This window comes from Zootoca vivipara, chromosome W, assembly GCF_963506605.1.
Source record: "Zootoca vivipara chromosome W, rZooViv1.1, whole genome shotgun sequence".
In the NCBI taxonomy this organism is placed as follows: domain Eukaryota; kingdom Metazoa; phylum Chordata; class Lepidosauria; order Squamata; family Lacertidae; genus Zootoca; species Zootoca vivipara.
This window is the reverse complement of record NC_083293.1, coordinates 5,461,618-5,532,984: the sequence shown is the minus strand read 5'-3', so window position 1 is coordinate 5,532,984 and position 71,367 is coordinate 5,461,618. Positions and strand designations below refer to the sequence as shown.

The window sequence follows — 71,367 nt, the reverse complement described above, 5'->3', positions numbered from 1 at the left end:
GACTAAATTTAAATTTATACGCAAATCACTTTTTCCACATTAAACCTGTTCCCTCCCATGTTCAGGAGAAGACCAACTCTGTATTGTTTCAGTGTTAACAGAAGAGGACAAATGACTATGACTCACACTTAATCTAAGCACAACGGCCACAAGAGCTCCTGACTAGGCATTCAGCTATGCGATGTTGAATGTTCTTTGCTCTCTGCTGTTTCCTCGGGTTTTTTTGTTTTAGTTTAAAGCAATTCATGAATTTAGAACTCATAACTGACCAGTAATGATGAATCATGTTATAGATATTCCTGCAAATTTATTCTGTTAGTTTTGAGATATACAAATGACACAAGAAGACTCGGTCTACATATTTATATCATTTAGTGGTCCTATGTTGCTTGTTTTTAAAAGCAAATAAAAGGCTATTCCAAAAAGGAAAGAGAAAGGCAACACACAGTGGCCCCATCTACGTTCAATCTGCAAAGCAGGATCAGGTCACTTTAAAGAGTCATGGCTTCTAGTGCTGCGCGATAGATCAGTAAGTTGTCTGACCTTGGTAGGGCATCCAGATCACAGTACTGGTTTTAGACATTTTGAGCTGCGGTGGCCGGGGAGCTGTGATGTATTCCTAGCTCAAATGGCCTGCAGATGACACAAGGTGCTCCCCTTCTCCATCTCCATCCGCCTGCCTGCCTCCCCCCACCCCCAAGATGAGCAAGCCCCAATACCTCTCTGGCTCCATCCCTCCATGCCCCTGGGACTCACCCGATCTCTCGGAGGTCCCTGGGAGGGAACACTCAGAGGTTGTGGGGAGGGAAGCAGGAGACAACCTCACCAGGTCAACCGTCCACCTCCCCCCTTCCATCCTCGCCAGGTTTGCAGGATCCGTCTCTTTTGTCCTTCCTGAGGAGTCAAGGAGCCAAAACAAGCTGCAGGGTCCTGGGAGAGAGGAAGAAGCAAAGGGAGCCTCAGAGGCAGGGCCGTATTAAGCATATCCGGTGCCGTGGTGCAAAGATCCTTCTGGCGCCCCCCCCCCCCTTTCCCATAGTTGTCAACCTTTTTAAGGGGGGGGAACCCCAAGGTTCCCTAGAGTTGTTGACTTTTTAAGGGAGCTGACAACACGCTTACACATTATCTCTGCTTGGGAAAAGAAAACAGGAAACTTTTTTTAAAATTTAATTGAATTTTTTAATATGATTCTTATAAAGGTTGACATAACAACAGTTCATTCCCCGTATCTTTACAGTTTCCCCCAGTCTTTCCCCCTCCCTTCCCACCCTCCCCATAACCGGGCCTTCCTTCTTCATATCTTTTAACCATGTACACAGTCTCTTCCTTTTTGCCTGTATATTCGGGTTGGCTTCTCCCCTTTCTACCCAATTCCTGTAGAATGCCCACTTATTTGTGATTTTTTGACATTTACTTTCCCATCTATCCTCAACTCCTATCTGTGCAAATATTTCTGATTGTACATATTCAAAAACAGAGTTGTTCCATTTTTCCATATTCCATTTAGCTTTTCCTTTCCATCCTAGAGCAATAATTGCCATTCCGGCTAAAATCATGATCTTATACAGCTCTTGCTTGTTACTTTTTACATTGTAATTACCCAGTATTCCCGAAAACAGCAAGTCCCTATTAATTTCTATGTTTATTTGGGATAATCCAGAAATTACCTTTATTATCTTTTGCCAATATTCCTTAACCAAATTGCATTATTAATGAATTTTTAAAAGAAATTAAAAAAAGAAGATGGGCTGCAATCCTATGCAGCCCTTGCACCCAACCTGCACCTAAAAATGTGCACAAACTTGCAGCAGAGAATTGCAGAGTAGGAATATGGGGGAGGGCAGGCATGGGCATAGCCAGGATTTATGTTAGGGGGCAGAATCTCAGTTAATTAAGGATTTAATTGGACTCCCTTGGACCCAAGGAAGCCCCGCCCTGCAAAACTGATCACAAGATGCAGCTGCGCACACCATGGCCATTAACTGGGGGAGGGGCCTCAAATATTTTATGGGGGGCACCAAAGGGACCTCGGCCCTCGGAGTTGCCTCTTATGCAGTCAGTCATGGCTGGCTGGCAGACCTGTTGACTGTGTTCCTTAGGTTATAGGCACGCCTGCCAAGACCCCAAAGTGTCTCCTGTTAAGGTGCCCTGGGGTTATGCCAATCTGTGAGGAAGAGAAGCAGAATCTATTGCTCCCCCTCCCCCTTTTTGGCTGGGTTTCTACGTCCTTCATCCTTCTGGCAGGCAGAAATCCAGCAGGCGGGGAGGAATTCCTTTCAATATTGTTGCTGGAATGTTTGCAGTGACTGAGAGCTTCCATTGGGCCATGGCAATGGATTGCTTGGAAGTGATTTCTGCACCAGGTCAAGGAATTTGTAGCCCCCCCCCCCATTACACCTGCATTTTGTGGCCTAAAGCACAGGAACGAAGCAGCAAAAGGTACTTTATGACCTCCAGGCAAGGACGGAGCGAGCCAAGGAGCGCCCCCCTTCCTTCCCCGGCTTGTTTGGGCCTCCTTGATCCCTCCGTGTTACACCGAATGACACTTCCCTCATCCCTGCCTTTTTCTCCCCTTTTCCGCCCCTTTCGCCCAAACTCCTCGGGTGACGCCTGCAATTTCTCCCCTTTGCTGCTGCGTCTCCTTTGCCCTCCGCCATGACTCTCCGCTCCCAGACTTGGGGGTCTCTCCCCCCCCATGCATGATCTGAACAGGGACCCCCATGCACCCCCCTTCTCCCCATTGAACCTTCAGGGGGAAGAGAGAGGAGGAGACCCAAACTCTCCCCTACCACAGTTTCCAGTAACTAGCATTCAGAAGCATTACTGACACTGATCATGGAGGCAGTAAACAGCCATAATGGCTAGTAGCCATTGAAAGCCTTCTCCTCCACCAAGGGGTCTAATCCTCTCTGAAAACCACCCAAGTTGGCAGCCATCCCTGCCCCCTTCCATAGTTTAACGATGTGCTGTGTGAAGAAAGACTTTATATTATCCGCCCTGAATCTTCCGACGTTCAGTTTCATTGGACGTCCACGAATTCTAGTGTTATGAGAGAGGGAGAGGAAACTTCTCTCTCTTTACTTTCTCCCACAGCACGCATAATTTTATGAACTTCTATCATGTGTCACTTGCTACTTGCCTTTTCTTTAGACCAGGCACCCCCAAACTGCGGCCCTCCATATATTTGGGCCTACAACTCCCATGATTCCTAGCTAACAGGACCAGTGGTCAGGGATGATGGGAATTGTAGTCCAAAACATCTGGAGGGCCAAAGTTTGGGGATGCCTGCTCTAGACCAAGAACTCCCAAATGCAGCAGCCTTTCCTTAGAAAGGAGTCGCCGTTGATCATTTTAGTTGCTCTTTTCTGAACCTTTAGAACTTTACAACACACTTTTTGAGGTGAGGCGATGGAACTGTACAGATGCAGCTCCAAATGCAGGCTGGTGGCTTGCCTTAAGAGTAGATCAAGCTTGGTGCGACAACGACCCATTTGCCCCAATAGACCAGTCTCCCCTGTATTTTATGTTGTATAGAATATGGGATCTGTGTAATAATAATAATAATAATTTATTATTTATACCCCGCCTATCTGGCTGGGTTTCCCCAGCCACTCTGGGCGGCTTCCAACCGAATATTAAAAACAGTACAGCATCAAACATTAAAAACTTCCCTAAACAGGGCCGCCTTCAGTTGTCTTTTAAAAGTAAAATAATTGCTTATTGCCTTGACATCTGCTGGGAGGGCGTTCCACAGGGCGGGTGCCACTACTGAGAAGGCCCTCTGTCTGGTTCCCTGTAACCTCACTTCTCGCAATGAGGGAACCGCCAGAAGGCCCTCGGTGCTGGATCTCAATGTCCGGGCTGAATGATGGGGGTGGAGACGCTCCTTCAGGTATACAGGACCTGCAATCTGGTGTTTTTAAGATCTGCTTTTTTAGATTGTTATACCTGGAAGATCAAGTGTGTCAGACCAGGACCTGGGAGACCAGGGTTCAAATCTCTACTCAGCCATGAAGGTCTAAATGACCTTGGGCGACCTTGGGCTGGTCACTTTCTCTCAGCCTAACCTACCTCAGAGGGTTGTGGTGAGGATAAAATGAGGAGTAGAGATAGCCACATACAACAGCTTCAGCTCTATGCAGGAAAGAAGGGATATAAATGTAATTTTAAAAATATATCTATGTATGCTGCTGGGGTTTTTGTTGCTTTTTTTTGCTTCTGTTGTGCAGCACCTCAGAAATACTTGTTGGAAAGTGGTTTATAAATCCCTAAGCAAAGGAAGAAACAAAATACTGCACATGGCATAGATCAAAGAATCCAAGGCTCTAATTTCAACTGTGGGAAGGTGTGAGTTGTTTCCAGATGGCTGATGTGGCAATGGGGCCGGAAGGAGCCGCTTGCTGGAGCAAGGACCGAATTTCCACAGAGAGGAATTTTTGAGCAAGACACCTGCTGAAAGGTCAGAAAGCAGAAGGGAAGGCAAAGGTGCTTGCGGCTGCAATGGATGCCTGGAAAAGTGCAGGCCAAGTGCCTGGGCAGCAGGTCAGGACAGAGAAGGGCAAATGAAACCAGAACTCTTGAGGCTGCAATCAGTGGCAGACGTAACCTGCAAATCTCTTCAATTCAGCAGGACTGAGTAAACCTGTGAAGGATTACAATGTGTGTGGGGGGGAGGGGGGGACAACTGTGGGAAGGTGTGCACCCACTTCATTTTTTATTCGCATACACCTTTTATTCTCACCACAGTCCTCCAAGGTAGGCTAGGCTGAAGGATAGTGATTGGCTCAGCAACGTACAGCCTGCAAACTTTGCATCTGAGTGCGGCTGCGAATCAAGGTCTCCACGAACATAGCCTAGCACTCCAACCACTGAACAGCACTGCCTCTTCTTACATCTCCAGTGAGGCGTAGATTATTTGACAGTGACATTCCCCCCGCAGTGCAGAGATGCAATAATGGAAACAAACACAGCCTCTCAACCCAACAGGGATGGAATACTTTTATAGACTGGGGGCTGCAATCCCGTGATGGGAGGAGCCAGAAGTAAAAGTGGGTGGGGCAAGGCTGGTAAGGGACGTGGCCTTGAGGGCTGCATTCAGCTTCTAGGCCAGAGGTTCCCTACCGCTGTTCTACAACACTCAGGCGTGCCTGTTTAAAAGACACGTCCCTTTCTGCTGAGATGACATTTTCACATCCTTTGATTTTATGATTCCAGGAATCTTTTTTTTTTTATATCAGCAGTGATCAGGAATGGTGACAAAGCAGGTTTGCCTTACAAAACACAAAGCAGGGGGAAGTCCAGGAATGCAGGACCGGATCAATCTGTAGCCTCCAAGGCTATTTGTCAAGTGCACGGTTACATGCCTCTCCTCTTAGTCACCTCTGCACGTCAGGTGATTAAAGTAGTTGATAACACACAAAGCAAAAACTTGCCGATGTGCACATCAGGTCTATGGCTGGCCCCTGAAGATTGCTCTCGATGACAACACATCCAAGAGGAGCATCACAAACTGTTGGAATGTAAACGGACACCACAATTAAGGCGGCTGGGAACAAAGTGTGAAAATAAACGCACATGTCCAAAAGAAACAGCTGTGTCAGAGCTTTCTGATGAGCAGTGAAAAGGTAGCACAGTAATTTTTTCATTAAAGATTTTCTTGAGTTACAAAAATATGTGCAATGTCTCCAGGGCTAGGGCTAGGGTTTTTTGCGCCCTAGGCGAGATCACCCTCTGCCCCCCCCACCCAAATAATGTGATTCTCTGTGTTGGCAATAGGTACCAGTATGCTCTCAAGAGACCCAACCTTCAGCAAAGTAGCCTGTCAGTTTTGTTCAGTGTACATGCTGTCAATTGCTGGGGTCCGGGGTGGCGGCGACACAATGTCCTCTGCCATGCTACCTGATAAACTGCAAATATGGTACTCACAGGTACATGATCCACTGAGTCAACCATTCATCCTATTATTTAATGTGAACTGCTTAGCTGCTTGTTTAGAGGAACAAGGGAATTGCCTTATACTAAGTCCATTGGTCAATCTTGTTTAGTATTGTCTACACTGACTGGCAGCAGCTTTCCAGATGGAAGTGAACTAAAGAGTGTCACAAGAGGAAGAAGAGGTTGGGATTTAATGGTCCTGGGGATAAAAGACAGAGGGAGAGAGAGAGAGAGACAGACAGAGACAGACAGACAGACAGAGAGAGAGACATAAAGTGAAAGAGAGGGGGGGGCTTTTTTATTGAAAGAAAAAACAATACAAAACCATATTCACATAATATTCCATTTCAACAAAAAATACCCCCCCTCCCAATCCCAACCCAATCCCTGCTTATTTAACTTATATGCAGAATTCATCATGCGAAAGGCTGGACTAGATGAATCCCAAGCCGGAATTAAGATTGCCGGAAGAAATATCAACAACCTCAGATATGCAGATGACACAAACTTGATGGCAGAAAGTGAGGAGGAATTAAAGAACCTTTTAATGAGGGTGAAAGAGGAGAGCGCAAAATATGGTCTGAAGCTCAACATCAAAAAAACCAAGATCATGGCCACTGGTCCCATCACCTCCTGGCAAATAGAAGGGGAAGAAATGGAGGCAGTGAGAGATTTTACTTTCTTGGGCTCCTTGATCACTGCAGATGGTGACAGCACTCACGATATTAAAAGACGCCTGCTTCTTGGGAGAAAAGCAATGACAAACCTAGACAGCATCTTAAAAAGCAGAGACATCACCCTGCCGACAAAGGTCCGTATAGTTAAAGCTATGGTTTTCCCAGTAGCGATGTATGGAAGTGAGAGCTGGAACATCAAGAAGGCTGATCGCCAAAGAATTGATGCTTTTGAATTATGGTGCTGGAGGAGACTCTTGAGAGTCCCATGGACTGCAAGAAGATCAAACCTATCCATTCTTAAGGAAATCAGCCCTGAGTGCTCACTGGAAGGACAGATCATGAAGCTGAGGCTCCAATACTTTGGCCACCTCATGAGAAGAGAAGAATCCTTGGAAAAGACCCTGATGTTGGGAAAGATTGAGGGCACTAGGAGAAGGGGACGACAGAGGACAAGATGGTTGGACAGTGTTCTCGAAGCTACGAACATGAGTTTGACCAAACTGCGGGAGGCAGTGCAAGACAGGAGTGCCTGGCGTGCTCTGGTCCATGGGGTCACGAAGAGTCGGACACGACTAAATGACTAAACAACAACAACAACAACAACAACAAACCAAGAAGAAGTGGTCATAGCAAATTATTAGATATTAAAATTGTAAAATTGATGAATTTGGGATAGTGATTCTAAATAAGGGGAATATTGGTTCTGAGGTATTGTAATAGATAAAATGGGCGTTTTTCTTTTCCCTTCTCTGTTAAATATTGGGAATATCAGCAGGAAAGTTTGATTATACACTGGGACAGCAATTTATTAATTTTCTATATTGCAAAAATAGAACAAGAAAAATGACAACCAGAAAGAAAACATCATCTCAGACAACAATCACAGCGTCATTGACAGGAAGAAGACAGTCAACGGCTGAATTGGACCCCAATGCAGACCTTCGGGAGCTAATAGTAAATATGAACAAAACAATCAATGAAAAATTAGACAATATGGGCCTGAAGATAGAGCAGAATTCAAAGATGATCGCAGAGCTGTCGGGTCAAATGAAAGACTTAACAATAAAGAACATGGCAATAGAAAAGACAGTGACAGAACTGGACACTAGAGTGATCAAACATGAAGATTCATTGAAAGAAATGACCAAAAAATTGCAGCAAGAGAACAGAGACTTTAAGAAAACCCAGGAAAGTTCAAGTGCACAGATGAGTGAAATAAAAAAGGCACACGAGGAGATGCTAGACCAAATTGCTGTATCAAAAAGAAATGGTTTTGAGATTCCGGGGCGTTCCCGAGACGCCGGGAGAGAATATGACGGAAAAAATAGTTAAGGAATTAGCTGATGGTCTACATGTGCAGGAGGAAGATCTGTTGCTAGATGTAGATAAGGTGTTCAGAGTAAGACCCGATCCAAAAAAGCAGTTTAAGGGTCCGGGAGATTGCCTGGTTTATTTTAATTCGAGACTTCTGAGAGATAGCGCAGAAAAGGAGAATGACAATGGAGGGACATAACGTGTTTGTGTACAAAGAAATACCCAAAAGAATTCTGAAAAAGAGGGGAAAGTATAAAGAACTAACTGATGCCCTAAAAATGAAAAACATTAGGTTTAAGTGGCTTTTTCCTGAAGGTCTGACTTTTACAATCAAAGATAGGAAAAAGTTTATCAGGACGGTAGACGAAATGGATAAATGCAGAAGGACTTATAGAAAGGAACTGGGAGGTGAGGGGAACCTGGAAAGGGAAGAAGAACAGGGGGGGGGGAGGAGGGTAGTATTGCTAGCTGAAGGGAAAGTAAAATTGCTATTTTAATTCTATTAATTTTTGTAGATGATCTTGTAAGGATATCAATAAAATCTGTTGAATATTTCTGTTTTCAATTAGTAAAATGAATTTAAATATAATTTCATGGAATATTAACGGCCTCAACGATAAGAAAAAAAGAAATAAAATAGAGCATATCTTAAAGAAAAAACGATGGGACGTGATTTGTCTGCAAGAGACGCACATTGCCCCAAAACACGAGCGTGTGCTAATAAACAAGAGATTAGGGGAAGAATTCATTGCGTCTGACAAAGTAAAGAAAGGAATAGTAATGTACATCAATCCCAAGTATGAGACGGAAGTTAAATTCAGGGATGCAGAGGGAAGAATATTGGGGGTGCAAATAGTTAAGAATAACAAAAAACTATTGCTGGTTGGCATTTATGCCCCAAACAATAATCAAGGATCCTTTTTTAAAAAATTACAAATGATATTATTAGACCATATAAACGATGATTTGGTGTTAATGGGAGATTGGAACGGAGTGGTATCGGTGGAAAAAGACAGATCAAAAGGAAAGAAAAAATCAAGATCGGGCAGACTACCAAAATTTTTTTTTTGAGCTTATAGAGGAATTTGACTTAGTGGACGCGTGGAGGGATAAAAATGATAGGGAGGAACAATTCACGTTTTATTCGGATTCTAATAATCCGAATCCTTCAGTAGAATAGATGCTATATGGGTCTCGAGACAATTAATAACAAAAAGAGCGGAAATAGAAATCATGACAAAATCAATAACCGACCACAACCCTGATGTTGGGAAAGATGGAGGGCACTAGGAGAAGGGGACGACAGAGGACAAGATGGTTGGACAGTGTTCTCGAAGCTACGAACATGAGTTTGACCAAACTGCGGGAGGCAGTGCAAGACAGGAGTGCCTGGCATGCTCAGGTCCATGGGGTCACGAAGAGTCGGACACGACTAAACGACTAAACAGGAAGCTGTGGATCCTTGATTTTTGTGGTGCAGGCTGTACCCCTGGGCATGGTATGTGATTTGAGGGTGAATTTGGGGGGCCTCTATGCAAATAGGTGAAGATTTGCGAGGATCCGTGCTTCAAAACCACGTTTTTGGGCCATGGTGTCGCCAGGAAGCTGTGGATCCTTGATTTTTGTGGTGCAGGCTGTACCCCTGGGAATGATATGTGATTTGAGGGTGAATTTGGGGGGGGCGTGCAAAAAGGTGAGGATCCGTGAGGATCCGTGCTTCAAAACCACGCTTTTGGGCCATGGTGTCGCCAGGAAGCTGTGGATCCTTGATTTTTGTGGTGCAGGCTGTACCCCTGGGCATGATATGTGATTTGAGGGTGAATTTGGGTGGGCCCATGCAAATAGGTGAAGATTCGTGAGGATCCGTGCTTCAAAACCACATTTTTGGGCCACGGTGTCGCCAGGAAGCTGTGGATCCTTGATTTTTGTGGTGCAAGCTGTACCCCTGGGCATGATATGTGATTTGAGGGTGAATTTGGGGGGCCCCCATGCAAATAGGTGAAGATTCGTGAGGATCCGTGAGGATCCGTGCTTCAAAAGCACATTTTTGGGCCACGGTGTCGCCAGGAAAATGTGGATCCTTGATTTTTGTGGTGCAGGCTGTACCCCTGGGTATGATATGTGATTTGATGGTGAATTTGGGGGGGGCATTCAAAAATGTGAGGATCCGTGAGGATCCGTGCTTCAAAACGATTTTTTTTTGGCCACGGTGTCGCCAGGAAGCTGTGGATCCTTGATTTTGGTGGTGCAGGCTGTACCCCTGGCCATGATATGTGATTTGAGGGTGAATTTGGGGGGGGGCATGCAAAAAGGTGAAGATCCGTGTGGATCCGTGCTTCAAAACCACGTTTTTGAGCCACGGTGTCGCCAGGAAGCTGTGGAACCTTGATTTTTGTGGTGCAAGCTGTACCCCTGGGCATGATATGTGATTTGAGGGTGAATTTGGGGGGCCCCCATGCAAATAGGTGAAGATTCGTGAGGATCCGTGAGGATCCGTGCTTCAAAAGCACATTTTTGGGCCACGGTGTCGCCAGGAAAATGTGGATCCTTGATTTTTGTGGTGCAGGCTGTACCCCTGGGTATGATATGTGATTTGATGGTGAATTTGGGGGGGGGCATTCAAAAATGTGAGGATCCGTGAGGATCCGTGCTTCAAAACGATTTTTTTTTGGCCACGGTGTCGCCAGGAAGCTGTGGATCCTTGATTTTGGTGGTGCAGGCTGTACCCCTGGCCATGATATGTGATTTGAGGGTGAATTTGGGGGGGGGGCATGCAAAAAGGTGAAGATCCGTGTGGATCCGTGCTTCAAAACCACGTTTTTGAGCCACGGTGTCGCCAGGAAGCTGTGGAACCTTGATTTTTGTGGTGCAGGCTGTACCCCTGGCCATGATATGTGATTTGAGGGTGAATTTGGGGGGGCCCCGTGCAAAAAGGTGAAGATCTGTGAGGATCCGTGCTTCAAAACCACGTTTTTGGGCCACGGTGTCGCCAGGAAGCTGTGGATCCTTGATTTTTGTGGTGCAGGCTGTGCCCCTGGGCATGATATTGACAGTGAGTTTGCGGTGGCCCAATGCAGAAATCATGAGGATCCGTGAGGATCCGTGGTTTTTAACCATGTTTTTGTGTCATTGTGGCCGCACGAAACAGTGGATGCGTGATTTTTTTGGTGCTGCCTACAGACTAAGACATACTCTACAGTATCATGGTGTTGTTTTTTTATTTGAATGAAAAAATCATATGAATTCATGAGGATCCGTTTAAAATCATCTGGATCCGCGTTTTACCCTGACCCCACAAAAATCAAGGATCAAAAAAAGCGTGGTTTCGAAGCACGGATCCTCACGGATCCTCACCTTTTTGCACAGCCCCCCCCAAAACTCACCCTCAAATCACATATCATGCCCAGGGGTACAGCCTGCCCCACAAAAATCAAGGACCCACAGCTTCCTGGCGACACCATGGCCCAAAAACGTGGTTTTGAAGCACGGATCCTCACGGATCTTCACCATTTTGCATGGGCCCCCCCATAATTTACCCTCAAATCACATATCATGGCCAGGGGTACAGCCTGCCCCACAAAAACCAAGGATAAACAGCTTCCTGGCGACACCATGGCCCAAAAACGTGGTTGTGAAGCACGGATCCTCACGGATCTTCACCATTTTGCATGGCCCCCCCCCAAATTCACCCTCAAATCACATATCATGGCCAGGGGTACAGCCTGCACCACAAAAATCAAGGTTCCACAGCTTCCTGGCGACACCATGGCCCAAAAACGTGGTTGTGAAGCACGGATCCTCACGGATCTTCACCTTTTTGCATGGGGCCTCCCTGAACTCACCCTCAAATCACACACCATAGCCAGGCGCACAGCCTGCACCACAAAAATCAAGGATCCACAGCTTTCTGGCGACAGCAGGGTTAAAAAACACGAACGGCAGAAGATGAAAATATTGACAGATTAAGTACTGTGTTTCTCACATTTTAAGACACTGTCTTAAATTCATTTTACTTAAGAAAATAAGCCTATGGCTTATTTTTTGGGGTTTCTTATTTTTAAAAAATTACCTCCTCTTCCTGCTGCGGCTTGGCGCCCGGAACTGGCTGCTGCTGCTGCTGCAACTGCACTGCTGGTCGCTTTGTTGGCGCTTCAGCAGGGCACGCTGCTGGGTCCCGCTGGGTCGGGGCTCCAAGTGGTGCATGCTGCGGCTTTTGCCAGGTCCCGCCGCCGGGTTGGAGCTCGGCAAAGCACACACTGCTGCCTTTGCAGGCTCCCGCTCCGTCGGGGCTCGGCAAAGCGCTCGCTGCTGCCTTTGCTAGCTTCCGCTCCGTCGGCTCCCGACCCAGCGGGACCTGGCAAGGGCAGCAGCGCGCGCAGCGCCGCGCCTCAACCCAGCAGGAGCCGGCAAAGACAGCAGCACGCGCTTTGCCGGCTCCCGCTCAGTCGGGGCTCGGCAAAGCGTGTGCTGCTGCTCTTGCCGGGTCCCGCTGGGTCGGGATTTGGCGCGGTGCACACTGCGGGTCACGTAGGGCCCTGCTGGGTCGGGGCTCGGCGCGGGGCGTGCTGCAGCTTCTGCCGGCTCCCGCTGCATCTGAGCTCCACACGGCGCACGTTGCGCATCCGCTTCCGGCAAGGACTGGTATCTTCCTTTTCCTGTTCCTTACGGAAGTGCCATCTGGACCTGCTCCCAGCACAGTATAGCAGCGTTTCTCAACTAGTGTGCCGCGAGACGCTGGCTGGTGTGCCGCGACATGCGGCGACGAGAAGGGCGATTTTGCAGCTGCAAACTCCACCTCCCTGGGCGTCCTATTTCTTCGCCCCTTCTAGTTTCCACAGACCAATCAGCTTTCATTATTTCCATTTTCCCCATGCCTCACGTGACAGGATCATCCCAGAATCCTTTAGCCAAGATGGCAGCCCCCAGCTAATAGTGCCGCACGTGTGTCTCTTTTTTGGAAAATCGAGCGGACTTCAAGTAGCTACTTTTAAAATATTCAATCTCCATCATTCAAAAGGTAGTTTGTTGCTAATTCACGGAGGCATGAAGACCAAATCGTCCTCATGGGCGGCACAGAGTTAATTTTTTAAACTTTTTTAATGGTGGTGTGCCTCGTGATTTTTTTCACGGAACAAGTGTGCCGTGGCCCAAAAAAGGTTGAGAAACACTGCAGTATAGTACCGGTACCCCAGCATGTCTTATTTTGGGGGGATGCCTTATATTTTATTGCCTTGAGAAAATCGTGCCATGGCTTATTTTATAGGCACGTCTTAAAATGTGAGAAACACGGTATGGATGTTGGTGATCTGACACTAAGTAAAAGCGAAACTAAAGAAGTGCCATGGTCAGATCACTACCTGGTGCAACTGGACTTCTCCACAACTCTTCCCCTCTCTATGGAGGTGGACCAATTTGGATGGTCCGCCCCCGCCACTTAATGGATCCAAATGGTTTCCAGAGAGTGGTACGGTAGGGGATGTTTTATCCCATGTTGATGGCCTTTCAGCCGATTCCCTGGTGGCCCGATGGAATGTAGAGTTAACCAGGGCTATTGAGTGTTTGGCTCCGAAGCACCCTCTCCAATTGCATGGAGCCCGGACAGCCCCGTGGTTCTCCATGCATCTGAGGGCAGTGAAACAATCGTTGAGACGGTTAGAGCGCCGGTGGCGGATAACTCATTCTGAAGCTGACCGGACACAGGTTAGAGCTCAATATCGAGCCTACCAAGTGGCGGTTTTTTTGCAGATAAAGTCGCTCAGATTCGGGAAGAGGTAAACTCCACCGTGGGAGCAGGGCCGGGGCGGGAGAGTGCTAGAGTCCTGTCTAGTCCAGTTGCGTGGGATCAATTCCATTCTGTTACCTCCGAGGATGTGGACAGGCTGCTTGGACGAGTGAAATCGACCACCTGTTTCCTTGATCCTTGCCCATCCTGGCTTATAAAAGCTAGCCGGGAAGGGCTGGGCGATGGGCTTTGCGGGTTGGTGAATGCTTCTCTGTGAGGGAGCCTTCCCAGACCCGCTGAAAGAGGCGGTTATTAAACCGCTTCTTAAAAAACCATCTTTAGATGCGGCCAATATGGCCAACTATCGCCCAGTCTCAAATCTTCCATTCTTGGGCAAGGTGATTGAGCGAGTGGTTGCTGAACAATTCCAGGCACACCTGGAAGAAGCGGACCATTTGGATCCCTTCCAGTCGGGATTCAGGCCTCATCATGGGACTGAAACTGCCTTGGTCGCACTGGTTGATGATCTCCGGCGGGCTAGGGACAAAGGTGAGAGCTGTTTCCTAGTTCTGCTGGATCTCTCAGCGGCTTTTGACACCATCAACCATAACATCCTTCTGGACTGTCTAGAGGGGTTGGGAGCTGGGGGCACTGTCATACAGTGGTTCCGCTCCTTCCTCCTGGGCCATGTTCAGAGAGTGGTGGTGGGGGATGAGTGTTCGGACCCCTGGGCTCTCACTTGTGGGGTCCCTCAGGGCTCTGTCCTCTCCCCCAAGCTTTTTAACATCTACATGCAGCCGCTGGGAGAGATCATCAGGGCGTTTGGGCTGGGTGTTCATCAGTATGCGGATGATACCCTGCTCTACCTCTCTTTCAAATCAGAACCAGTGAAGGCAGTGAAGGTCCTGTGTGAGTGCTTGGAGGCGGTTGGAGGATGGATGGTGGCTAACAGATTGAGGTTGAATCCTGACAAGACAGAAGTACTGTGTTGGGGGGACAGGAGGCGGGCAGGTGTGGAGGACTCCCTGGTCCTGAATGGGGCAACTGTGAAGGACCAGGTGTGCAGCCTGGGAGTCATTTTGGACTCACAGCTGTCCATGGAGGCGCAGGTCAATTCTGTGTCCAGGGCAGCTGTCTATCAGCTGAATCCCTACCTGCCTGCAGACTGTCTTGCCAGAGTGGTACATGCTCTAGTTATCTCTCGCTTGGACTACTGCAATGTGCTCTACGTGGGGCTACCTTTGAAGGTGACCCGGAAACTACAACTAATCCAGAATGTGGCAACTAGACTGGTGAATGGAAGCGGCCGCTGAGACCACATAACACCGGTCTTGAAAGATCTACATTGGCTCCCAGTACGTTTCCGAGCACAATTCAAAATGTTGGTGCTGACCTTTAAAGCCCTAAATGGCCTCAGTCCAGTATACCTGAAGGAGTGTCTCCACCCCCATCGTTCTGCCCGGACACTGAGGTCCAGTACCGAGGGCCTTCTGGCGGTTCCCTCGTTGCAAGAAGCCAAGTTGCAGGGAACCAGGCAGAGGGCCTTCTCGGTGGTGGCGCCCACCCTGTGGAACGCCCTCCCATCAGATGTCAAAGAGAAAAACAGCAACCAGAAGACATCTGAAGGAGGCCCTGTTTAGGGAGGCTTTTAATGTTTAATTGATTGTTTTATTTCATTTTTCTGTTGGAAGCCGCCTAGAGTGGCTGGGGACTCGCAAGACGACGAGGTTTTCTATGAAAGCCGCTTCATCTTGCGAAGCGCAGCCATAGAAAGCCGAAGCAGCAGCGAGTGGCAAAAAAGGGGAACCAGCTGTAGCGTGGTAAGAAGGCAAAGGAAGATCACCTGTCAGCGCGGGAAGCTGATCTTCCTTTGCCTTCCTGCCACGTTACAGCTGGTTCTCCTTTGTGTTCTGCTGGTCTCTGCCAGTTGCCACAAGCGGTGAGCGGCAACCGGCGGAGACCAGCGTAACGCAAAGGGGAACCAGCTGTAGCTCGGCAAGAAGGCTGACAGCTGATCTTCTTTGCCTTTTTTGCCGCGCTACAGCTGTCAAATCACTTATAATGCCCAGGGGCACAGCCAATGTAGGTCTTTCAAGACCGGTGGTACGTGGTCTCAGTGGCCACTCCCAGTCACCAGTTTAGCCAGGGCCGTCTTAAGCATATCCAGCGCTGTAGTGCAAAGATCCCTCCAGCCCCCCAACCCCTCTGTTTCCCAGAGTTGTTGACCCAGCAAGGTCAGGTGGTACCCGGTGCGGATTTTTTTTGTCACACCCCCCATTGAAATTATTAAAATAAGGAAAAATAAGATACTTACAGTTGCAAGTGTTATTTCCTTTTCCTTTTCTTTTTTTACATTGTGAGCCTGAGCACTTAAAAACCCCTTTTCCTAAAATCAAGATGCATATATTTTTAAGTTCTACTTATTATGAACATGTAAGAAATGGTGCTGAATTTCTAAAGCGACCTCTTTCGGTTTAAGCGCACCTATACATGCCTCTCCCAAAAGCCATTCCCTTTAAGCTCAGATGTGCAGAGGCTGGTTGTAGCCGTTCAGCACTCTGCCCATGCACAAAGAAACTCTCATTCCTCATTCCTTCACATGTCCCAGGGTCAAACCCTGACACTGAAAAAATGGTTCTGGCTGAGTCCTGAAGTCACATTAAATCCCAGTTCAAAGCCATGCCATTTGTCCATAGGCGAGCACGTCCGTTTTGCCTTCCTCTTGATTATCAGCCAATATTTAGTGTATGAATCGAGTTACCAAAGGACTAACCTGCATGTGGATTTTCAATGATTTGTCAGGAGTTGGTGTCAGTTGAAGGAAAGCTGAACAGAGATGGGGGGTAGGTATAAGTCCCATCCATAGGGCCAGAGCTTGAGAGAGCTGCTGTTCCTTGACGATGGACATGGAAGAAGCCAGGCCATTAGGTGTACAGTGGAACCTCGGTTTACGAATTTTCAGTTTACGAATGCCGCAGACCCATCTGGAACGGATTGTTTAACTTTCCATTACTTTCGATGGGAAAGTTCGCTTCAGTTTATGAACGCTTCAGTTTATGAACAGACTTCCAGAACCAATTACACACATGCTTCGGGTTAAGTACGCTTCAGGTTGAGTACTCCGCGGACCCGTATGGAACAGATTAATCCACTTTCCATTACTTTCAATGGGAAAGTTCACTTCAGTTTATGAATGGTTACTCCGCGGACCGTCTGGAACGGATTAATCCACTTTCCATTACTTTCAATTGTGTTCATAAACCGAGGTACCACTGTAACTTCTTCCATGAGTATAGCACTCTTCTGGGAAAAGTCTCACGTATCCCAGAAAAAGAAAACTTCCTTCCATAGAACTCTTAAAAGGGCAAGAACACTCTCAAGGACTGACAAGGTAGTCAAGGGATCAAAGAACAGCAAGCAAGAGAAAACCCCACAAGGACACCCCTTAATAAAATGATGAAATCCACCAAGAACATCCCTGAACTCAGGTATGGGGAACCTCCTCATGTTACTGCACTACAACTCCCATCATCCCGTCATCCCTGGTCACTGGGTCTGCTTGCTTGCTGGGGCTGATGGTAGTTGTGGTTCATCAATGTCTGGCGGGCTAAAGGTTCACCACATTGGTGCTAACAAAATGGTTCCTTGACAGCCGAGCGCCAATGTCACAATAAATAAATGTTGTTATTTTGGTTTGGTGGGTGCCTTGCTGCTGAGGGCGTTGTCTTCATTATAATGACCAGATTCACACAAACAGTGCTGGCCTCCCTTCAAGTACAGCTTTCCTCAACCTCGTTGCCTTCCAGATGTTTGGGATTGCAACTCCCACCATCCCTGAACTTTGGGAAGAAGATGGGAGCTGGAGTCTGGAGGGCACCAAGTTGGGGAAAACTGACATAGGTAATCAAGACTGAAGGACTGCCAGCTCCAAAATTACAGCCTCTGTTGCTGGATAGCTCAGTTGGTAGAGCATGAGACCCTTAATCTCAGGGTCATGGGTTCGAGCCTCATGTCGGGCAAGATTCCGGGTTGGATTAGATGACTCTAATGGTCCCCTCCAATTCTACAATTCTATGTTTCGAAACAGAGACCACCGTGCCTTCCGACTCATCTCTGCTCAACGGCCCAGTTGGGCAACCCTTGAAAATGGCGGCCCCCATAGGCAAAGTTCGGGAAGTGAAGGATGCGGGCAGGTTGTGCTTTGCACAGTGGATATTTCTCCCCCATATTTTTCTATATCACATGATTCATTTTCTTGCATACAAGGGCTGCGGATGGATGGGTATGTCCTCGACACCCAGGCAAACCAATGGCATATGACACTGGCTCTGACAGGCGGGCCCTGACCAGAACATGCTGTGGTCCATAGTCTTGGTTTTCCCAGGCTGGTGGGTGGGTGGGTGGGTGGTTGTCCCTGCCTCGCAGGGGCATTTGGAAAAGTGGAGCCTCACTTTGAGAGAACGGTTTAAAATGAAAATGCTGCAATTGACGTGTCCTTGCGAATCAAGTGGCATTCCGACAGAGCATTACCAAATAAACCTTTTGCTATTTCACCTTCCAAAGCCTGCCTCGTGTGGAGTTGCTTCTCTGTTTATGGTACTTTCTCTTTAAACAACAGCCTTACTGCGTCTGCCAAAGTTGATCGATCAGGCCTGAGACACGCAGTGCAGGATCTTTTCTTTGCATGAGCGATGTACCAGGATTTTAAAAAAACAGACCAAAAACTATGGTTCCAGGTGCCCCTCCCCGCCTTCGAGGTGGCTTTGTCGGAGGCACGGCAATCTGCACCCCAAGGAGCGCGCAGCGTCGGGCGGCTGGGCTGGGCTGAGCAGGTGGGGGCACAGCCCCTTAACGGAGGCGGCTCCGCCACCGCCACCGGGAAAGGAGCGAAGCGGGGGAAGCGGACAAACGGGGGGTTCCGTGTGCCTCCTCAATGCGCCCCTGCTGGGCAGGCAACATGGCCCAGGGTGCCACTCAGCCCAAGGGGAAAGACGCCCCTGAGTCTAGCTGCCACATTCTGGATTAGTTGTAGTTTCCGGGTCACCTTCAAGGGTAGCCCCACATAGAGCGCATTGCAGTATTCCAAGCGAGAGATAACTAGAGCATGCACCACTCTGGTGAGGCAGTCTACAGGCAGGTAGGGTCTCAGCCTGCGTACCAGATGGAGCTGGTAGACAGCTGCCCTGGACACAGAATTAACCTGAGCCTCCATGGACAGCTGTGGGTCCAAAATGATTCCCAGACTGCGCCCCTGGCCCTTCAGGGGCACAGTTGCCCCATTCAGGACCAGGGAGTCCTCCACACCTGCCCGCCTCCTGTCCCCCCAGCACAGCACTTCTGTCTTGTCAGGATTCAACCTCAATCTGTTAGCCACCATCCATCCTCCAACCCCCTCCAAGCACTCACACAGGACCTTCACCGCCTTCACTGGTTCTGATTTGAAAGAGAGGTAGAGCTGGGTATCATCCGCATACTCATGCTCTGGTCAGACCTCACCTGGGGTACTGTGTCCAGTTCTGGGCACCACAGTTCAAGAAGGAGACTGACAAGCTGGAACGTGTCCAGAGGAGGGCAACCAAAATGGTCAAAGGCCTGGAAACGATGCCTTATGAGGAACGGCTTAGGGAGCTGGGTATGTTTAGCCTGGAGAAGAGAAGGTGAAGGGGTGATTTGATAGCCATGTCCAAATATATAAAAGGATGTCATATAGAGGAGGGAGAACGGTTGTTTTCTGCTGCTCTAGAGAAGCGGACACGGAGCAATGGATTCAAACTACAAGAAAGAAGATTCCACCTAAACATTAGGAAGAACTTCCTGACAGTAAGAGCTTTTCGGCAGTGGGATTTGCTGCCAAGGAGTGTGTTGGAGTCTCCTTCTTTGGAGGTCTTTAAGCGGAGGCTTGACAGGCATGTGTCAAGAATGCTTTGATGGTGTTTCCTGCTTGGCAGGAGGCTGGACTGGATGGCCCTTGTGGTCTCTTCCAACTCTATGATTTTATGATGAACACCCAGCCCAAACCCCCTGATGATCTCTCCCAGCAGCTTCATGTAGATGTTGAAAAGCATGGGGGAGAGGCTTTTCGCTGAATCACCACTGATTCCTGTAATGTTCATGATACATGACAGCAGGCGAGAGGACAATCACAGGAGATTTTTGGAAACCTTTCAAAATAGTGTCCATTGCTCAATTCAGATAAAGTTGTCATAGTGTCTGACAGAGAAAAAGGAATTTAAAATGCTTTGGAGCATCTTTTGCTCAAGAGCCACAGAGCGGTATGCTGGAATCACATCCGCAGAGACATCATGTTTTGGTTGAAAAAAAGATGGGGCCAGTTCAGAAGATACCAAGCTATACCTTGCTGACTTTTTTGATCTTCTCAGGTCAAATTCTGAGCAAGACTACAGATTCAAATTTGATAAACTCAGTACAAATTGGAGCAAAGCGTTCTTAGACTACTTTATGGCAGACCTGCACCAAACAATAATAAAGCATGCTGGGGCCTGGATTCTAAAGAGACTGGACATATATAATGAAAAAAGTGGAATCACCACAAATGTCTCTGAGAGTTTTCATGCAGTTCTAAAAAGACTTTGACAATGGAAAGAATTGACGGTGGAAGCAATGGTGTTATCCTTACATGCAATGCAAAAATTTTACTGGAGAGAAACTTTGCGTGGACTGTGTAACACTGGAAACTTTCATTTGCGGTCTCAGTTTTTCAGACACTCAAGATCACCCAGGGCAGTCTCGAGCAGGTCGGGCGCCCTGGCACTGAGTAGCGGAGATCGCTCCGGCGCTCCCGCCCTCGCAGGGCGCAGCATGGTTTCCGCGCAGCTTCGTCGCGCAGCGCCCCACCTACCAGCCCGGCGCCCTGGCACACCGCACCACCGGGAGTCTACCTAGAGCCGGCCCTGAAATAACCAGAAGATACAGTCTTTCCTCATATAGCTTGTGATCCATCACAAATCATGGATAACTTCTGTGGCCTAAGAAAGATGAAAGCTATGAGAAGGCACCATCAGTTTGTCAAATGGTACCATGATCCTTCATGGTAATGAACAATTTAATAGATGTTTGTCCACAGCTTGGTGTATTTGTGGTAAGGGTTAGTAAAGAAAAGCATTATGTTGTCTGCCTTTTCCCCAAAGAGAACTGCTCTTGCCCATCATCCAGAACTTGCTACCATATTATAGCTGCCAAAAAAATCTATTGGCATGCCACCAGAACCAGGGAAGCCTCACCGGTTGCAGCTCACACAGTTGAAGCGAAATAAAAGGCAGAAGAGTAGATTGGGAAGAAAGTTCCTCAGACTGAAGGAAAATATAACAGTAGCTCCAGCATCTGATTCAGTGCAGGCTGCTGAGAAGTTGGACTCCTAAAAAACAGATCACCAACGGACTATGAGACAGGGAAGGTAAATGGTGTTTCCATGTGCTGCTCTGGTTTGCCAGAAGCGGCTTGGTCATCAGGGGCGTAGCCAGGATGAATATTAGGGGGGCAAGGGGCAGTGCCAAGGGGCAGAGCCAAGGGGAGGGGGGGGGCCACAGTGGGGCAAGGAAAGCTCCCTTCTCCCTTGCTGGCTGTGGGGCGGGCGGAGGGAAAGCCAGGCAACCGCTTTGCGCGGTTTGCTAGAAGGGACATCTCCCTTCTCCCTGGCTGGCTGTGGGGTAGGCGGAGGGAAAGCCAGGCAACTGCTTTACGCAGCTGTGGGGATTTTCCTCCACCCGCCCCACAGCCAGCCACGGAGAAGGGAGACGGCACCGGGCGGGCAGCGGGGCAGGTTGGCCAGAGGCCCTGCTTCTAGGGGGGGGGGCAACTCCCCCCTCCTGCCCCCTGCCTACGCCCATGTTAGTCATGCTAGCCACATGACCAGGAAGCTGTCCAGACAAACACAGGCTCTCTCAGCCTATAGAGCGAGATGAGAGTGCAACCCCAGAGTTGTCCACGACTGGACCTAACTGTCAGGGGTACCTTTGTTGTTGTTTAGTCGTTTAGTCGTGTCCAACTCTTCGTGACCCCATGGACCATAGCACGCCAGGCACTCCTATCTTGCACTGCCTCCCGCAGTTTGGTCAAACTCATGTTCGTAGCTTCGAGAACACTGTCCAGCCATCTCGTCCTCTGTCGTCCCCTTCTCCCTGTGCCCTCAATCTTTCCCAACAGCAAGGTCTTTTCCAAGGATTCTTCTCTTCTCATGAGGTGGCCAAAGTATTGGAGCCTCAGCTTCACGATCTGTCCTTCCAGTGAGCACTCAGGGCTGATTTCCTTAAGAATGGATAGGTTTGATCTTCTTGCAGTCCATGGGACTCTCAAGAGTCTCCTCCAGCACCATAATTCAAAAGCATCAATTCTTCAGCGATCAGCCTTCTTAATGGTCCAGCTCTCACTTCCATACATCACTACTGGGAAAATCATAGCTTTAACTATACGGACCTGTCACAGGCGATGGGTTGCGACTACTCTAGAGTAACGACTCTCCAGTCCTTTGCCTTTTCCATGCTTTTATTAAGTGCAGGCTATTTGCAGTGCTAGAGCTATACAGGATACATCCGCTCAGTCTGACCCAGAACCCTGGAATGGCGCGCTCCGCGTCCTCTTCCAACATAAGAGTCGGGGCACCCCAAATCTCCTCCCGCGTTTCCTTCTGCGTAATTCCGGAACCGGAGGGGGAAAGGGTCTCTTTTCCATGTTTTCCTTCTCCCCCTCTTCCCCCTCTCTCTCTTCCTGTCCCACGTGCAGCAGGGGCTCTCCTATGCTGCTAGAGCCCCGTCTCCTCCTTCCTCCTTCCTCACTGGACTCTTCCCCCTCCCCGCTGACGCTACTGCTGGTGGAAGAGCTACTCCTCAGGATGGGGGGGGGCTCTCTGTACCCTTTCCCCCTCACAGGACCTTTGTAGGCAAGGTGATGTCTCTGCTTTTTAAGATGCTGTCTAGGTTTGTCATTGCTTTTCTCCCAAGAAGCAGGCGTCTTTTAATATCGTGAGTGCTGTCACCATCTGCAGTGATCAAGGAGCCCAAGAAAGTAAAATCTCTCACTGCCTCCATTTCTTCCCCTTCTATTTGCCAGGAGGTGATGGGACCAGTGGCCATGATCTTGGTTTTTTTGATGTTGAGCTTCAGACCATATTTTGTGCTCTCCTCTTTCACCCTCATTAAAAGGTTCTTTAATTCTTCCTCACTTTCTGCCATCAAGGTTGTGTCATCTGCATATCTGAGGTTGTTGATATTTCTTCCGGCAATCTTAATTCCGGCTTGGGATTCATCTAGTCTGGCCTTTCGCATGATGAATTCTGCATATAAGTTAAATAAGCAGGGAGACAATATACAACCTTGTCGTACTCCTTTCCCAATTTTGAACCAATCAGTTGTTCCATATCCAGTTCTAACTGTAGCTTCTTGTCCCACATAGAGATTTCTCAGGAGACAGATGAGGTGATCAGGCACTCCCATTTCTTTAAGAACTTGCCATAGTTTGCTGTGGTCGACACAGTCAACAACGGCTTTTGCATAGTCAATAAAGCGGAAGTAGACGTTTTTCTGGAACTCTCTAGCTTTCTCCATAATCCAGCACATGTTTGCTATTTGGTCTCTGGTTTCTCTGCCCCTTCGAAATCCAGCTTGCACTTCTGGGAGTTCTCGGTCCACATACTGCCTAAGCCTGCCTTGTAGAATTTTAAGCATAACCTTGCTAGCGTGTGAAATGAGCGCAATTGTGCGGTAGTTGGAGCATTCTTTGGCACTGCCCTTCTTTGGAATTGGGATGTAAACTGATCTTCTCCAATCCTCTGGCCATTGCTGAGTTTTCCAAACTTGCTGGCATATTGGGTGTAGCACCTTAACAGCATCATCTTTTAAAATTTTAAATAGTTCAGCTGGAATATCATCACTTCCACTGGCCTTGTTATTAGCAGTGCTTTATAAGGCCCATTAGACTTTACTCTCCAGGGTGTCTGGCTCAAGGTCAGCAACCACACTACCTGAGGTGTTCGAGACCTCCATATCTTTCTGGTATAATTCCTCTGTGTATTCTTGCCACCTCTTCCTGATGTCTTCTGCTTCTGTTAGGTCCTTACCACTTTTGTCCTTTATTATGGTAATCTTTGTATGAAATGTTCCTTTCATATCTCCAATTTTCTTGAACAGATCTCTGGTTTTCCCCATTCTATTGTTTTCCTCTATTTCTTTGCATTGCTCGTTTAAGAAGACCCTCTTGTCTCTCCTTGCTATTTTTTTGGAAATCTGCATTCAGTTTCCTGTATCTTTCCCTATCTCCCTTGCATTTTGCTTGCCTCCTCTCCTCCGCTATTTGTAAGGCCTCGTTGGACAGCCATTTTGCTTTCTTGCATTTCCTTTTCCTTGGGATGGTTTTCGTTGCTGCCTCCTGTATAATGTTACGAGCCTCCATCCATAGTTCTTCAGGCACTCTGTCCACCATATCTAAATCCTTAAACCTGTTCCTCACTTCCACTGTGTATTCATAAGGGATTTGATTTAGATTGTATCTTACTGACCCAGTGGTTTTTCCTACTTTCTTCAGTTTAAGCTGGAATTTTGCTATAATAAGCTGATGATCTGAGTTACAGTCAGCTCCAGGTCTTGTTTTCGCTGACTGTATAGAGCTTCTCCATCTTTTGCTGCAGAGAATATAATCAATCTGATTTCGATGCTGCCCATTTGGTTATATCCATGTGTAGAGTCGTCCCTTCATGGATCAATGCCTTGTCGTGGCAAAGGGGCTTGAATAACTCAGAGAAGCTATGAGCTATGCCATGCAGGGCCACCCAAGATGGACAGGTCATAGTGGAGAGTTTTGACTAAACGTGATCCACCTGGAGAAGGAACTGGCAAGCCACTCCAGTATCCCTGCCAAGAAAACTCCATGGACAAAGACAACAGGCATATAAAAGTTATGACGCTGGAAGAGGAGCCCCTCAGGTCGGAAGGCGTCCAACATGCTACTGAGGAAGAGTACAAGTAGATTCAGAGCTGATGAAGCTGCTGGGCCAAAGCCGAAAGGTCGCTCAGTTGCGGATATGCCTGGAAGCGAAAGGAAAGTCTGATGCTGTAAAGAAAAATATTGCATAGGAACCTGGAATGTAAGAACCATGGATAATGGTAAGCTGGATGTGGTCAAAAATGAGATGGCAAGAATAAATATTGACATCCTGAGCATCAGTGAACTAAAATGGAAGGGAATGGGCGAATTCAGTTTGGATGACTATCATATCTACTACTGTGGGCAAGAATCCCATAGAAGAAATGGAGTGGCCCTCATAGTCAACAAAAGAGTGGCAAAAGCTGTAATGGGAGGCAATCTCAAAAATGACAGAATGATCTCGATACGAATCCAAGGCAGACCTATTAACATCACAGTAATCCAAGTTTATGCACCAACTACCGGTGCTGAAGAAAGTGAAATCGACCAATTCTATGAAGACTTACAACACCTTCTAGAAATGACACCAAAGAAGGATGTTCTTCTCATTACAGGGGATTGGAATGCTAAAGTAGGGAATCAAGAGATAAAAGGAACAACTGGCAAGTTTGGCCTTGGAGTTCAAAATGAAGCAGGGCAAAGGCTAATAGAGTTCTGTCAAGAGAACAGGCTGGTCATCACAAACACTCTTTTCCAACAACACAAGAGACGACTCTACACATGGATATCACCAAATGGGCATTCATACACTAGTTATTCATACACTAAATATTGGCTGATAATCAAGAGGAAGGCAAAACGGACTTGCTCGCCTCTGGACTGTTAGGACTTTAAACCTAAGACGCTGGCAAATTAGCAAGGTCATGTGACTTAAGTTGTTAAGTCGTTGTTGTTAAGATGCTCAGTATATATAGAGCGTTTGTTTTGTTTGCTTGTGGGGTGTGGAGCAGTCATGTCTGAAAGCTCTGGAGATGTTTCTGTTATCTGTCTGCAATAAAACTGTCTTCGAAAGTTGGGCTTCCGTGGGTCGTTTCTGCTGCAAAGCTGCAAGGATTTTACCACAACAAGAATCCAGCCGCTGTGCTTAATGCTCTGCAAAGAGAACTGTTTCTGGTCTGTGCAGCGCAGCAGAAGCGTTTTACTGGACCAGAACAGGAAAACCTCTTATGGACAAATGGCAATACTTTGAACTGGGATTTAATGTGACTTCAGGACTCAGCCAGAACCATTTTTTCAGTGTCAGGCTTTGACCCTGGGACATGCGAAGGAATGAGGAATGAGAGTTTCTTTGTGCATGGGCAGAGTGCTGAACGGCTACAACCAGCCTCTGCACATCTGAGCTTAAAGGGAACGGCTTTTGGGAGAGGCATGTATAGGTGCGCTTAAACCGAAAGAGGTCGCTTTAGAAATTCAGCACCATTTCTTACATGTTCATAATAAGTAGAACTTAAAAATATATGCATCTTGATTTTAGGAAAAGGGGTTTTTAAGTGCTCAGGCTCACAATGTAAAAAAAGAAAAGAAAAAGAAAATAACACTTGCAACTGTAAGTATCTTATTTTTCCTTATTTTAATAATTTCAATGGGGGGTGTGACAAAAAAAATCCGCACCGGGTACCACCTGACCTTGCTGGGTCGACAACTCTGGGAAACAGAGGGGTTGGGGGGCTGGAGGGATCTTTGCACTACAGCGCTGGATATGCTTAAGACGGCCCTGGCTAAACTGGTGACTGGGAGTGGCCACTGAGACCACGTACCACCGGTCTTGAAAGACCTACATTGGCTGTGCCCCTGGGCATTATAAGTGATTTGACAGCTGTAGCACGGCAAAAAAAAAAAGGCAAAGAAGATCAGCTGTCAGCCTTCTTGCCGAGCTACAGCTGGTTGCCCTTTACGTTACGCTGGTCTCCGCCGGTTGCCGCTCACCGCTTGTGGCAACTGGCAGAGACCAGCAGAACACAAAGGAGAACCAGCTGTAACGCGTAAGGAAGGCAAAGGAAGATCAGCTTCCTGCGCTGACAGCTGATCTTCCTTTGCCTTCTTTCTATGCTACAGCTGGTTCCCCTGTTGCCGCGCGCCGCCGCTTCGGCTTTCTATGGCTGCGCTTCGCAAGATGAAGCGGCGGTCATAGAAAACCTCGTTGTCTTGCGAGTCCCTTGTGCAAAGCAAAACGCTTTCGTCTTGCGGGTTTTTTGTTGCGCGAGGCATTCGTCTTGTGAGGTACCACTGTATTTAATAATAATAATAATAATAATTAATAATTTATTATTTATACCCCGCCCATCTGGCTGGGTTTCCCCAGCCACTCTGGGCGGCTTCCAACAGAAAAATTAAATAAAACAATCAATTAAACATTAAAAGCCTCCCTAAACAGGGCTGCCTGCAGATGTCTTCTGGTAGCTGTTTTTCTCTTTGACATCTGATGGGAGGGCGTTCCACAGGGTGGGCGCCACCACCGAGAAGGCCCTCTGCCTGGTTCCCTGCAACTTGGCTTCTCGTAACGAGGGAACTGCCAGAAGGCCCTCGGTACTGGACCTCAAAGTCTGGGCAGAACCATGGGGGTGGAGACACTCCTTCAGGTATACTGGACCGAGGCAATTTAGGGCTTAAAAGGTCAGCACCAACACTTTGAATTGTGCTCGGGAACGTACTGGGAGCCAATGTAGATCTATCAAGACCGGTGTTATGTGGTCTCAGCGGCCGCTTCCACTCACCAGTCTAGCTGCCGCATTCTGGATTAGTTGTAGTTTCCGGGTCACCTTCATAGGTAGCCCCACGTAGAGCGCATTGCAGTAGTCCAAGCGGGAGATAACTAGAGCATGTACCACTCTGGCGAGACAGTCTGCAGGCAGATAGGGTTTCAGCCTGCATACCAGATGGAGCTGATAGACAGCTGCCCTGGACACAGAATTGACCTGTGCCTCCATGGACAGCTGTGAGTCCAAAATGACTCCCAGGCTGCGCACCTGGTCCTTCAGGGGCACAGTTACCCCATTCAGGACCAGGGAGTCCTCCACACCTGCCCGCCTCCTGTCCCCCACAAACAGTACTTCTGTCTTGTCAGGATTCAACCTCAATCTGTTAGCCGCCATCCATCCTCCAACCGCCTCCAAACACTCACACAGGACCTTCACCGCCTTCACTGGTTCTGATTTGAAAGAGAGGTAGAGCTGGGTATCATCCGCATACTGATGAACACCCAGCCCAAACCCCCTGATGATCTCTCCCAGCGGCTGCATGTAGATGTTAAAAAGCATGGGGGAGAGGACAGAGCCCTGAGGCACCCCACAAGTGAGAGCCCAGGCGTCCAAACACTCACCCCCCACCACCACTCTCTGAACACAGCCCAGGAGGAAGGAGCGGAACCACTGTATGACAGTGCCCCCAGCTCCCAACCCTGTATGACAGTGCCCCCAGCTCCCAACCCGTGCTTCTAGACGGTCCAGAAGTATGTTATGGTCGATGGTGTCAAAAGCCACTGAGAGATCCAGCAGAACTAGGAAACAGCTCTCACCTTTGTCGCTAGCCCGCTGGAGATCATCAACCAGTGCAACCAAGGCAGTTTCAGTCCCATGATGAGGCCTGAATCCCATCACAGAGAGAAGCATTCACCAACCCGCGAAGCCCATCGCCCAGCCCTTCCCGGCTAGCTTTTATAAGCCAGGATGGGCAAGGATCAAGGAGACAGGTGGCTGGTTTCACTCGTCCAAGCAGCCTGTCCACATCCTTGGAGGTAACAGATTGGAATTGATCCCACGCAACTGGACCAGACAGACCTCCATCGCTTCCCCGCCCCGGCCCTGCTCCCACGGTGGAGTTTACCTCTTCCCGAATCTGAGCGACTTTATCTGCAAAAAAATTTTTGCAAAATCATTGCAGGGGATCATGGGGCCCGTACTGGGCCCCAATGGAGCAGGTGGTTTCACTAAACTGCGAACCACCCGAAAAAGTCTCCTGCTGCTGTTTTCCGCAGATGCAATAGAGGCGGTGAATAAAGTCTTCTTCGCCGTCGCTACCACCACTTGGTAGGCTTGACATTGAGCTCTAACCAGTGTCTGGTCAGCTTCAGAATGAGTTATCCGCCACCGGCGCTCTAGCCGTCTCAACGATTGTTTCATTGCCCTCAGATCCATGGAGAACCATGCTATTGTAGAGGGCGCTTCGGAGCCAAACAGTCAACAGCCCTGGTCAACTCGACATTCCAGCGGGCCACCAGGGAATCGGCTGTTGAGATTAATAGCCCGTAATTGGCTAATTATCGATAACACAGCTTTGTGAGAAAGAAAGATAGCAAAGAAATCTATCTGCCTACGAACAAATTCTTAGCTGCGTTGCAGACGTACCAAAAATACTCGCCCAGTACGCTCCGTCACAAATGCCCAGCCTCTGTTTCTAAAAACCGCAGAAACATAACCCCCAAGTCCGAATTGGTCCCACCTCCCTGGAGAGGGGAAGAGTCGTGGAGAAGTCCAGTTGCACCAGGTAGTGATCTGACCATGGCACTTCTTTCGGTTCGCTTTTACTTAGTGTCAGATCACCAACATCCATACTTGATCTGTCAATATTTTCATCTTCTGCCGTTCATGTTTTTGCACCCTGGTATCACCAGGAAGCTGTGGATCCTTGATTTTTGTGTTGCAGGCTGTGCCCTGGGCATGATGTGTGAGTTAGTGGCGGCTCCATGCAAAAAGGTGAAGATCCGTGAGGATCCGTGCTTCAAAACCACGTTTTTGGGCCACGGTGTCACCAGGAAGCTGTGGAACCTGGATTTTTGTGGTGCAGGATGTACCCCTGGGCATGATATGTGATTTGAGGGTGACTTTGGGGGGGGGCCATGTAAATAGGTGAAGATTCGTGAGGATCCGTGCTTCAAAACCACGCTTTTGGGCCACGGTGTCGCCAGGAAGGTGTGGATCCTTGATTTTTGTGGTGCAGGCTGTACCCCTGGGCATGATATGTGATTTGAGGGTGAGTTTTTTGGGGGGCCGTGCAAAAAGGTGAGGATCCGTGAGGATCCGTGCTTCAAAACCACGCTTTTGGGCCACGGTGTCGCCAGGAAGCTGTGGGTCCTTGATTTTTGTGGTGCAGGCTGTACCCCTGGGCAAGATATGTGATTTGAGGGTGAGTTTGGGGGGGGCCATGCAAAAAGGTGACGATCCGTGAGGATCCGTGCTTCAAAACCACGATTTTTGGGCCACGATGTTGCCAGGAAGCTGTGGATCCTTGATTTTTGTGGTGCAGGCTGTACCCCTGGGCATGGTATGTGATTTGAGGGTGAATTTGGGGGCCCCCCATGCAAATAGGTGAAGATTCGCGAGGATCCGTGCTTCAAAACCACGTTTTTGGGCCATGGTGTCGCCAGGAAGCTGTGGATCCTTGATTTTTGTGGTGCAGGCTGTACCCCTGGGCATGATATGTGATTTGAGGGTGAATTTGGGGGGGGGGCATGCAAAAAGGTGAAGATTCTTGAGGATCCGTGAGGATCCGTGCTTCAAAACCACGTTTTTGGGCCATGGTGTCGCCAGGAAGCTGTGGGTCCTTGATTTTTGTGGGGCAGGCTGTACCCCTGGGCATGATATGTGATTTGAGGGTGAGTTTTTTGGGGGGCCGTGCAAAAAGTTGAGGATCCGTGAGGATCCGTGCTTCAAAACCACGTTTTTGGGCCATGGTGTCGCCAGGAAGCTGTTTATCCTTGGTTTTTGTGGGGCAGGCTGTACCCCTGGCCATGATATGTGATTTGAGGGTGAATTTGGGGGGGGCCCATGCAAATAGGTGAAGATTCGCGAGGATCCGTGCTTCAAAACCACGTTTTTGGGCCATGGTGTCGCCAGGAAGCTGTGGATCCTTGATTTTTGTGGTGCAGGCTGTACCCCTGGGCATGATATGTGATTTGAGGGTGAATTTGGGGGGGGGGGCATGCAAAAAGGTGAAGATTCTTGAGGATCCGTGAGGATCCGTGCTTCAAAACCACGTTTTTGGGCCATGGTGTCGCCAGGAAGCTGTGGATCCTTGATTTTTGTGGTGCAGGCTGTACCCCTGGGAATGATATGTGATTTGAGGGTGAATTTGGGGGGGGCCCATGCAAATAGGTGAAGATTCGCGAGGATCCGTGCTTCAAAACCACGTTTTTGGGCCATGGTGTCGCCAGGAAGCTGTGGGTCCTTGATTTTTGTGGGGCAGGCTGTACCCCTGGGCATGATATGTGATTTGAGGGTGAATTTGGGGGCCCCCATGCAAATAGGTGAAGATTCGTGAGGATCCGTGCTTCAAAACCACGCTTTTGGGCCACGGTGTCGCCAGGAAGCTGTGGATCCTTGATTTTTGTGGTGCAGGCTGTACTCCTGGGCATGATATGTGATTTGAGGGTGAATTTGGGGGGCCCCCATGCAAATAGGTGAAGATTCGCGAGGATCCGTGCTTCAAAACCACGCTTTTGGGCCATGGTGTCGCCAGGAAGCTGTGGATCCTTGATTTTTGTGGTGCAGGCTGTACCCATGGGCATGATATGGGTCAGTCCATGAAAATGTGGGAAAAAATTTTTTGTGTAAAAAGTTTTTTTAATAATTTTTTTACATGTTATGTTTGTGTACACATATCAAAGTGTTTTGGCAACAAAACAAATTGTTCCCAGAATGCTTCATTCCAAAATGGCTGCCACCTGAATGTAGCACATGTTGCAAATGATTTTGTTTCTGAATTTAAACATACATTAAAGGTAAGATAAAATCTATTCAAACCATGAAAACAATGATTGTAATATGTCTATTGAAAGCTTAAAATGTCATCTTTCAATTGCAAATGGTCTATATTGCTCCAATTACATTCTTAATTGGTATTGATTGATGTTAATTATTGATGATTAAGCTGTAAAGTGAGTTACCAAAGCAAGTTATTTTTAGAATATCTTTCTGAATTGGAGCTTCAGAATTAAACTTTTCTGCATTTTCCTTCTAGGCAGTAGATGCAATGTAATCATGTAAACATTTTAATTTTATGTTACACTTTGTGCCCTACAAACACTATCAAAATGTGTAATGTGAGTTACCGCAATTATGGTAACTCACGTTACAGTGCTCACTGTGACGGTTTTGAATTGTTTTGGTATATTTTTCTTTTTCAACCGACCTACTGAAGGGTTAAACCTTTATGCAGCACTGTTATATAAAAAGGGAACAAGCCACAGCCTACCAAAAACAGAGAGAAGCAGTAGGACGAAAAGACTTTGATCAGAAGACTGCACTTATACAGGTTGACTTTTCGGAAAATTACAGCTGTGTGGCACAGGATGAAATTCAAAGTGCCCACTGGAAACAAAACCAAGTAAGCTTGTTTACTTGCTCAATGTGGTATAGTGGGAAGCACCACCCATTGGTTCTTGCTTCTGACAACCTAGATCATTCAAAGGAGACAGTGGTGTGTTACATAGAGTTCATTTTGCAGCAGATTCCCAAAGAAGTTGACATAATTAATGTATGGTCTGATGGACCGAGCTCACAATTTAAGAACAAATATGTTGTGGCTGCAATTGCTGCTCTTGAAAAAAAGCACCACAAGAATAAGGTGGAACTACTTTGCTACATCGCATGGCAAAGGCCCAGTTGATGGCATAGGAGGGACCATTAAGCGTCAAGTTTGGAATGCAGTGAGAGCAAGAAAGCAAATAGTTTCCAATGCCACTCAGTTTGTCACCACAGCAACTAAAGTCTCCAAAGTGAAAGTAGTGGAGATGACACCAGGCCAAATCATTAAACACAAACCTATTTGCTCCATACTTTCTACAAATAGTGATGAGTAACTAAGCAGACCTGTGAAGTCATTGGCGTAATTTCCCCACCTACTATGGTTAATTCAAGTTAATTCTAAACTGTCTCTAATATTCATGTTTAAATAAATATTTGTCAAAATTTCCTAAATGACAAGAAAATAATTATTTACCTTCATAGAATTCCAATGCCCAAAATTATGATTTGAAAAGTAACATGAGTTACCATGTTATGTAACGTGAGTTACCATGAGAAAAGTTATTCAATTAATAACCGTTGAAATTAGAAATGCCAGACCACTATGCTATGAAAGGCAAGGTTTCTGTAATACTCTTACCTAAAAAGTTTTTTTCTAAATTCATCATGGAGGAGGAAAAAGAAAAAACAGTGGGTGCATAAAATTAAGCTGTCCAATTCATGTAACGTGAGTTACCACACAAAAATAATTTTAATTTTTCATATTTTGAAATTAATATAAAAAAGGTAATAAGATTCTATAATAACCAGGTATGTATTATATACAGAATTATTTTATTCAAGATTGCTTCTCAATTACTATGTTTAGATATTACTTAATTGTCGCAATCATAAGTCAAATGTAACGTGAGTTACCATGGATTTACCCATATGTGATTTGAGGGTGAATTTGGGGGCCCCCCATGCAAATAGGTGAAGATTCGCGAGGATCCTTTCTTCAAAACCACGTTTTTGGGCCACGGTGTCGCCAGGAAGCTGTGGATCCTTGATTTTTGTGGTGCAGGCTGTACGCCTGGGCATGATATGTGATTTGACAGTGAGTTTGCGGTGGCCCAATGCAGAAATCATGAGGATCCATGAGGATCCGTGGTTTTTAACCACGTTTTTGTGTCATTGTGGCCGCACGAAACAGTGGATGCGTGATTTTTTTGGTGCTGCCTACAGACTAAGACATACTCTACAATATCATGCTGTTGTTTTTTTATTTGAATGAAAAAATCATATGAATTCATGAGGATCCGTTTAAAATCATCTGGATCCGCGTTTTACCCTGACCCGCTTCCAGATGTGATATGACACTGGATTTGTTGGAGTTAGTATTAAAAAAGTGGAGGATCCATGAGGATCCGTGTAGATCCGCCTTTTACCTTCTTCCAATTCCCTCCTGCTCCCAACCCAGGCCCTCCCCGTCCCCTCAGTGTGCCAAAAACCACACGCAGCACCCCCCCCCCCCCGCCCAGCCCAGCCCAGCTCAGGCACACACACATTACCTCTCTCTCTCTCTCTCTCTCGCTTTTTCCGGCTGCCCTCACTCCCGGAAGGCTCAACACAAATCTCCTGCCGCGGGAATGAGCAAAAGTCAGCAAGCCAAGTCCGGAGGGAATGAGCAAAAGTCAGCAAGCCAAGTCCTTGCTTGCTGCTGGCCGGTTCAGCGATGGCACGCATGCTAAACTTTTCCAGGGCTGGCTGGAGCATGGAGGCGAGGGGCGGGCCAGTTAGGAGGGAGGGGCGTCAGCGTCAGCCAGCCAATAACGCGCCGCCTTGCAACCTAGCCCGCCCCTCACCTGGCTTTGTTGGCATTTCGTTTAGCAGGTAGAAAGAACGGCAGGCTGGAAGAGGGTTTATTACTGCTGAACAGTGTAGGAATCTATTTTTACCTTTAATATTCCAAAGAGCGATTTCAATGATTCTGCTCATTCAAGCACATTAGTGTTGATCTGTACCATGTGGAAGGCATGCATAGCTATGTCTCCCTTCTGCTAGTAAGAGCCTCCCATACTACACTGTTTCCTAGCTCTCTGTTGGATGCAAATGCAATGCAGATCATCCCTCTTCCCTGCTTAGTAGGGGTTTAGCATATACAGAAACCATTCCTCCCCCATCACTTGCCTTAGGCCTTGTCAAATCCAAATCTCTGCTGGGCTCAACCCATGAGACTCAAGTAATGAAACACAACTGCCACGGCAATGGTCAGGGGTGATGTGAATTATAGTCCGTAACATCTGGTGAGTACCACACTGGCAGAAACCCAGTGCTAACTTTGGCAACTCACCTAGATTTTTGCTTTGATTTAAAGTTAAGTTACTCGCAGACTGACTACTGCAAGAATCAACTGATGCAAAGGGACTCGTTTCAAGATTAACTGAGCATACCTGTTTACACTATGCATGCTTATACACCCTATAGCTCAGGGGAGGCCAACTTCCAAGAGACTGCGATCTACTCACAGAGTTAAAAACTGGCAGCGATCTACCCCCCTTTGGGGTCCAGGTCAAAGTTGCTGAGGCTTTTTTAAAGAAGGAAAGCCCTGTTTTGGGGGGTTCACATAAAAGTTGTTGAGCTTCTTTCCGTGCTGAAATGTCACAACCTGAACAACGATGGCTTGGTTACTTATTGTAGAAATGCTGTCCTCTCCTTGATTCATGTCAGAGATGGAGCATTCTGTTATGCATCAGGCCATTGTATTAACTACGGTAAATCCTAGTAGGTGCCAACCAGCTTTAAAGAATGTTAACAACCTAAGTATGTGTTTTGGAGTGGGGGGAGGATCTATGTTTTACATTCAAATAGCAGATTTTTGAGGACCATATTTTCAAATAAATCCCCCCAATTTCCTTGTCATCATCTGACATTAGGCAATCTTTTATTGGCAAAAATCTGTCCATATAAATTCAAAGACAATTCTTACCAAAAGGTAATTCTTACCAAAACATGCATCTTGTCTTTCACTCCCCAAATGAATTCAAGGTGGCTTACAACCTACAAAAGCACACACTCCAACACTTATAACCACCCACAAAGGCCAGTAATTAGGTAGGGCGATGGCAAATAATCAGTTGCCCCCCCCCCCTAGTTTTGATTCTGGGTACGCCCCTGATCCATGTCCCTTCCTATTGTATAGCAGAACCATTTCTGACATCAAAATCAATGACAAAGCCTGCTTCTATGGAATTTATGCAAGCACATCAGAGCACACATTGAACTTTGAAGCAGAGATGCTGGCTTTCTAACAAATTTGTTCATGAACCTCCTTCCTTCTTATGGAAAATTATTATCAGAACAATTGGCTGAATGGTGAACAGGAATTCTTTTGAGGTTAGCAAGATCCTTTGATGTGGATACCTCCCATAATTCTGCTTGTTTCTATGCTGTTTTTAATTTCACTTCCTCATATGTATGACAATGTGGTTGCTCTTTCCTAGTGTTTCCACTAAAGTAGGTCCTTGTACCAAAGCATCAGTTGCATCAAGGAAAACTGGCATGATCCATGGGCGTAGCCAGGATCAAATCTGGGGGGGGGGGGGGGCAGGCCATGGTCGTCCAGGTTGTGACATTTCAGCACGGAAAAGGCAAAATGAAACCAAAATTTTATTATATATAATTGCGTGCCGAGCAGGGTGGATAAAAATCAAATATTTTTTTAAAAATCCCAAAAATTGGATTTTTTTGATTTAAATTGGAATTTTTTTAAATAAAATGCTTTTTGAGGAAAATATATTGCCATCCCCCCATTTCCTCCCTCCCCATAGAGAAACATTTGGTCAGTTTGGGAGTCAAAATGGTTTCCAGGCCTGTCTTCCTGTACTGTTTGCTTGGTACATTTATGAACATTGATTAGGCTAATCAAGCACCAATATTTCCTGCAACCATCAAATAAATTGCCACCCTATTTGTTATATAATTATTACTTTACTTCAAATCAGGCACCAAACCCTGTCCACAAATGAACTGAAATAGCAAGCCTCTACCACTGATATAAATTCAAATTGCTAACCAACTCAGATGAATTACCTTATTCTACTAACAAATCAAAGATAATTCACCTCTGCTCATCAGTGCACTAATGTTTTTTTGCTCTGATTAACATGAGCCAAGCTCAGGTCTAAAGGGGGGGGGTGACCAAATTCAGAAAAAAAGAACACTACCGGGCCAAATTATGGGATAATTGATGCCCAAGTTTTTTATCTATGTAAATTATTTAACAGTATCAACTATTTATCTATCAACTTCAAATCCAGACTGGAAAACAGTTTATTTATTTTAAACCCCCGTAGGCCGCTAGAAAGAGTTCAACAGGTAAAACTTCCCACATGGTGCACATGTGGCACCAACAAAATGGTTGCTATCAGGATGCCCTAGCAACCATAAGCAGCAAGACAAGCAGGCAATGAGGCAGGCAGAAGTACTAAATAAACACAGCCAGGAGATGCACAGAATTAACTCAGCCATAATTAACACAGCCAGCTCACTTCTTTTTATTGATCATCCTCCTCTTATGGGCTGTTAATGATTCAGGTAAGCAGCACTGTTCCACATATTAAGAAAACAAGAAAACGATCCGGTTCGGACCGCGGAGCGCTAGCTGGCAAAAACGGGAGCTCCGTAACTCCCGGTATATTAGCTGGAGAAAAGGGGGGTTCGCGCGGCTAAACGACCCCCCCATATAAAGCTGGGAAGGCGATTCCTACCCGATACGTCGGCGGTTCCCCAAAGGCTCTCCCGGAGACCTTCGCAATCGGCAGAAGGAGGGGGAGAGACCTGGGCACTAAGACGAGGCAAGACGCTTCCAGCACAAGCCGAGAAACCAGCTGCGTGCACGACGGTAAAGAACTCCTTTTAATATTCAACCCCTACGGTTACCCCGAGCGTAAATAAGATAAGATAAAAGTTACCAGAAGGAGATTGGCACGAAGATCATCCCCCCCAGCAAATTCGAACTGCCTTAAAAGTATAAAGGAAAAGCGGGGAGCGGGAAAGACTCAAAAGAACGAAACATCGCGCATACAGGAGACGCTGACCGGGGAGAAACAAAGTATCTGTAAGCAGGGGAAACAAGAACTTTTTAAATAGGACCTGTGAGGGACAGGGGATATCGCGAAGTCCCTCCCCTCCTGAGTTCAAGCCCGTCCCCGAGCAAAGGGGAAAGCAGGGAGAGTTCCGATTCCAGTGGGGAAGCAGGAAGTCGTGTCCGAGGCTCAGGCAAGGTAGAGGAGCCAGGGTCCCAGGTGGGACAGGAAGGGGCAAGCAAGGGGGGAAGACCCATCCCTCCAACTCCAGAATTACGCAGGAAGAGGAGGGGCAAGAGGATGGGTCTGCCAAAGCTTTTGTGTTGGAGAAAGACGCGCCAAAAGCCATTAGGAGGTTCTGAAACCGACTGACAACATCGCTCCGTGTAAATAGCAATGACTTGAGCACTGTAAATACGCAGCACCAATAAAAGAATAAAATGCAGAGCTGCGTAGCGTCGTTACTCTGAAGTAGTCCACTCCGGCCACTGTGACAGCAACCTCCTAATCATTTTTGGGCTACTTCGGAGTTGCCGGGATGAGCGTGTCCGAGGCGGAGAAGTGGCGGCAGATCGCTGAGCAAGCCCAGCTAGAACTGCAACAGCTGTCGCTGCAGGCGCAGGGAGAATTGAAGGCAGCTAAAGAGGAGACTAAGAAGGTCCAGGACGACCGGCTACAACTTGCGGAACAGGTGAGAGAGCTCCAGGAAAAAGAGCAGCATTTAAGGGCGGTGGCGGTAGACCTCCAAAACAAGCTGGATGCAGAGAAAAACAAGGCGGGAGGGGCTCCCCAAGTCCAAGTGCTGCCAGGAAGGAGAGCAGGGACCCTTGTAAGCAAGTTCAATGGAGACCCGAAGGAGTTTCAGGGCTTTGAGACTGAGATCGTGTATGCTCTTGAGCTGCACCAGAATGAGTTCCCCGATGATGAGCACAGAGTAGCGTTTATTGTGGAACATCTCACCGGAGCAGCCAGGGAGTGGCTAAGACCATTAATCGCAACCAAGAATCCTTGCATGAAAAATGTCCAACAATTTCTAGAAGGTTTGAGGACGATGTATTCGTCCGATAGTCATTTGGACCAGACTAAGGAGGAACTGCATAATTTACGCCAAGGAAATATGACAGTTCGCGCATATTGGGCGAAATTCACCATGCTGGTGCACAGACTGGGGTGGGTTTTGGATTCGCCTCCCATGCAAGCTGCGTTTTACTTGGGTTTGAGCGAGGAGGTGAAGGATGAACTCTCGAGAGGTCCAAAGCCCAGTACTATGGATCAGCTGAGCAAAGCAGCTCTGGCGGTGGGGGTGAGGCAGGAATCCCGGTGGAACGACAAGCAAGCGACGCGCGCAAAGCGGGCTTGGTTCCCACGGTCGCAGGAGAAGCCACTCCCTCAACAACCCTTTCAGGCCACGCCTGGAGCCAGCCAGGACCAGGAGCCCATGCAGATTGATAGCGCGCGCGCGCGGGCTTTTCAAACCCCAGCGGCGCCAAGACGCAAGGAGGGAAGGGGCGGGAATTGCTTTCTCTGCAACTCACCCCAGCATCTCGTCAGAGACTGCCCACATCGCAGGGAGTGGCAAGGAAAGGCGGGAACGGTGGTGCCCTCCCCCACTGACGCAGCACCACAGCAGGGAAACGGGAAAGCCTGGCTGCAGGAGACAAGGGGCAGCAGCCAGGCACAGTCAGCAGACAACAGCCCCAGCCCGCCCACCCGCACAGAGAGGTGCAGAGCCAGCCCACCCCTCCCAGAGCAGGAGTGGTTCTAGAAGTGACGCTAACGCTCCCAAATGGCTATCCCCTGACGGTCCTCGCCTTAATTGACAGTGGGGCGTCCGCCAACTTCTTCTCGAGAAGCTTTGCAGAAGAGCACCAAATCCAGCTTTTGCAGTTGGATTTTCCTCTGCACGTAGCAACCATTGACGGCAGGGAGCTGCTGGGAGGGGCCATCACACATCAAACCCCCCCCATGAGAATGACGGTGGGAAGGCACTCAGAGACACTGGCGTTCAACGTCACCACCATCTCAGACCCCCCCATCGTCTTGGGCATGAGCTGGCTGGCGCGCCACGACCCCTCCATCAGTTGGCACCAGAGATGCATCACGTTTGGGTCAGACTTTTGTCTGGAACATTGCATGCAGCACCAACCAGGGGAGGGGCCTCCGATAGCCACGGTGGCCACCATGCATATCAAAGGGGGTGAGGCAATACCCAAGCAGTACTGGGACCTGCAGGAGGTCTTCAGCGAAGCGGAGTCCGACCACCTACCCCCGCACAGGCCTTTTGACTGCCAGATCAACCTGGTGCCAGGGGCGACGATACCCCCAGCCAAGCTGTACGCCATGTCAGACCAGGAGCTGGAGGATCTGCGCGCTTTCATCGACAAGAACCTCAAGCGGGGGTTCATAAGGGAAAGCAAGGCAGCAGGGGGCAGCCCGGTCTTCTGGGTGGACAAGAAAGACACGCAACAGCGCCGTCTTGTGGTGGACTTTAGACGGCTGAATTCGGTGACAGAGCCCGTGGCTTTCCCCATGCCCAGAGTGGATGATCTCCTGACAGCGGCACGCAGGGGCAAGATTTTCACCAAGCTGGACCTAAGGGGGGCGTACAACTTGATCAGGATCCGGGAAGGAGATGAATGGAAAACCACGATGTTCACGCCTCTGGGCTCTTTTGAATATCTGGTGATGCCCTTCGGTTTGCAAGGGGGCTCAGCATGCTTCCAGGCCTTCATGCACCACGTCCTGGGGTCCCTCCTCTTCAGGAAATGCTTGGTCTTCCTAGATGACATCCTTATCTACTCGAATGACCCAGTGCAGCATGTGAAAGATGTCAGAGAGGTGTTGCAACGCCTGAAGGAGAACCACCTGTATGTGAAGCTGGAGAAGTGCAAGTTTCACACCAAAGAGGTGGACTTCCTGGGCTACAAGCTGTCAGACAAGGGGCTGGCGATGGACAAGGACAAGGTGCAGGCCATCCTGGACTGGCACAGCCCCAGGACGCGCAAAGATGCCCAACGCCTACTAGGCTTCGCTAACTTCTACAGGAAGTTCATCAAGAACTTCTCTCGCGTTACGGCTCCCATCACGGACTGCCTGAGAGGCAAGCAGAAGTTCAAGTGGACACCAGAGGCGCAAGCAGCGTTCGAAAGCCTCAAGAGAGTGTTCGCCTCAGACCAAAACCTGTTCCATGTGGTGCAGGACGCGCCCCTACGCATTGAGACAGATGCTTCTGAAAAAGCTGTGGGCGCAATTTTGTTGCAACTGGACGCCAACAGGGAGTGGAGACCCTGTGCCTTCTTCTCCAGGAAGCTGACACAGCCTGAACGCAACTACACAGTGTTTGATAGGGAACTTCTTGCGATCTACGCTGCGTTCCAGCACTGGCGACACTTCCTGGTGGGCGCGAAGCACCCCATCCAGGTGTGCACAGACCACAAGAACCTGGAGTTCTGGAGAACTGCCAGGGTGCTCAACCAGCGGCAGATACGGTGGGCAGAGTTCTTCTCGAACTTCAACTTCTCCATCCACTACATCCCGGGGGAGCAGAATGTCAGGGCGGATGCCCTCTCCCGCAAGCCAGAGTACATGGAGGAGGAGGCGCCACCAGCCCCAAGGCACATTTTCCCCCCGTCGGCATGGTCCTGCGGAGCAGCTGTGGTGAGCGAGGCAGAACTCACAGCACTGACGGCAGCGGATGAATTTGCCAACCGCATCTTCAGAGAACTGAGAGGGGGGAGGGAGCAGGCAAAAGACTTTGCAGAACGCAGAGGGCTGCTTTTCTACAAGGGTGCGCTGTACCTACCCACCACCCAGCTTCGACGTACGGTCCTCAAGCAGATGCACGACAACCCTACAGCGGGGCATTTTGGAAGGGACAAAACCGCTCACCTAGTCATGAGACACTTCTGGTGGCCAGGGGTGCGGGAAGATGTTCGAGACTATGTACGGGGCTGTACCACCTGCCAGCGGGCGAAGGTGGTCAGAGCAGCGCCACCAGGGTTGCTGGAGCCCTTAGCCACACCACACAGGCCGTGGGAAGTGGTGTCCATGGACTTCATCACAGATCTGCCTTCGTCCAGGGGTAAGACTGCAGTGTTGGTGGTGGTGGACCTTATGTCCAAAATGTGTCACTTTATACCGTGTGCCAGGGCAGTCTCGGCAGAAGAGACAGCCAAACTGTTTGTTGATCACATTTTCAGACTGCATGGATTACCTTTAAGGGTTATTTCGGATCGTGGCCGCCAATTTGTTTCCAGGTTCTGGCGGCGGCTCATGAACCTCCTGCAGGTGGAGGTCAGCTTGTCGACGGCTAGACACCCGCAGACCAACGGACAAGCGGAGAGGGTCAACGCCATTCTGCAGCAGTACCTGAGATGCTACGTCAGCCAGCGGCAAACGGACTGGGTGGATCGCTTGCCACTAGCAGAATTTGCCTACAACAATGCAGTGCACGTCTCCACAGGGGTGTCGCCCTTTAAGGCCAATTACGGGCGCGACCTCAGATCTTTCCCAGAGAGGGAGAGGGAGGAGGAGGAGGAGGAGGGCCCACAGGCTGAGGATTGGGCAGAGGAACTGGAGACGGTGCACCAGCAGCTCAGAGAACACTTGGAGAGGGCCAAGGAAGCGTACAAAAAGGGGGCAGATCGCCACAGGCGACAAGGGGAGGTCATCAGGGTGGGGGACAAGGTGTGGTTGTCCTCGGAGGGCCTTCCCACCAGAGGGAGGTGCAAAAAGCTGGCACCCAAAAGGCTGGGCCCCTTCACGGTCACGCAACAGGTAAACCCGGTGGCATACAGGCTGGCACTGCCAGAGGACATGAGGGTGCATCCAGTGTTTCATAGATCGCTGCTGTCGCCGTACAGGGAAAGCAGCAGGCTCCGAGACGGCGAACAAACCCCCGAGGGAGGGGGGGAGAGGGAAGGCAGGGAGCAACTCAATGAGGCCACGGCCATCCTGGATTCAAGGTGGGGGGTGGGGGGACTGGAGTACCTCATGGCATGGGAGGATGCTCCACCGTCCCAAAATGAATGGGTCCCAGCCACTCAGATACAGGAGGAATTCTTGGTGGAAGAATTTCACGCCCTCTTTCCCCACAGACCCAAGCCCTGGCACATGGAAAGGGAGGGGGAGGAGGAGGAGGCACGGGAGAGCAGCTCACCATGGCGCTGGGAAGCGGAGTTTGAGGAACCAGAGGATGAGGTATGGGTGTCACCGAGATCCACCCAGTCAGAGGAAGGAGCAGATTGGCAGAACGTTTTTACCCCCACCAGCTCTGACGCCACGGACTTTTTGGGATTCCCGTCCGCCCAGGCGGAAGGGGGGGGCTCGCAGGACTGGGGGGAGGTATTCACACCAACGGGCTCGGAGAGCAATGAGTTCTTAGGCTTCCAGTCGTCACCGACACATGGGGGGGGCCTGGGGAGGGGTGAAGGAGAGCTTGGGAGGGGGGTGGATGTGAGGGACAGGGGATATCGCGAAGTCCCTCCCCTCCTGAGTTCAAGCCCGTCCCCGAGCAAAGGGGAAAGCAGGGAGAGTTCCGATTCCAGTGGGGAAGCAGGAAGTCGTGTCCGAGGCTCAGGCAAGGTAGAGGAGCCAGGGTCCCAGGTGGGACAGGAAGGGGCAAGCAAGGGGGGAAGACCCATCCCTCCAACTCCAGAATTACGCAGGAAGAGGAGGGGCAAGAGGATGGGTCTGCCAAAGCTTTTGTGTTGGAGAAAGACGCGCCAAAAGCCATTAGGAGGTTCTGAAACCGACTGACAACATCGCTCCGTGTAAATAGCAATGACTTGAGCACTGTAAATACGCAGCACCAATAAAAGAATAAAATGCAGAGCTGCGTAGCGTCGTTACTCTGAAGTAGTCCACTCCGGCCACTGTGACAGGACCTGTTTGAGCTTTGATCCTGTATATTATTCATACAACGCAGGACAGTATTGTGGCCGGGAACTGTAAATTTTAGGAGTGAAGACGACCTGAGAGGAAAGCACGAAATAAAGTGGGCTACGCTAAGCCCCGCACCGGTCGTTTTAAAAGCTGAATTTAATCTCTCTTCCCCCCCCCCCCCAAACTAAGTGTTTGAAATAAAATGGCGACGACATGCTAAAGACTATGACTAAGCAGACAAGGCAACATAGTAACAAGAAGTGACGTGTGCAGTACTTTAGAAAGAATAACTGAACAACGGACTGCTCCCTTAGTAAGACAGCGACACAAAGTGGAGATTGCAAGTATAATAAACACCCTCCCAGAGAAACTGATTTAAGAGTGACACCCAGTGGATAAAAAGAGGCAGTGCGGGTAATTAAAAAACAAAACAAAACATGGACAAAGGGAAGAAATTGAATTCAGCCAGTAACTCCCAAAGAAGAGTGTCTTCAGCAACAGCAATAGCAGAGCATGACATGCATCTCAGAGACCTAATTTTAAGTCTAAAAAGTGACATTGGAGAGATTAAACAAGATCTCACAGAAATGAAAAAGGACATGAATGAAAGATTGACAAACCTGGAAGATAAAGTAGGAAAAGTGGACTCAAATGAGAAAGATAAACAAGAAATTAAAGAACATATTACCAAAGTAGAGGAAGCATCGAATAAAGCAATAGAGAGCATACAAGAGGTGCAGGAAAAAAACCAAACAATGGAAAACTCTCTGAAAAACCTCTCCAAAGAAAGACGTGAAGGGAAAAAAGACTTAGATAAAATGAAAAAAGACTTGGAAGACCAAAAGGAAGCCTGGGAAGCTACACAGGATGCTCTTGCTATGCTTCAAATGAAAATGAGGGAAAAGATTTTAAGGTTCCAGAATGTTCCTGAGATACCCAATGAAGACATTGAAAAAAGATTCATAGCGGCGCTGGCGAAATGGCTAGATCTAGAGGAATTAGACATTGAGACCCGACTGGAAGAAGCCTTCAGGATTAATTCCAAAAAGGCAAAAGCAAACAATTGGCCTGGAGACTGCCTAGCAACATTTACCACAATGTGGCTTAGAAACAAAATTTTAAAAACCAAGGGAAAGAAAAAATGTGTGATGGATGGGACTGAAATAATCATAATGAAAGAAATCCCCCCCAGGCTGATACATAAAAGGAAAAAGTATCAGTTCTTAGCAAAAGCTTTAAGAGCAAAAAAGGTCTTTTTTAAATGGGAGTACCCTGAAGGGGACCCAGGTGGCGCTGTGGTTAAACCACTGAGCCTAGGGCTTGCTGATCAGAAGGTCGGCGGTTCGAATCCCTGTGACGGGGTGAGCTCCCGTTGCTTGGTCCCAGCTCCTGCCAACCTAGCAGTTCGAAAGCACGTCAAAATGCAAGTAGATAAATAGGAACCGCTACAGCGGGAAGGTAAACGGCGTTTCCATGTGCTGCTCTGGTTTGCCAGAAGCGGCTTTGTCATGCTGGCCACATGACCTGGAAGCTATACGCCGGCTCCCTCGGCCAATAATGCGAGATGAGTGCGCAACCCCAGAGTCGGTCACGACTGGACCTAATGGTCAGGGGTCCCTTTACCTTTACCTTTTACCCTGAAGGTATCGCCTTCGCATTTAAGGGAAGATGGAGGAGGTTTGATACACAAGAAGCGGCTGACAGATTCTTCAGGACTTACTCCCAGGAACTAGGAGGAGACAAAATGAAATTAATTAAAGACCAACACCAAACTAAGACTGATGAAGAAAGGGAGGAAGAACATAGCAGCGAAGAAGATGAAGGAGGAGAGGAAGTACCAGAGGAAGAAGAAAAAGAGGAAGGAGAAACAGAAGGATGAATGGAAAGGACAATCTATAACTCTTCCATGTAAATATTAACCCCCTCCTATCCAGTGAATGTACCGTACCGGTTGTTCTAGTTATTCAATAACTCAACAATTATGATTGTTTAAGTAACTTTACACAAATGTAGAAAGTAAGATTTGTTTCCTTGGTTCTGCTTAGCATAGAAATTAATTTGACTTTCTTTTAATAATTCTTCTTATTGTGGTCCCCCCCCTTTTTTTTGTGTCTTCCCCTTCCCCTTCCCTCCCCTTCCCCCTTCCCTCCCCCCTCTTTCTTTTTTCTTTCTTTTTCTTTTTCCTTCCCCCCCTTTTTTTCTTTTTTCCTTTTAATTTACTTTCCCTTTTTTTTCCTTTATTCTTCTTTCCCTAAAATCTTAATAAAAGGAAAATGGATTTAAGAATCATATCATGGAACATAAATGGCTTAAATAACAAAAAAAAAGAATAGGGTGGGACACCTATTAAAAAAACAAAATTTTGATGTTATTTGTCTTCAAGAAACACATATAAATAAAAAACATCTGAGGGTTTTAAAGAATGAAAAATTAGGAATGGAATTTGCGACGGCGGACGCAAAAAAGAAAAGAGGTGTAGTATTCTATGTTAAAAAGCAATGGAAACCAGAAGTTTTATGGACGGATAATGAAGGTAGAATAGTAATGATAAAGACAATTATTGAAGGTGAACAGTGGATCTGGGTGGGCCTTTATGCGCCAAATGGGAGTAAAACAGCATTTTTAGAAAAATTAGAATTTCAAATAATGAAATATGATGAATATAAGATTATGATAATGGGGGACTTGAATGGAATAATTGATCCTGAATATGATAAAAGCGGAAGGGATATGAAGAAATACAAGATGAAATTACCGAAGCAATTCACGAACATGACTAGAAATTTAAATTTATTAGACGTCTGGAGACATAAAAACTCCATTAAAAAAGAATTTACACATATCTCGGCTAGACATCAGACCGCAAGCAGAATAGATATGATTTGGATGTCAAAGGAATTATTGTTAAGAACTCAAAAAGTAGAAATCAACCCCCGAACACTATCAGACCACAATGCAATAAGTTTAATATTAAAGGCAGAGCAAAAAGAAAGAAATTGGAGACTAAACGTTTTTATGCTGAAAAAAACAAATATAAAACAAGAGGCAATTAAAAAATTAAAAGAATATTTCAAATTAAATAATAATGGTGAGGTAGATTTAAATATAGTCTGGGATGCTGGGAAAGCCTTTATGCGTGGGTATTTTATAGAACAAACAGTCAAAATCAAGAAAGCTGAGGAACTAAGGAAAGAAAATTTATTACAAGAAATAAGGAATAAAGAAAGATCCCTATATAAAAACTATGATAAAAATATTGAACAAGAATTAAAATTATTGAGAGCAGAATTTGAAAAGATAATTGACCAAGAGATGGAATGGAAATTAAAATTCTGGAAATATAAATACTTTGAGTGGGCAAATAAACCGAGTAAATTATTGAGTTGGCAGATTAAAAAGAGGGAAAATGAAAAAATAATAAGCAGAATTAAATCAGGGGGGAAATTTTTTGATAAGACGGAGGAAATTATGAAAGTATTTCACAAATTTTATGAATCCTTATATCAAAAAGAAGAGACAGATAGCCAAGAGATTGATGAATTCTTTAAAAAATACCAGCTTCCCAAAATTCCACCAGAAAAAATGATACTTTTAAATAAAGAAATTACATCAATGGAAATAATAGAAGCAATAAAATCTATGAAAAAAGGGAAGACTCCAGGCCCAGATGGGCTACCTATAGAATACTATAGGGAATTTCAGGAAATAATATCAATCCCACTCAGAGACTTAATGAATAAAATATTGACGAAGGGGACGGTTCCCAAATCTTGGACAGAGGCACAAATCACACTAATACCCAAAGCACAAACAGACTCAGACTTACCATCTAATTATAGACCGATCTCCCTCCTAAACTCGGATTATAAGATATTTACAAAAATTTTGGCAGATAGATTGAATAAAATTCTGGAAGAACTAATACACAAGGACCAAGTTGGATTTGTAAAGGGAAGGTCCGCAAAAGACAACATTAGAAACATTGTAAATATTTTGGAATGCCTTGAAAACAGAAGAGACAAACGGGCAGCCCTTCTATCCATTGATGCCGAAAAGGCTTTCGATAGAGTCTCCTGGGCATTTATGATAAAAACAATAGAAAATTTAAATTTAGGAGAACATATGGAGAAAGCGATAAAAGCTATTTATAAAGCCCAAGGAGCCCAGATATTAATAAATGGAAGATTAACCAACAGAATAAATATCGAAAGAGGCACAAGGCAAGGCTGCCCCTTGTCGCCCATTCTTTTCATATTGACTTTGGAAATTTTATTAAAAAATTTAAGAGAAGAGGATACCATCAAGGGAATAGTAATTGGCAATAAAAAATTCAAAGTAAAGGCCTATGCAGATGATATAATCATAACCACCGAAGATCCAGTTCAAAGTATACCCTCAGCAATTAAGAAAATAAATGAATTTGGCAGATTAGCGGGATTGAAAATAAATTATGAAAAAACTAAAATGCTGGTAAAAAATTTGGAAACCAAAGAAAAACAGGAGCTCCAGGAAAAAAAAAGGTTTAAAAATTGATAAAAGATTGAAATATTTGGGCATCCAAACAACAATAAAGGGGATAGATTTGATACAGGAAAATTACAGAGTAATGTGGAAAAAGATAAAGGCAAATATGGAAGAATGGAGAAAATTGAAATTATCATTAATGGGTCGAATCTCTCTAGTTAAAATGTGTGTTGTCTCCAAAATGAATTACTTATTTCAAAATTTACCGATTTTAGGGAAAGACAAAATTTTTAACGAATGGAAAAAAGATATTACGAAATTCATCTGGGAGGGGAAGAGACCGAGGGTGAAGTACACAATTATGATAGATCACAGAGATAGGGGAGGCTTCGGCCTCCCTGACCTCGAGATATACCACGATGCGGCCGCAATCGCATGGATCAAAGAGTGGATGGAACTCCAAAATACAGACCTTCTAGACCTGGAGGGCCAAGGATTGGCTTTCGGTTGGCACCGTTATTTAATGAAAGACAAAATAGAAAAAAAGAACATCTTTATGTTCAATATAATTAGGAAATCCCTGTATTTAGTGTGGCAGAAATATAAAAGGTTTTTTGAGCCAAAGACCCCATGGTGGCTTTCACCCTTAGAATTAGTTGCCGTTAAAAGAACCAACATGGATAGTAATTGGCCCACTTACAGATCTCTATTAGAAGAAAGTGAGGGAATTCTAAAATTAAAAGAATACGCAGAAATAAAACACTTATTGACCACCTGGCTGCAATATTTTGAAATAAATCAAAGACTGCAAATTGACAAGAAATTGGGGTTCGATGGGGAAATGTCAAAATTAGAGGAAATATTATTAGTGAATAAGAACAAATATATAAAAAATTTATATCAGATAATTCTAAAATGGATAACAGAAGAAGAAATGACGAAGGACTTTATGATCAAGTGGGGTCAAGACCTGGGAAAAGCCATCCCAATGCAGAAATGGGAAAATCTATGGAAAAAAGATTTAAATTTCACGCCCAATTATGAGCTCAAGGAAAATATTCTGAAAATGCAGAATAGATGGTACTTGACCCCACTAAAAATGTCTAAAATGTACCCAATCTATGTTGGAGGTGTAGAAAGGAGGTCGGAACATTTATCCACATGTGGTGGAATTGCAGCGCAATTAGAGAATTCTGGGAAATGTTGTATAAGGAATTAAAGAAAATGTTAAAATATTCCTTTAGGAAAAGCCCCGAAATGTTCCTCCTTGGAATGATACCTGAGGACATCCAATCAAACGACAGGTGTGTAGTTAGTTATGCGGTAGCAGCCGCCAGGTTATTAATTGCAAAAAATTGGAAAACCTCGGAAATCCCAAGTAAAGAAGACTGGCAAATAAAATTATTTAATTATTACAATTTGGCGAAAAATCATGAAGAAATTAGAGGAAAAAATTTAGAGGAGACCATAAAAATCTGGATATCATTTATCAACTATATTAAGAATAAATTGGAAAAACCAAATATAATCTTAGATGTCTAACAATTCTGTCATAAATAATTTACCAAGAGAATATGCAATTTTGTTAACATAATATGTACATATATTTTTCTTTTTGTGTAATTGAATGAATTAAGGTATGTAACGAACAAGTGGAACATAAGGATAAGCTCGAAACAGGATGAGAAGCGCAGGGGGTGGGACAGGGGAGGGGTGGGAGGAAAGGGATAAAGTGGGCTCAACAATGAAATGAGACAAATGTTTTTATTGATTTTATTGGTTTGTATTGTTTTCTCTTTTTTGATCATGAGCGTAGGCAGGGGTGGGCAGGAGGGGGCAGTTGCCCCCCCCTAGAGGCAGGGCCGCGGGCCAGCCTGCCCCGCTGCCCGCCCGGTGCCGTCTCCCTTCTCCCTGGCTGGCTGTGGGGCGGGTGGAGGGAAAGCCAGGGAGAAGGGAGACGTCCCTTCTAGCCGGCTGGCTGTGGGGCGGGCGGAGGGGAAGCCAGGCAACCGCTTTGCGCGGCTCTGGGCCTTTCCCTCCGCCCGCCCCACAGCCAGCCAGGGAGAAGGGACGTCTCCCTTCTCCCTGGCTGGCTGTGGGGCGGGCGGGGGGAAAGCCAGGCAACCGCTTTGCGCGGCTCTGGGGCTTTCCCTCCGCCCGCCCCACAGCCAGCCAGGGAGAAGGGACGTCTCCCTTCTCCCTGGCTGGCTGTGGGGCGGGCGGGGGGAAAGCCAGGCAACCGCTTTGCGCGGCTCTGGGGCTTTCCCTCCGCCCGCCCCACAGCCAGCCAGGGAGAAGGGGCGTCTGCCTTCTCCCTGGCTGGCTGTGGGGCGGGCGGGGGGAAAGCCAGGCAACCGCTTTGCGCGGCTCTGGGGCTTTCCCTCCGCCCGCCCCACAGCCAGCCAGCTAGAAGGGACATCTCCCGTCTCCCTAGCTGGCTGTGGGGCGGGCGGGGGGAAAGCCAGCCAAACGCTTTGCGCGGCTCTGGGGCTTTCCCTCCGCCCGCCCCAGCGATCGCAGAGGGGGAGGAGGGGATCGGAGCAGCCCGGTTTCAGGCTGATCCCGGCGCCCTCTCGCCCCTGCTGATCGTGGAGGGGGAGGAGGGAGTCGGAGCGGCCCGATTTCGGGCCGATCCCGGCACCCCCTCGCCCCTGCCGTTCGAGGAGGGGGGGGGTCGGAGCAGCTGTTCCGATCCCCTCCTCCCCCTCCGCGATCACCGGGGCGGGCAGAGGGAAAGCTGGCAAGGGAGAAGGGAACTTCCCTTGCCCCGCTGTGGCCCCGCCCCCCGCCCCTTGGCCCTGCCCCTTGCCCCCGCCCCTTGCCCCCCCCTAATTTTCGTCCTGGCTACGCCCCTGTTTTTGATACTAATAACGATTCATTTAATAAAAATAAAATAAAATATATCAGGAATATAAAGATTAAAAAAGAATAGAAAACTGCTTAATTGAGATTTTAAAATGCAAATCTGGAAGGGGGGAGGTAGGGGAAGCCCATATATAAAAATGTTTATGAAGAATGAATATATATATATATATATATATATATATATATATATATATATATATATATATTCCCTTTTTTCCTTCTTTTTAGCTTTTTTCTTTTTGGGGGGAGGGGATTATTTTTCTTTTTTTGGGGGGTGGGAGAGGGTGGGATGGGGGGCCTTTTTGTTTTTTCTTTTCGTTTCGTTTTAGTAGACATGTATGGATAGATAGGTGGGCGGACACTCTTCTCTGTCTTGCCTCGTAACCCAGGGCCCACTGGTGGCAGAAGAGGACTCTGGGGGAGGGAGGAGGGGGAGGGGGAAAAACTCAACTATAAAATGGACCACCTTCAGCTATCCACCCGGCACGGGACCTTCTCGTGGCAGGAGGGGGCTCGTGGGGGGGGGGGGTGGAAGAGGATGGAATGAATTTGATATGTGTTTTCTATGTTTATTTTGTAAAATCAATAAAAAATATTTTTTACAAAACAAACAAAACAAAAACAAAACAAAACCTCTCACCAAGCGCTAATCTAGAATTAACAATAGGCCAGATGGCAATGCTCGCTTGAAGCATTAAACGTAGGGAAAAAAATAAAGCTTTCTCCTGCTCTAGTTGCCCATCAATTCCACTAGTTACTAAAGAAATCCAGAAGTTGGGCATTTCCTCTAAATCAGGGGTAGGCAACTTGAGGCCCGGGGGCCAGATCCAGCCCAATCGCCTTCTAAATCTGGCCCGTGGACGGTCCGGGAATCAGCGTGTTTTTACATGAGTAGAATGTGTGCTTTTATTCAAAATGCATCTCCGGGTTATTTGTGGGGCATAGGAATTCGTTTTTCTTCTTTTTTCAAAATGATCCTGCCACTTCTACCCCACTAACCAGGTCATCGCTATTGGTTAGGGCCAGATCTAAAATGGCTGATCCTCTTGTTGCTTCTCCCACTTTCTGGACAATGAAATTGTCTGCAAGGCCTGGAGTACTGTGTCCAGTTCTGGGCACCACAGTTCAAGAAGGATACTGATAAGCTGGAACGTGTCCAGAAGAGGGCAACCAAAATGGTCAAAGGCCTGGAAACGATGCCTTATGAGGAACGGCTTAGGGAGCTGGAGAAGAGAAGGTGAAGGGGTGATATGATAGCCATGTTCAAATATATGAAAGGATGTCATATGGAGGAGGGAGAAAGGTTGTTTTCTGCTGCTCCAGAGAAGCGGACACGGAGCAATGGATTCAAGCTACAAGAAAGAAGATTCCACCTAAACATTAGGAAGAATTTCCTGACAGTAAGAGCTGTTCGGCAGTGGAATTTGCTACCAAGGAGTGTGGTGGAGTCTCCTTCTTTGGAGGTCTTTAAGCAGAGGCTTGACAGGCATATGTCAAGAATGCTTTGATGGTGTTTCCTGCTTGGCAGGGGGTTGGACTGGATGGCCCTTGGGGTCTCTTCCAACTCTAGGATTCTATGATTAGGAAGAACCTCCTGACAGTAAGAGCTGTTCGGCAGTGGAATTTGCTGCCCAGGAGTGTGGTGGAGTCTCCTTCTTTGGAGGTCTTTAAGCAGAGGCTTGACAGGCATATGTCAAGAATGCTTTGATGGTGTTTCCTGCTTGGCAGGGGGTTGGACTGGATGGCCCTTGGGGTCTCTTCCAACTCTAGGATTCTATGATTAGGAAGAACTTCCTGACAGTAAGAGCCGTTTGGCAGTGGGAATTGCTGCCAAGGAGTGTGGTGGAGTCTCCTCCTTTGGAGGTCTTTAAGCAGATTCTAGGATTCTAAGAAGAGGTATGGGGGGGGGGGAACGGAGCCGACTAACGATGATTACAATCGTATTAATACAGGCAGGCGCTTTAAGGAGAAAGGTAGAGAGGCTGCGCTTCGGGGCGCGGAGTTTCCTCGGTCGCGCGCACGTCGCGAAGAACTTCCTGACAGTAAGAGCTGTTCGGCAGTGGGATTTGCTCCCAAGAAGTGTGGTGGAGTCTCCTTCTTTGGAGGTCTTTAAGCAGAGGCTTGACAGGCATATGTCCAGAATGCTTTGATGGTGTTTCCTGCTTGGCAGGGGGTTGGACTGGATGGCCCTTGGGGTCTCTTCCAACTCTAGGATTCCATGAAACCAAAGGAGAAAGGCCTTCTACTGAGTCAGACCCCGAACCTATTTAGCTCAGTCTTGTCTACACTGGCTGGCAGCGGTTCTCCAGGGCTTCAGGTCAGGGGGGGCAATTCTCCCTACCCTGCCTATTTTGGAAAGTGCTTTGTCTGCCCCTTGTTTGTCCATTTGTCCGTCCATCTGCTCTCCATGAGTTTGGACACCTCTCGAGATGTCATCACCAAACTGAGGATTCCCAAGGCAGGAGCAATAGCCTTCATATTCTGAATCGAGGTGGCAGACGAAACACATGAATTTGAAATGACGTCACCCATCTCTGGGCACAGTTTTGGCCACCTCTCGAGACATCATCACTGGGCACGGGGCACCATCTTGAATCAAGGTGTGACTTTTCGTGTGACTTTGCTTGATTTTGGGCATGACTGGTCCAAACTCACAAATTACACTATCGATCGCAATAATTTTTTGGTTTCTACAAATTCCCAGGCAATGCCAGGCACTCCCTGCTATATAATAAATGCCCACCAACTGGCCATAGGAAGTCTCTGGTTTCCTATTTTCCCTTCAGTTCTGCTCTCACCTTCCAAGTCCCGGACTGCAGAATCCGGGACCGGCAGCCGTGTGACACCGGAAGTTGCGCCGACGTCGCTTTGCCCTTCTATGGGCACAAAAAATGGCCGACGCCGGCTTCAAAAGGAGCTTCTACACATGACCGGAAGTGCGTCGACGCGACTTCTGGCGGCGGCCATTTTTTGTGCCCATAGAAGGGCAAATCAGAAAAAAATAATGGCCGCCGGCAGGAGAAAATAACGGAGAAAAACGGGAGACAAAGTGATACGGGGGACCACCGGGAAAAGGTAAGTAAAAACGGGGGTTTCCCGGGGAAAACGGGGTACTTGGCGGCTATGGTTCTGCTACATTGTGGGTTATTTACTCTGCAAGAGCTGTTCTCCCTTGCATTCATTAGCCATAAATCTAGCCCCGTAACTTGTAAACTTTCCCAGGTTTGGACTTTAAGAGACCCTCACTGCAACATTCTAAACAGCCCTTATGTCTTAAGTATTCATTATTCATCCCTCCCCCCATGAAAGCAGGGACAATTTGGTGTGTGTGTGTGTGTGTGTGTGTGTGTGTGTGTGTGTGTGTGTGTAATCAGTTTTCCTCTTCCCTCCCTGCCCCTTTCCCCTTGTATGCTATGCTTATTTTTAGGCTGTAAGCCATGGGCGTACCCAGCATGGGGCAGGGGGGGGGCAGCTGCCCCCCCGAAGGCCAAACCACGGGCCCGACTAGGGAAGCAAATACCCTGCGCAGGCGCCCCGCTTGTTGACACGGGAGGGGGGGGAGGAAACGCTGCTGGTGCGGCGGCTCCTCCTTTCAGCCCGCCCTGCCTACATCTGCACCAATCCCCACCACTAAAGCCTTCGCGCCTCCCAATGGAAAGCCCTGCCGGGTGGCAACCTCTCCTACCTAAGAGTTCTGCTGGGCTGGCAAGCGAAGGAGACGCGGCTCCCTGCATTGGTTGCAGCCGCTGCCGCGCTCTGCCTCCCGGTAGGCTGCACTGCAATCGTCAGCGCCGCAGGCTGGGAATCGCCCCCTTTCCTCCCCTCCGCACCCCCTCCTACCCCCCCCCCCGAGTTAGGAGTTGCTACTGAGACTCCTCCTGGGCCGGGAGAGGAAGTGCACCGACAGGAGCCAGTTCAGCCTCGGCGGGCAGAAGCCCGCAAAGGAGGAGTGGGGGGCGGTGCCTGAAGGCGGTGGTCGCAGCTGCTGCAAGGAAGCTGCGTGGGGGCGTTTGCGCCGGATTGCCAGCGGCAGGAGTAGCCCAGCGACAACGACCTTTCCTCGCCGCCCCCCACCCTGGGCAAAAGGAAAGGAGCTGCCTTGGGGGGTGGCACAGCTCTCCCCCTGCGTGCATTGCCCTCTCCGGGCATTGGCTGCTGTTTCCTTCTTTGCAATGCGCCCCCCCAGCCACTCTCCCTCGCTGCCCCTGCCTAGAGAGGGGCGTTGAGGGTGGGGGAGCCACCGCCGCCGCCATAGGGTCACAGCTGGGGGGGGGTTCGCTCGCCTGTGCTGCGCCACCCCACCTTTCCCATCTTTTGCTCCTTCGCGATGGGGAAGCGGCGGTGGCAGCTTCTTCTTCTTCTTTGAGGGCCTCAGCTTGGCGGGGGGTTCCCCGGTATCTTCCCAGGCCACGGGGGGGTGGCCCCCCAGGACTAGCAGACCTCTGAGCCCTTTCCCCATCCCAGTTATATAGGGTGGGAACTGGCAAGGCTTCGGGGGGACCTGGGGGAGTGAAAGCGGGGCCCAAAGGGGTTTTTCAGGGGGGTGGCTAGGCCGTAAATGGATGGGAGCGATGTCTTCAGAGCAGGGCCGTCTTAAGCATACCTGCCGCCCTGGCACCGTGGTGCGCCGGATCCCTCTGGCTCCCCCACCCCGACCCGTTTCCGGCGCGGCGGGCACAGCCCGCCGCACGGCTGCCACCTGGAGGGCCAGAGCCCTACGCAACCCAGTCTGGCCATAGGGGCGTCCAGGGGGCTGCCCCGCCCCCTGTTGCGACGCCCCTGCGCGCGGCGGAGGCGGCCCCAGGCCCGCACGCCTCCGGAACAGCTGAGAGGTGCGCCTGGGTCGGCCTTCAGCGGGTGTAGTGGCGCCCCTGGTGGCCTGGCGCCCCGCGCCACCGGACCTGGCTCTAGAGACGGCCCTGCTTCAGAGCAGGGGAATTTCGTAGGAGAGAGTTTAGGGGGTTCATTTAGCGGCCGCAGAGTTGTAGCCCCGCCCACATTCCCACTTTGTGGCCCCTCCCCTCCCGTGCCTTGGCCCTGCACCTGAACGACCATGGCTTGCCCCCCCCCTTAGTTTTGATCCTGGGTACGCCCCTGCTGTAAGCCTGCAAGGGCAGAGGCTGCCTTGCTTTTGATTGTATGCAAACTGCTCTTGGGAAGCTGTTTTGCTGAAGAGGAGAAGGGTACAGATGCTCCACTTAAATGCAGATATCCACATGCCCTAGCCTGCCCTACCCCCACCCCACCCCCCACCCCAAAGGTCTGCACCCAGAATTATGCAAGAGGGCTTACTCGCATCTCGGTCTGTCGCGAGACCGTGCTGCTTCTTGGTGATGTCAATGTACAGGATGTCTGCGGAAGCCATGCTGAACTCGCTGTTGCTTAGCTTGCTGTTCCTGGGGGCAGGAAAAGAAAACTGTGAGGGAATCATCCTGGGGAGGGAGAGCAGACTCCCAAGGGCACCATGAACTAGAATCATAGAATCATAGAACTTCCTGACAGTAAGAGCTGTTCGGCAGTGGAATTTGCTGCCAAGGAGTGTGGTGGAGTCTCCTTCTTTGGAGGTCTTTAAGCAGAGGCTTGAGAGGCATATGTCAAGAATGCTTTGATGGTGTTTCCTGCTTGGCAGGGGGTTGGACTGGGTGGCCCTCGTGGTCTCTTCCAACTCTACGATTCTATGATTCTATCTAGCCATCATGGCTAAAGAGAAAGGTAGTTTTTAGCAAAGGGAGATCTGCTCGAATCAATTCCTGATGTCTCCAACGGGGAACGATGATAGATCTGCACAGCAGTACTGGTCCCCAACCATAGCAATAAAGATTTGGTTTGATTTAAATGAACAACTCTTTATTGATGGTAAGGTAAAGGTAAAGGGACCCCTGACCATTAGGTCCAGTCGTGACCGACTCTGGGGTTGCGCGCTCATCTCGTATTATTGGCCGAGGGAGCCAGCGTATAGCTTCCAGGTCATGTGGCCAGCATGACAAAGTCACTTCTGGCGAACCAGAGCAGCACATGGAAACGCCGTTTACCTTCCCGCTGTAGCGGTACCTATTTATCTACTTGCATTTTGAGGTGCTTTCGAACTGCTAGGTTGGCAGGAGCTGGGACCAAGCAACGGGAGCTCACCCCGTCACAGGGATTCGAACCGCCGACCTTCTGATCAGCAAGCCCTAGGCTCAGTGGTTTAACCACAGCGCCACCTGGGTTAAAATTTAAATGATTTAAATGAACAACTCTTTAAATGATTTAAATGAACAACTCTTTATTGATGGTACAGGTTTTCAAATTAGATTCAAAAGCAAGTTGGGGGCAGGCAGCGAGTGTCAATCTGGATAGGGAGATTAATGCTTTATTGATCTGTCACACACTGACATAAGAATGTAAGAACCAACGAAGGGCCTGTTGGATCAGCCCATGGCCCACCTAGTCTCACGGTGGCAAAGAGAGGTCCATTATGGGAAACCCACAAGCAGAATTAGAGCACAAGAGCCCTCCCCCCCCCGTGCTTTCCAGCAACTGAACTCTTGAACTGCATTGAACTTGAAATGTAAGGTACTACACTTGGGCAGGAAAAAAATGAAAGGCACAAATACAGGATGGGAGACACCTGGCTTGAGAGCAGTACATGTGAAAAGGATCTAAGAGTCTTGGTAGACCACAAACTTGACATGAGTCAGCAGTGTGATGCAGCAGCTAAAAAAGCCAATGCAATTCTGGGCTGCATCAATAGGAGTATAGCATCTAGATCAAGGGAAGTAATAGTACCACTGTATTCCGCTCTGGGCAGACCTCACCTGGAGTACTGTGTCCAGTTCTGGGCAGCACAGTTCAAGAAGGATACTGACAAGCTGGAACGTGTCCAGAGGAGGGCAACCAAAATGGTCAAAGGCCTGGAAACGATGCCTTATGAGGAACGGCTTAGGGAGCTGGGTATGTTTAGCCTGGAGAAGAGAAGGTGAAGGGGTGATATGATAGCCATGTTCAAATATATGAAAGGATGTCATATGGAGAAGGGAGAAGTGTTGTTTTCTGCTGCTCCAGAGAAGTGGACATGGAGCAATGGATTCAAACTTCAAGACAGAAAATTCCACCTCAACATTAGGAAGAACTTCCTGACAGTAAGAGCTGTTCGGCAGTGGAATTTGCTGCCAAGGAGTGTGGTGGAGTCTCCTTCTTTGGAGGTCTTTAAGCAGAGGCTTGACAGGCATATGCCAAGAATGCTTTGATGGTGTTTCCTGCTTGGCAGGGGGTTGGACTGGATGGCCCTGGTGGTCTCTTCCAACTCTTTAATTCTATGATTCTATGCATTGCTGCCTCTGACTGAGGAGGCAGAGCAGAACCACCGTGCCCGGTAGCCATTCATAGCATTATCCTCCTCCATTAAATTGGTCGACTCTTCTGAAGTCACCCAGGTCAGCAGCCATTGCTGCCTCCTTGCAGGAGTGAGTTTCTTGTGCTGCGTAAAGAAGTGCTTTCATTTAACTGACCACGATTTGGTTGGTCCAGTGGGAAGAGGGTGCAGGTCTCGGTGACTTGCCAGCCTTTCCCTCTGTTCTTAGTGGACCATGTTATTTATGACGGATTCAAACGGCAAGATTCCAACTAAACATCAGGAAGAACCTTCCTGACAGAAAGAGCTGTTTGACTGTGGAACGGGCTCCCCTGGAATGGGGTGCGCTCTCCTTCCTTGGAGGCTTCTGAACAGAGTCTGGGCAGCCACCTGTCAAGGATTCTTCGGGTGAGATTCCTGCACTGCAGGGGGCTGGACTAGATTACCCTTGAGGGCACCTTCCATCTCTACAATCTTTTTTTTAAATAATAATAATAATAAATCTTTATTAATTTTAAAATAAGTATAAAACAAAACAAAACAAAACATCCAACTGAAATACAAACCAACTGAAAATACAGATAAACAATCCTATACATTTCAGCATGCTTTATCCTGTCTTCTACTGCATCATTTTCCCTGCTTTGTACATTTTCATATTCCTATTTATATTCAAATCTTCTTTACGCTTCGACTTCCCCTTCTCCTCCTCCCTGGCTTCAAATTTGTTCACATCTCTGCTGCATCCAATATTTTCCTTCTGGGAGTCCTACAAGATATTTGTTTTTAACCCAAGCTCTTTTACATAATTTCCAAAAACTTTATTGTTTGAATATCTCCAAGGACTGACTAAAGACTCTCCTCCTGAGGCAGGGTTAGGGGGGAGAACTGTTATAGACAATAAGAATCCCTGCAAACATATTCAGTTGAAGAATAGACCCCCTCTGTCGCCTGAAATTCAGCACCCCAAACAGAACAGCGAGTGGAATATAATGGGATGAGTGAAAGGAAGGAAATGACATTTTAAAACTTTTGGTTCGATATTTGAGAATACACTGTATCCAGTTTGGGCTATGTGGAAGAATTGCAACTTGTAACCACTTCCTGTTTTCCAAGTCTTGCTCTGCCCTTGAAAAGCTAGAAAAATGTCAACAGAAGATTACACACCTGGCTTCCAGGAGAAAGATTTGAGACTCTTGTGGGAAATGAGAATTAATATGTATAAGACTCAACAACAATTGGAAGGAATAAACCAAGATCAAGATTTACAGGAAGATGAAATACTTCAAGAAATGGTGCATGAGGATAAACAGACAGACGAACTGATTTACAACACAATTGAAGTAAATGAGGATGAAATACAGGACTTGCCAATGAACAAAGACTTAGCTGAGAGTGGAATTAACCCTCCTCAGGAGGGGAACAAGCAAGAATCTTTGAAGAGACAAAAAACTCACAAGAAAAGCATCAGGCAAAGAAGAAGGGACTTATGGGGGGGAGAGAACAGAGAAGATTGGATTGAAAAATCTGTCAGGAAGGGGGTGGGATGAAGGAGGAATATTTGTTGTTTAAATAGGATGGATAAAAAAGGACTGAAAACTGGATCACGGACTTTGGACTTGCTGGACTGGAAGGGGAGGGCCGGGATCAGGGGATAGAGAGGAAAGAATTGAGGATAAAGACAGAATTTAGAATTGGGAATGTAAAAAGGTTTTTAAAATTATGGGAGTTTTGGGGGGGGGATTGGGGCATGGGAAAAAAAAGGAAAATTGATAAGTTAGAAATAAGATCTAGGAGTTATTTAGAAGTATCAAAAAAGAGAATTTGGTAAGATGAATGATTGAAGGGACGGTTGGGGGTTCTGGACCTCTTGTCGGCCCTCTGCGCGCGGGGAGCTCCTGGTGGCAGGGGGGGCTCCTGGGGCGGGGAGGGCGGGGAGGGCGGGAAGTCCCAATTGGAAAAAGAACCATTGCCTCTCCCTTTCTCTCCTCTGGGACTCTCGGTGGCAGAGGGAGTGCTGGGGGGGGGAGGAGGGGAGGGAGGGAATGGGAAAAGATGTTAGAAAATAAACTTAATAGAAATAAGGATACTATTGAAGTAAGTTTAGAGAGTTTGGAAAATAGAATGGGGAATATGAGAAGAAAACTGCTAAAATGGAGTTAAAAATGAAAATCAGAAAAAGGGGGAGGTAGGGGAAGCCCATAATAATACAATGATTTTAAAAAAGAAAAGAAAGGAATAATTATTAATGGTTCCTTTTTGATTTTTCTTTTTTTTCTTTTTTTTTGCTGTTGTTCTTTTTTCTTCTTCTTCTTTTTTCTTTTAATTATTCCTGTGGTTTTTTCCCCCCTTTTGGGTGATTTTTGATTAAGTTTAGATAAATAGTTGGGTGAACACCCACCCGCTCTCTTCTTATTTCCCTAGGATCTCTCGGTGGCAGGGGGGGGGGTTCTGGGGAGAGGAGGGGGGTGGGGACAAGCCCAACTATAAGACGAAGCCCAACCTTCGACTGCGCACTGTCCATGGGAATACCTGGTGGCAGGAGGGATCTCATGGGGGGTGGGTTGGAAGAAGGAGGAAAATATGTTATTTTTTGTTTATGTGTTTATTTTTTTGTTTTGTTAATATGCAAAATCAATAAAAATTAATTTTTTTAAAAAAAGAAAATACAGATAAACAATCCTATACATTTCAGCATGCTTTATCCTGTCTTCTACTGCATCATTTTCCCTGCTTTGTACATTTTCATATTCCTATTTATATTCAAATCTTCTTTACGCTTCGACTTCCCCTTCTCCTCCTCCCTGGCTTCAAATTGTTCACATCTCTGCTGCATCCAATATTTTCCTTCTGGGAGTCCTACAAGATATTTGTTTTTAACCCAAGCTCTTTTACATAATTTCCAAATTTTTCCCAATTATTTTTAATTTTTTTATTTGAACCACCCCTTATTGAATTTGTCAGTCTGGCTAATTAATTTTTCTTGCCAATCTCCTGGATTTTCCATAACTTAGCAATTAGAATTCTGGCTGCCGCCACTGAGTACAAAAATACCTTTTCATCTTTCTTTTCTACTTCTTTGCCAACCATTCCCAATAGGAAAGACTCTGGAGTTTTCTTTAAATTATATCTAAATATTTTCTTTAATTCCTCTAAAACCCCATTCCAGAAAGGTTTTATCTTTGAACAATGCCACCATATATGTGTGAATGTGCCTATTTCTTTCTGGCATCTCCAGCATTGTTTATTTTTGATGTTATACATTTTACAGATCTTAACTGGTGTTAAATACCACCTATAAAACATTTTGATTGAATTTTCTCTGATTCTCCAACTCTACAATCTTAAGGGGAACCACATCCAGGCGTTTCAAACATTTGAGTTGCCTTTGGAAAATTATTCCGGAAGATCCCCCTCACCTTATAAACATCCGGAAGCCCGTGGGTCCCAATTTTGTCGTCCCCTTCACGCCCAGGAAACGGATGAACAAAGCTGCAATCCGCTCGACCAGCCGCAGATAGTCAAATTCCTTTGCGAGCTTCGGATACAGCTCCCTGAGGCAAATAGAAGGGAACTTGGCTTCTGAGGTCTTGCTGTCATCCAGCTCTGGGATCTCCACTGGCCCTTCTTCCAGCAAATCATTTTCCCTCTCCCATTCAGCCTCTGAAACCTCGGCTCTGCGGGCCAAACAGCAACACAAAGATTGCATCAATGCATCTTCATCGCTTCCCATCTCACGGCTGTCGCTGCCATGATGCCATCCGAGAAACGACCATACATAGCTGCCAAGTACCCCGTTTTCCCTGGGAAACCCCCGTTTTTACTTACCTTTTCCCGGTGGTCCCCCGTATCAGTTTTGCTGTAAAGATTTATTTGCGGTCCTGCTCCCCTCCTTCCTTGCCACTCCTTCCATCCCAGCTACATTGTACTTGCTCCAGCTAATATTAGAACCAATAGTCCTTAGCATAGCTGCCAAGTACCACGTTTTCCCCGCCCCGGGAAATCCCCGTTTTTACTTACCTTTCCCCGGCGGTCCCCCGTATCACTTTGTCTCCCGTTTTTCTCCGTTATTTTCTCCTGCCGGCGGCCATTATTTTTTTCTGATTTGCCCTTCTACGGGCACAAAAAATGGCCGCCGCCGGCTTCAAAAGTAGCTTCTACGCATGACCGGAAGTGCATAGACACGACTTCCGGTATCGCCCCGCCCATGGCCGCCGCCGACACCGGAAGTCGTGTCGACGCACTTCCAGCCATGCGTAGAAGCTACTTTTGAAGCCGGCGGCGGCCATTTTGGGTGCCCATAGAAGGGCAAAACGACGTCGACGCAACTTCCGGTGTCACACGGCTGCCGGTCCCGGATTCTGCAGTCCGGGACTTGGAAGGTAAGGGTTGGCCACTGTGGGAACAGAATGCTGGGACTGGTAGGCCCATGGCCTGATCCGTGAGGCTCTTCTTATGTCCTTATTATGCTTTGGGGGCTTCTGAGCTCAGAATCAGTGGTGTGGCTCTTTGCTCTGGCAGAACAACTGAGGGCAAAGTCCTCTGGAGCAGACCTGCCTGGAAGTGGGGAGAGGGGGCCAGTGAGAGAGGGTGTGTCTGCTCCATAGAATTACAGTGGTACCTCTACTTACGAATGGAGCTCCGTACGCCATCTTGGATGCGGTTTAGATAGGATTTTTTCTACTTACGAATTTTTAGATAGGGTTGTGTCACAGTGGCCTGGGTGGGCTACTTCAGAGTAACGACTCCACACAGCTCTGCATTTTTTCCTTTTATTGGTGCTGTGTATTTACAGTGCTCAAAGCAGTGCTATTTACAGATAGTGGTACATGTTGTCAGTCTTCCAGAGTACCTCCGAATGGCGATTCACGCGTTTTCCCCCAGCAAAGTAATCTAGGCATGCTGAATCTCTGCCCCCTGCGCTTTTTACGCAATTCCGGAGTAGCTGGGATCGGCCTCCTTCCTACCGTCTCCCTGCTTCCCTGTTCCTTTCCCTGTGCTCCACTAAGGTACTCGAGCTCCTGTTTCCACTTCCTGAATCGCCACTCGAAGCCTCCCCCTCCCTACTGGGGGAGGAGCTTGTATTCAGTATGGGAGGGGGCTCCCGGTATCTCTTATCCCTCACATCCACCCCCCAGGCCCCCCTCCCCCCTCCTTCGAGGTTTCCGAGAGTTCAGGGGACGACTGAAAACCTATGAAGTCCGTGGCATCCGAACTGGTGGGGGCGAAAAGCTGTTCCCAGTCATGCTCAGACGCCGCCGCTTCCAGCGATGATGGGAACCCCAAGAATTCCATGAGATCTGAGTCCGTGGGCGAGAAGACCTGTTCCAACCCCGCTGCTGGTTCAGGACCCCTGGGTACCTTATAGACCCAGTCCCCTTCCTCTTCCTCCTCAAACCTCGCTTCCCAGGACCAGGGTGAAGTGCTCGTGTCTTCCCCTGCGTAGGATCCCCCCTTCTTCACCCTGCGAAGTGGATCCCTCCTCCCTTTCCATGTGCCAAGGCTTTGGCTTGTGGGGGGAAAGGGCATGAAACTCCTCTACCAGGAATTCCTCCCGTACTTCCCTTGCTGGCACCCATTCATTCTGGGACGGCGGGGCATCCTCCCACGCCATGAGATACTCCAGGCCCCCCACCCCTCTTCGGGAATCAAGGATAGCCGTGGCTTCATTGAGTTGCTCCCTGCCTCCCCTCTCCCCCCCTCCCTCGGGGGGCTGTTCGCTGCCTCGGAACCTGCTGCTTTCCCTGTACGGCGACAGCAGCGATCTATGAAATACTGGGTGCACCCTCATGTCTTCCGGCAGTTCCAGCCTGAAGGCTACCGGATTAACCTGTTGCGTGACCGTGAAGGGTCCCAACCTTCTGGGTGCCAACTTTTTGCACCGCCCTCTGGTCGGAAGGCCCTCAGAGGACAACCAAACCTTGTCCCCCACCCTGATGACCTCCCCCGGTCTCCTGTAGCGATCTGCCCCCTTCTTGTACGCTTCCTTGGCCCTCTCCAAGTGCTCTCAGAGCTGCTGGTGCACCGTCTCCAGTTCCTCCGCCCAATCCTCTGCCTGTGGGCCCTCCTCCTCCTCCTCCCACTCCTTCTCTGGGAAAGATCTGAGGTCGCGCCCGTAGTTGGCCTTAAAGGGCGACACCCCTGTGGAGACGTGCACTGCATTGTTGTAGGCAAATTCTGCCAGTGGCAGGCGATCCACCCAGTCCGTTTGCCTCTGGCTGACGTAGCATCTCAGGTACTGCTGCAAAATGGCGTTGACCCTCTCCGCCTGTCCATTGGTCTATGGGTGCCGGGCCGTCGACAAGCTGACCTCCACCTGCAGGAGGTTCATGAGCCGCCGCCAGAACCTGGAAACAAATTGGCGGCCTCGGTCCAAAATAACCCTTAAGGGTAATCCATGCAGTCTGAATATGTGGTCAACAAACAGTTTGGCTGTCTCTTCTGCCGAGACCGCCCTGGCACATGGGATAAAATGGCACATTTTGGACATGAGGTCCACCACTACCAACACTGCTGTTTTGCCCCTGGAAGAAGGCAGGTCGGTGATGAAGTCCATGGACACCACTTCCCATGGCCTGTGCGGTGTGTCCAATGGCTCCAGCAACCCTGCTGGTGCTGCTCTGACTACCTTTGCTCGCTGGCAGGTGTCACAGCCCCTTACATAGTCCCGAACATCCTCCCTCACCCCTGGCCACCAGAAGTGTCTCATGACTAAGTGAGTGGTCTTGTCCCTTCCAAAATGACCCGCCGTTGGGTTGTCGTGCATCTGCTTGAGGACCTTACCTCTGAGCTGGGTGGTGGGCAGGTACAGGGCTCCCCTGTAAAAAAGCAACCCCCTTCGTTCTGCAAAGTCTTTGGCTTGCTCCCTCCCCCCTCGCAGATCTCTGAAGATGCGGGAGGCGAACTCGTCTGCTGCCGTCAGTGCTGTGAGTTCCGCCTCGCTCACCACCGCCGCTCCGCAGGACCATGCCGACGGGGGAAACACGTGTCGGGGTGCTGGTGGCAACTCCTCCTCCATGTACTCCGGCTTGCGGGAGAGGGCATCCGCCCTGACATTCTGCTCCCCCGGTATGTAGTGGATGGAGAAGTTGAAGTGCGAGAAGAACTCTGCCCACCGTATCTGCCGCTGGTTGAGCATGCTGGCCGTTCTCCAGAACTCCAGGTTCTTGTGGTCCGTGCACACCTGAATGGGGTGCTTGGCGCCCACCAGGAAGTGCCTCCAGTGTCTAAACGCAGAATGGATCGCCAAAAGTTCCTTATCAAACACCGTGTAGTTGCGCTCTGGCTGGGTCAGCTTCCTGGAGAAAAAGGCACAGGGTCTCCACTCTCTGTTGGCATCCAGTTGCAGTAAGACCGCGCCCACCGTTCGGTCAGACTCGTCGGTCTCGACGCGTAGGGGCGCGTCCTGCACCACGTGGAACAGGTTCTGGTCTGAGGCGAACACTCTCTTGAGGCCTTCAAACGCTGCTTGCGCCTCTGGTGTCCACCTGAACTTCTGCTTGCCTCTCAGGCAGTCAGTGATGGGAGCCGTAACACGAGAGAAGTTCTTGATGAATTTCCTGTAGAAGTTGGCGAAGCCTAGTAGGCGTTGGACATCTTTGCGCGTCCTGGGGCTGTGCCAATCCAGGATGGCCTGCACCTTGTCCTTGTCCATCGCTAGCCCCTTGTCTGACAGCTTGTAGCCCAGGAAGTCCACCTCCTTGGTGTGGAACCTGCACTTCTCCAGCTTCACATACAGGTGGTGCTCCTTCAGGCGCTGCAAAACCTCCCTGACATCCTTCACATGCTGCACTGGGTCATTGGAGTATATAAGGATGTCATCTAAAAAGACCAAGCAGTTCTTGAAGAGGAGGGACCCCAGGACGTGGTGCATGAAGGCCTGGAAGCATGCTGAGCCCCCTTGCAAACCGAAGGGCATCACGAGATATTCAAAAGAGCCCAGAGGCGTGAACATCGTGGTTTTCCACTCATTGCCTTCCCGGATCCTGATCAAGTTGTACGCCCCCCTCAGGTCGAGCTTGGTGAAGATCTTGCCCCTGCGTGCCGCTGTCAGCAGATCGTCGACTCTGGGCATTGGGAAGGCCACCGGTTCCGTCATGCTGTTCAGGCGCCTAAAGTCCACCACCAGGCGGCGCTGTTGCGTGTCTTTCTTGTCCACCCAGAAGACTGGGTTCCCCCCTGCTGCCTTGCTTTCTCTGTTGAACCCCCTCTTGAGGTTCTTGTCGATGAACGCACGCAGATCCTCCAGTTCCTGATCTGACATGGAGTACAGCTTGGCTGGGGGTAGCGTGGCCCCTGGCACCAGGTTGATCTGGCAGTCAAACGACCTGTGGGGGGGTAGGTGGTCGGACTCCGCTTCGCTAAAGACCTCCTGCAGGTCCCAATACGGTTTGGGTATCGCCTCTCCCCCCTTAACGTGCATGGTGGCCACCGTGGCTATCGGTGGCCCCTCCCCTGGTTGGCGCTGCATGCAATGTTCCAGACAAAAGTCAGACCCAAACGTGATGCATCTCTGGTGCCAACTGATGGAGGGGTCATGGCGCGCCAGCCAGCTCATGCCCAAGACAATGGGGGGGGCTGAGATGGTGGTGACGTTGAATGCCAGTGTCTCTGAGTGCCGTCCCACCGTCATTCTCATGGTGGGGGGTCTGATGGGTGATGGCCCCTCCCAGCAACTCCCTGCCGTCAATGGTGGAGACGTGCAGGGGAAAGTCCAGCTGCAGAAGCTGGATCTGGTGCGCTTCTGCAAAGTCTCTTGAAAAGAAGTTCGCCGAGGCAACACTGTCAATTAAGGCTAAGACCGTCAGGGGATATCCATTAGGGAGCGTTAGCGTCACTTCTAGAACCACCCCTGCTCTGGGGGGTGGGGTGGGCTGGCGCTGCTCCTCGCTGTGCGGGTGGGTGGGCTGGGGCTGTTGTCTGCCGATTGCGCCTGGCTGCTGCCCCTTGTCTCCTGCAGCCAGGCTGTCTCGTTTTCCTGCTGTGGTGCTGCGTCAGTGGGGGAGGGCACAACCATTCCCGCCTTCCCTTGCCATTCCCTGCGGTGGGGGCAGTTTCTGACGAGATGCTGAGGGGAGTTGCTGAGGAAGCAGTTCCCGCCCCTTCCCTCCTTGCATCTTGGCGCCGCTGGGGTTTGAAAAGCCCGCGCGCGCGCGCTATCAATTTGCATGGGTTCCTGGTCTGTCCCGGCCCCAGGCGTGGCCTGGGATGGCTGTTGGGGGAGTGGCTTCTCCTGCGACCGTGGGAACCAAGGCCGTGTTGCGCGCGTTGTCTGCTTGTCGTTCCACCGAGATTCCTGCCTCACCCCCACCGCCAGAGCCGCTTTACTCAACTCATCCATATTATTGGGCTTCGGACCTCTCGAGAGCTCATCCTTCACATCCGCATGCAGTCCCAAATAGAACGCAGCTTCCATCGGAGGCGAGTGAAGCTCCCATCCCAGCTTGTGCACCAGCATGGTGAATTTAGCCCAATATTCCCTCACTGTCAATTTCCCCTGGCGTAAATTATGAAGTTCCTCTTTGACATGGTCCATATGACTGTCACTCGCATACATTACTCTTAACGCTTCTAGAAATTGTGTGACATTCTTCATGCTAGGGTTTTTGGCCGCAATTAATGGTCTGAGCCATTCCCTTGCTGCTCCGGTGAGATGCTCCACTATGAATGCTACTCTGTGCGCATCATCAGGGAACTCATCATTGTGCAGCTCAAGGGCGTATAATATCTCAGTCTCAAAGCCCAGGTATTCCCTTGGGTCCCCGTTGAACTTGCTTACTAGGGTCCCCGCTCTCCTTCCCGGCAGTACTTGGAGTTCCCCCCCCCCCGCCCTTGTTTTTCTCCGCATCCAACTTGCCTTGGAGCTCCACCGCTAGTGTTCTTAGCTGCTGCTCTTTATCCTGTAGTGTTCTCACCTGGTCGATGAGATTCTGCCTCTCCTCCTGGCTTTTCCGCGTTTCCTCTTCGGCCGCTTTTAATTCTCCCTGTGCCTGCAACGCCAGTTGCTGCAGGTCCTGCTGGGCTTTCTCCGCGATCTGCCGCCATTTCTCCGCCTCTTGCGCGCTCATCCCGGCAACTCCAAAGTAGCCCAAAAAAAGATTCGGAGGTAGCTGTCACAGTGGCCTGGGTGGGCTACTTCAGAGTAACGACTCCACACAGCTCTGCATTTTATCCTTTTATTGGTGCTGTGTATTTACAGTGCTAAAGGCAGTGCTATTTACAGAGAGTGGCACATCTTGTCAGTCTTCTTCAGTACCTCCGAATGGAGGTTGGCGCGTTTTCCTCCAGCATAAAAGCTTGGGGAGACCCAGCCTCTTCCCCCGACGTTTCTTGCGCAATTCCGGCGTCGGCAGGATCGGCCTTCCCCCCTTGCTCCCCCCTTCCTGTCCCACCTTGGGCAGTGGCTCCGCTACCTTGCCTGAGCCTCGGACACCACTTCCTGCTTCTCCACTTGAGGCGGAACTCTCCCTGCTTTCCCCAGCGCTCGGGGATGGGCTGGAGCTTAAGATGGGAGGGACCTCCCGGTATCCCCTGTCCCTCACAGGACCTTTGTAGGCAAGGTGATATCTCTGCTTTTTAAGATGCTGTCTAGGTTTGTCATTGCTTTTCTCCCAAGAAGCAGGCGTCTTTTAATTTCGTGACTGCTGTCACCATCTGCAGTGATCAAGGAGCCCAAGAAGGTGAAATCTCTCACTGCCTCCATTTCTTCCCCTTCCATTTGCCAGGAGGTGATGGGATCAGTGGCCATGATCTTGGTTTTTTTGATGTTGAGCTTCAGACCATATTTTGCGCTCTCCTCTTTCACCCTCATTAAAAGGCTCTTTAATTCCTCCTCACTTTCTGCCATCAAGGTTGTGTCATCTGCATATCTGAGGTTGTTGATATTTCTTCCGGCAATCTTAATTCCGGCTTGGGATTCATCTAGTCCAGCCTTTCGCATGATGAATTCTGCATATAAGTTAAATAAGCAGGGAGACAATATACAACCTTGTCGTACTCCTTTCCCAATTTTGAACCAATCAGTTGTTCCATATCCAGTTCTAACTGTAGCTTCTTTTCCCACATAGAGATTTCTCAGGAGACAGATGAGGTGATCAGGCACTCCCATTTCTTTAAGAACTTGCCATAGTTTGCTGTGGTCGACACAGTCAAAGGCTTTTGCATAGTCAATGAAGCAGAAGTAGATGTTTTTCTGGAACTCTCTAGCTTTCTCCATAATCCAGCGCATGTTTGCTATTTGGTCTCTGGTTCCTCTGCCCTTTCGAAATCCAGCTTGCACTTCTGGGAGTTCTCGGTCCACATACTGCCTAAGCCTGCCTTGTAGAATTTTAAGCATAACCTTGCTAGCGTGTGAAATGAGCACAATTGGAGCATTCTTTGGCACTGCCCTTCTTTGGAATTGGGATGTAGACTGATCTTCTCCAATCCTCTGGCCATTGCTGAGTTTTCCAAACTTGCTGGCATATTGGGTGTAGCACCTTAACAGCATCATATTTTAAAATTTTAAATAGTTCAGCTGGAATATCATCACTTCCACTGGTCTTGTTATTAGCAATGCTTTCTAAGGCCCATTTGACTTCACTCTCCAAGATGTCTGGCTCAAGGTCAGCAACCACACTACCTGGGGTGTACGAGACCTCCATATCTTTCTGGTATAATTCCTCTGTGTATTCTTGCCACCTCTTCTTGATGTCTTCTGCTTCTGTTAGGTCCTTACCACTTTTGTCCTTTATTATGGTAATCTTTGTACGAAATAAAATAAAAAAATTCCTTCAGTAGCACCTTAAAGACCAACTAAGTTTATATTTTGGTATGAGCTTTCGTGTGCATGCACACTTCTTCAGATACGTACGAAATGTTCCTTTCATATCTCCAATTTTATTGAACAGATCTCTGGTTTTCCCCATTCTATTGTTTTCCTCTATTTCTTTGCTTGGCTCATTTAAGAAGACCCTCTTGTCTCTCCTTGCTATTTTTTGGAAATCTGCATTCAGTTTCCTGTATCTTTCCCTATCTCCCTTGCATTTTGCTTGCCTCCTCTCCTCCGCTATTTGTAAGGCCTCGTTGGACAGCCATTTTGCTTTCTTGCATTTCCTTTTCCTTGGGATGGTTTTCGTTGCTGCCTCCTGTATAATGTTACAAGCCTCCATCCATAGTTCTTCAGGCACTCTGTCCACCAAATCTAAATCCTTAAACCTGTTCCTCACTTCCACTGTGTATTCATAAGGGATTTGATTCAGATTGTATCTTACTGGCCCAGTGGTTTTTTCTACTTTCTTCAGTTTAAGCTGGAATTTTGCTATAAGAAGCTGATGATCTGAGTTACAGTCAGCTCCAGGTCTTGTTTTTGCTGACTGTATAGAGCTTCTCCATCTTTGGCTGCAGAGAATATAATCAATCTGTTTTCGATGCTGCCCATTTGGTGATATCCATGTGTAGAGTCGTCTCTTGTGTTGTTGGAAAAGAGTGTTTGTGATGACCAGCTTGTTCTCTTGACAGAACTCTATTAGCCTTTGCCCTGCTTCATTTTGAACTCCAAGGCCAAACTTGCCAGTGGTTCCTTTTATCTCTTGATTCCCTACTTTAGCATTCCAATCCCCTGTAATGAGAAGAACATCCTTCTTTGGTGTCATTTCTAGAAGGTGTTGTAAGTCTTCTTCATAGAACTGGTCAATTTCACTTTCTTCAGCACCGGTAGTTGGTGCATAAACTTGGATTACTGTGATGTTAAAAGGTCTGCCTTGGATTCGTATCGAGATCATTCTGTCATTTTTGAGATTGCATCCCATTACAGCTTTTGCCACTCTTTTGTTGACTATGAGGGCCACTCCATTTCTTCTACAGGGTTCTTGCCCACAGTAGTAGATATGATAGTCACCCGAGCTGAATTCACCCATTCCCTTCCATTTTAGTTCACTGATGCCCAGGATGTCAATATTTATTCTTGCCATCTCATTTTTCACCACATCCAGCTTGCCAGGGTTCATGGTTCTTACATTCCAGGTTCCTGTGCAATATTTTTCTTTACAGCATCGGACTTTCCTTTCGCTTCCAGGCATATCCGCAACTGAGCGACCTTTCGGCTTTGGCCCAACCGCTTAATCAGCTCTGAATCTACTTGTACTTGTCCTCCGCTTTTCCTCAGTAGCATGTTGGACGCCTTCCGACCTGAGGGGCTCATCTTCCAGCGTCATAACTTTTATATGCCTGTTGTCTTTGTCCATAGAGTTTTCTTGGCAGGGATACTGGAGTGGCTTGCCAGTTCCTTCTCCAGGTGGATCACGTTTAGTCAAAACTCTCCACCGGAGCAGCGGAGAGCGGGGTCTCCTTCTCCGCAGCCCTACCGATGGCGGAGCTGATGGCCAGCGTGTCGCCTTTGCCTGTGGAAGAGCATGGCAGGGCTGGGCTGGTGGCCGGCAGGCGGGCGGGCGGCGCCACTGGCGAGGCCCCGCGCTTCTCCTGCTCGTCGTCCGGCTGCTCCCGTTACTGGCGGCGAGGCCATGCCATGCCTCCAATGCGGCTGTGCCGTCTCGCCTTCGCAGTTGCTTTCAGTCCCTTGGAGAGGGATGGACGGTGCGGTCGCTGGCTTAGGTGGCGCCAAGCTCCTGGACGGGTGGATCCCCGGAGCACTTCTCTCACTGCAGGGCAGGCGCAACGGTGGTGGAGGTGGCTGCTCCGGGGACCAAGGCACGGGGGAGGGAGCGTGCGAGCAACT

General features: G+C 48.4%; 1 protein-coding gene across 1 annotated transcript; it reads right to left on the bottom strand.

Annotated features, from left to right (window-relative positions):
* Positions 1-26,473: 26,473 nt before the first annotated feature.
* On the bottom strand, positions 26,474-61,446 carry LOC132591469 (tubulin polyglutamylase TTLL11-like). The gene is made up of 3 exons (XM_060270098.1): positions 61,073-61,446; positions 55,589-55,716; positions 26,474-26,520 (listed from the first exon to the last, which is right to left on the bottom strand). The coding sequence occupies exons 1-3, from the start codon at positions 61,384-61,386 to the stop codon at positions 26,474-26,476; spliced, it is 489 nt and encodes a 162-aa protein (XP_060126081.1). The 5' UTR covers positions 61,387-61,446.
* Positions 61,447-71,367: the final 9,921 nt, after the last annotated feature.

Coding starts and splice junctions, on each gene's coding strand:
- LOC132591469 (XM_060270098.1), bottom strand. CDS start 61,386: ATGGGAAGCGATGAAGATGCATTGATGCAATCTTTGTGTTGCTGTTTG. Junction 55,717..61,072: donor GGCTTCCGGATGTTTATAAG/GTGAGGGGGATC, acceptor TCCTGCCCCCAG/GAACAGCAAGCTAAGCAACA. Junction 26,521..55,588: donor GCCCTCTTGCATAATTCTGG/GTGCAGACCTTT, acceptor GGTCTCTGCCAG/TTGCCACAAGCGGTGAGCGG.